The 66846-nt window shown below is 37.0% G+C and overlaps 1 protein-coding gene across 1 annotated transcript; it reads left to right on the top strand.

The window, feature by feature from the left end:
* The first annotated feature begins 17480 nt into the window (after positions 1 to 17480).
* GLO1 (glyoxalase I) lies at positions 17481 to 37286 on the top strand. The gene is made up of 6 exons (XM_044672112.1): positions 17481 to 17600; positions 22447 to 22529; positions 28353 to 28493; positions 30918 to 30985; positions 33543 to 33632; positions 35890 to 37286. Exons 1-6 carry the CDS (start codon positions 17517 to 17519, stop codon positions 35976 to 35978), a joined length of 555 nt encoding a protein of 184 aa, XP_044528047.1. The 5' UTR covers positions 17481 to 17516; the 3' UTR covers positions 35979 to 37286.
* Positions 37287 to 66846: the final 29560 nt, after the last annotated feature.

Here is a 66846-nt window from a genome sequence, read left to right as displayed (position 1 = left end):
GAAAGAAAGAAAGGAAGGAAGGAAGGAAGAAAGAAAGAAAGGAAGGAAGGAAGGAAGGAAGGAAGGAAGGAAGGAAGGAAGGAAGGAAGGAAGGAAGTCATAAATTGAGAAATGGTTAGATAGGTTATGTTATATCAATATAATGAAATTCTACCGTATTATAATAAATGAGGACTTTAGAGAAACCTGAGAAGAGTTGTATGAACTAATGCAGAGTGAAAAAATCAGAATGAGGAGAGCAGCATATACGATAACAACATGATAAAGACGACCTCAAAATATGATCCAAAGGACCAGTAATGAAGCATACCTCTTCCCTTCTGACAGAGGATGGATTCAGAGTGCAGAATGAGACATGTATTTTTTAAAACATGGCTAATGTGGGGATTTATTTTGCTTGACTGTGTATTTGTCACAAAAAGAGAGTATATACTTTTTGTTCATTAAAAAATATAGCCTTAAAATGATAAAGATAATAACAAATCACCTATATGATGTATTTTATAAAACTGTTGCCAAAACTGGAAATTTTTAAAAAATGAGGTAAAGATTAAATTATGTTTGATACTGTAATCAATAGGGAACCACTAGAGTTTATTGAATAGAAAAATGTTCTTTAGGAAGATCACTGAATAGCTGTGTGCACAATAGATTAGAAGGAGGATATTTGAAGTAGGAAAACCAATTAGAATGTTAATGCTAACCAGGCAAGATCCTGAGGCCCTGGATTAGGATGGTGGTAACTTGAGTAAAGAAAGGGGAGAGTTACAAGAAATGTTAAAATGATAAAATGGAGTTGGAGATGGCACTAAGGTAGAGAACCTGGTGGTTTGAAAGACAGTGGCATCTTCAATGGGGAAAATTTGGAAGAGTCGGGTTTTGAGGGAAAGAGAACATATATGGTCTCAGATACTTCCCAGCTGTGTGACCTTGGGGAAGTCATTTAACCCCCATTGCCTAGCCCTTACCACTCTTCTGCCTTGGAACCAATACATAGTATTGATCCTAAGGCAGAAGGTAAGGGTTTAAAAAAAAAAAAAGAAAGAAAGATAGTGTATAGAATCAATGATACCATCTTATTCTCTTCAATTTACTATCCCATTAAAAAAAAAAAAAAGAACATGGGGAAAGGTATACTTATTGGTCACTTCCCTAGACCTCAGGGCCACCCTTCACAGGATACCTGCAACAGCCACATTATTATCTGCAGGCTAGTATGCTGTCAGGGATGAGGGAATTTTCCAGTGGCAACCACATAGCTGTCCTTGGCATTCAGAAGGAGAAAGTTGGGAGGTATACTTGACTTCTTTTAACCTATATTATGGGTCATATACTCCATGATCATAATGAATAAAGGCTATTTGTAGAAGTCTTTCTATTGAGCAGTTTCAAGCTCAAGGATCAAAAGGAGTTGCCACAATACCATCAAATGGTCTGCATTCTCTGGTAGCAATTTACAGCAGGAAACCTTCATTAGGTAAATTAGGTGAAACCCTGATAGATCCCTCAAAGACTAACTATAAGATGGTCCGAAGGCAAACCCAGTGGCAATGTTTTCTCTGATAAATGTTTTCTGCACATTTCTATGCATCTGCCTATGGTGTCTTAGGATCTTTGTTTTTTAAAAGCATGCTGACTCTCTATCTCTCTATTCAAATAGTCTTCCCTTACTGCCATATTACAATGACCTTCGACAACTACCTTTATGTTTAATGTCATTGTTGTTCAGTTGTGTCCAACGCCTAGGGTTTTATTGACAAAGATACTAGAGTGATTTGCCACTTCCTTCTCTAGCTAACTTTACAGATGAGGAAACTAAGGGGGAAAGGGTTAAATGATTTAACCAGGGTCCCATAGCTAGTGTCTGAAGCTGGGTTTGAACTCAGGTCTCCCTGACTCTAGGTGCATCGTGCCACCTAGCTTCCCCTAATCAAATTACAATTCTAGCCAAATTACACTTCCTCCACATAGCCTTCCCTGATAGTTCCTCAAACCTTCCTGTGGCATTTTGCTCTTCCTCTCTCTGATGCATTTGCTATGTTTTCTTAAAATATGATAGTAATCTATATTTGTGTCTTATCCCCCTATTAGATTATAAGCTCCACAACTGCACAGACCAGGAAAAGGAGAGGAGGAGCAGTACTAGAACAGTACCAAGGTCAGAACAGGGGGTAAATCAGAGTCCGGTATGTCTCCAGAAAGTAGGCAGGAGACTTATACAAAAATATTTATAGCCGTGCTTTTTGTGGTGGCAAAAAACTGGAAAACGAAGGGATGCCCTTCAATTGGGGAATGGCTGAACAAATTGTGGTATATGCAGGTGATGGAATACTATTATGCTCAAAGGAATAATAAACTGGAGGAATTCCATGTGAACTGGAAAGACCTCCAGGAATTGATGCAGAGTGAAAGGAGCACAACCAGGAGAACATTGTACACAGAGGCTGATACGCTGTGGTAAAATCGAATGTAATGGACTTCTGTACTAGCAGCAATGCAATGACCCAGGACAATTCTGAGGGATTTATGGAAAGGAACGCTACCCACATTCAGAGGAAGAACTGCAGGAGTGGAAACACAGAAGAAAAACACCCGCTTGAACACATGGGTGAATGCGGACATGGTTGGGGATGTGACACTAAATGACCACACAAATGCAACTATCAATAATATGTAAATAAGTCTTGATTGATCACACATATTAAAACCAGTGGAAATACGCGTTGGATATGGGGGGGCAAAGGGAGGTGAAGAGGAAAGTAAAAACAAGAATCATGTAACCATGGAAAATCTTTCTAAAAAAATAAAATATTAAAAAAAAAAAGGAGGCAGGAGGGGAAATTCAGAAGAACAGAGAGAATAGGGGAATAGAGGAGGAGGAGTGATTCAGAGGAAAGACAAAGCTTAAAATTCAGAAATTCTGTTATTGGTTATAACTTAATTAGAAAATTCAGTCCAATGTTTGTATTATGTTCCCCTTCCTCTGCCCCGTCATTTCTTCTTTTTTGTTTTGCTCCAAAGCTGTATATTATAAAAGGATACCTAACTAAACAACTTCAGTTTATTTTCACTATTTTATGCCTCTGCATAAATGTATATTCGGTAATCAATACTTATATTATGAGTAAAATAAAAAAGAAAAATCCTCTGAAATGTCTCGGCAAGAGGTCCTTGCAAAGGAAAGTTGTCTGCATGCCTCCATCATTATGAAATGTGTCTCAGTTGACTTTGAAGCTATAAAAAAAGCTTGGCTTTTACCAGATATGGAATGGATTTTTATATTTATTTTATAGAAAAGAGACAAGAACAAGACCTGAATTTCTTGAAGAAGGAGACCTTCCATAAAAGATGGAAACTCTGGTTGAGACTTCTGAGAAGAAAAATTCAGAAGACTACTTCCCTTTTTAAGGGGACAGGTTTGTATAATCTGACTCTATATACCAGTTGACACAAGAGCTCTGGGTCTTTGGCAGAACTGGGACAGGCCTGGACCCTGACGTTTTGTAATTTACAACTTACCACAATAAAATATCAGTACAGTTCAGGTAATTTCTTCTAAGTATTTATTTTTCATTTTTACAATATTATTTGGCATTTTTGTTTTTTAAAATTTAATCATTTCATTTTTTTAGTAACAGTAAATATTAAATTACTTATATTTAGTGTTTTGCATAATACATGTATAAACCAGTAGAATTACTTGTCAACTCTGGAAGGGGGAAGGGAAGAGGGGAGGGAGACAACATGAATCATACAAATGTGGAAAACTTATGTGTAAATTTGTTATTGGAATAAAATAAAGACAAAATATTTTTAAATAAAAATAAATTTACTTATATTTAAATATATCTCTACACCGGCACATACACACATACACACAGAGACATACAACCCTCCAGACTCTAGACATGCTATGCATCAAAGTGCACTTAAAACCATAGTTTGTAAGCTTCCACTTATGTATTTAACTTGTACTAGTCAACCAGAGGTCATGTTAATTTAAGACAAAAGAGGTTGATATAAGCATACTGGATATATCAAGTGGCAAAATGTGCCTCCCACCTCCCCATACACACATAATGTGTGTTTTTCCATAGGTTATCACACTGTTTATAAGAAAGAGATGTAGGGAACAAGTATGATCAGGAAATAAATATAGAGACACATGGAAGAAGCACAGGTTGCCATTTGACTTACCTGAAAGACACATGCCAAGACTATATAAGCATACCTGGAACCCCTGTAAATAGAATTTGTATGTACAGAGCATGCATATAGGAATATGTATGGCCAGGGCAGACATGTGGTGAGGGACAAATCAAATATCCAACATCATAAAACTTAAAACCTCCTCCAATGCCTTCTGGTATCAAACTAATAAATTCATTTGTCTCTGTTGGGGTTAGGTATGTCTACTGGTCTTGTGGTAGCCTGCGCAGTCTCTACTACCATTAGCTGGAGTTGAAAAGCCTTTTCCTGGCAAGAACAGGTTGACATTCCTTTAGCACATAGCTAAAGGTATGAACCACCAGAGATGGGGCAGAATGTTCCAGGCTAAAATTTATTCTATTCTTTTTATTGACATCCTTATAGAGACTCACAGTCCTTTAAAACTACTTCTGTATTACTTGTACTTTCCAGTATTTGAAAGAGAGAGTTTTTCCATTTCAACTTTTTTCTAAAACTCATTTTAGTAACTCTGCACAGAAAAATAACATAAAATAAAATCTGTGTGGAATTAGCAGTGTCAAGGCTTAACTCAATTCTAAAATCCTCTGATTAGTATGCAAATGAAACAAGAGACAAGAACAAAAGCTGGAGGAAGAAAGAGTATAATTCTCTGCTCCCTTGTCCTTATTCTTGATTTTATTAAGATTATCTCCCCTCAACAAAACTCCAACTATTTTTTTTTTGTCCATGACATACCCATTTCTTCATTTATTTTTAATTCTTCAGTCATGTTTTTCCCAATTACATATAAAAAACAATTTTTATCATTCATTTTCCATTAAGTTAAAAATTATCTCCTTGACTCCCTGAAACAGTAAACAATTTGGTATAGGTTTGTATAAGTGGAGATTTTGAACCTTGGCCTTCATCCCCCAGAAGTCCTTTAGTATTTCCAAGAATCCCCTTTAATCTCTTGCTTGTGTGGTCACATTATTGTTTTATAAATTCCGTAGTTCCTCCCTCTTTCTCTCTTCTTCATGAGTGTGGCTGAAGTTAGTTTAGCACCTTTTCACTCTAGTTTTTTATGTTAGTTCATTATTAATAAAAATTTCTAAAATATGATACTTAGTTAATGGATGTTAATTTTAAAATCCACAGGTTATACATGAGCTATCATACATAATATATTTGCCATGTTGTAGATGAAGACACACACACACATACATCATGAAGAAAATAAAGTGAAAAATGAAAACCTCCCACTTTTGCAATGTATTCTGGCCAACATAAAACCTGGCTTGTCGTCCTACATAGCAAAACATTTATTTTTGAATTTGTTCCTATCCTATATCCCTTGCATATAGCCTAAACTATAGTGTTCAGATGTCTTTGCTAATCTACAGGACACTATGACTCACAGAGATTAAACAATAGGGCACACTGTAACAGGCAGAAAGTACTGAAGCTTCTCTTTAAGCTTCTGATTCAGGTCTCTAATTCCAGGTGCAAAGCATTCTTTTCAATTAAGCAATCATTTGTCTTTACATACACTGTGTATAACTTGCTCACTCTTCCAGCAGTTGGGTAGGGTATTGGAAAAATTTCCTCCTCATTTGAGAATTTCTCTTTTTAGAGGATAGTACAGAGGGGATCCTAGGGAGTTGTGTTGCTTATACTATCCAGAATTTGAAAGTTTTTTCACGTCAATTTCTTTTTCTATCCTTTCGTCCTCCTTTTTTCTCTGCTTCACTTTCTATCTTTCCTAGTCCAATCATATTTCTTTTTAAGGAAAGCCCATTTATGAGCAGCTAGTAGCTTGCTGCTGCTAATCGGTCTAAAAGGTCTAAGTGAAGAATTGATTTCTTTACTTTGCTTCCAAGTGTAAGAAAATAGATGAAAGGGAACTCTTTCCCTAATAAACCCGTAAACCAGTGTTCCTCTTTCCTCATTTAGGAGACCTTAAAACAGACAGCTATATTATACATTATTACCATGTAATATATTATGCATTATGCAAGATAGAAATCACTTTGTTAGGTTATGTTTGTTTTGGGGGGTTGTGTGTGTGTGTGTGTGTGTGTATGTGTGTGTGTGTGTGTGTGTGTGTGTGTGTGTGTGTGTGTTTGCTAGAGAATGGCAGGTGAATTTGTAAAAAACACAACTAATCGGTGTCCATTTACTAACCTTCTTTTGGTCAAGAACAAGTTGACAAGAAAGCATAGGAAAAAGACAGTGAGAATGGTGCTTTTGGGAAATCTGTATTTCTATTATTCTTGTTACCTTAAAGGAAGCCAACTGAAATGCTTCAGGAAGATAATCGTGTGCTATAGTGGGAAGAATATTATACTTGGAGAAAAGAGGACTAGATTTTGAATCCAGTCTCTGCTACTTAATGCCTGTATGACTTTGGGCAAATGAATTGAGCTCTCCAAACCTAAGTTTTTTCATCTGTAAAATAAGAGGGTTAACCTATAATGGCTTAGGTCCCTTCTGGCTCTAAATTTATAATCCTATATGCTTATTAGTAGTGATAATGAACAAGTGAAAGGGACCAAGTCCCTAAAGGAAACAACACAAACTCTATTAGGATTTGTTCCCATTAAGAAATTGTCAATTTTATTTTGGACTATTTTTTGTTGGTATTTTTTTCCTTTATATTTATTCACTTGGCTGTCTTCATCATGTACATTAATTATTCTTTTGACTTTACTTTCTTCATTCTGCACTGCTGCATGACCATATCACTCCCACATTCAAAAAGGGGTTTTCTATTATCCCCAGGATAAAATAAAGACCCCTATCTTTGGCCTTTAAAGCTCTTCACAATCTGGACCCAACCTGTCTTTCAAGCCTTATTATATATGCCACTAGCCTTTCCACCATCTACAGTTTAGCCAACATGGCCTCCTCATTCATAAAATTCTCTGTTCCATCCTAATGCCTTTTCATTGATTTATCTCCTGTGCCTGGAATCCAGGACTTAATACCACATTACAGAATCTTTACTTTCTTCAATACTCTATTCAAGCACCATATAGAATCAAATAATTTCCTAATGTTTGATGAATTCAAATGTCATAGCTACTGCAGTAAGGAACTCACTATTCAACAAAAACTGATGGAAAAACTGGGAAGGAATCCAACAGAAATTCAGTTCTGACAAACATCTCACACTATATGGCAAAATAATCTCTGAATAGATACAGGACCTAAATATAAAAGATCGTATAATAAACAAAGAGGATCAGAGAAGGCTACCTTTCACATTTATGAATAAGGGAAGAGTTCTTGATTAAATTAGGGTAGAGAGGAACATAAAAGATAAAATGGAAAATTTTGATTGTATAAAATTTAAAAGGTTATGCACAAACAAAAGAAATGTAATTTAAAATACAATAGTCAACTGAAAAAAATTGCAACAATTATCTCCAATGACATCCAAGATACATAGGGAATGTATACAAATGCATGTATAGTGTAAAAGATAATTGAATTAGGCAACTTCAGTTTATATCCACTATTTTATGCCTCTGTATGACTGTATATTCTCTCCATGTGATCCTATTAGATAATCAGTATTTTAATTACAAATTATAAGGAATAATTTCAATTATTATTATTTCAACTATTATTCAATTGATTGAATAATTATATATGAGAATCAGTAATGAATAATCATATTGTGAGTAAAATCCTCTGATATCTTGCCAAGATATCTTTGCCAATGGGAGATGTGCACATGCCTCCATAATCCTGGAATGTGTTCAGACATTGTAATATCTCAGTTGACTTTAAAACTACAAGAGTGACCTTGGCTTCTACCATATGTGGAATAGATGACTACTTCATAGAACTGAGACAAGAAAAAGACCTGACCTTCTTAAAGAAGAAGACCTTCTCTGATTTCCCCTTGAAGACCACTCCCCTTTTAAATGGGGGGTTGTAGGGAACCTGTGTAATCTGAGGGTCTATATACCAGTTGACACATGAGCTCTGAATCTTTGGCAGAGCTGGAACAGGCCTGGACCCTGACATTTAGTAATTTACAACTTTCTACAATAAATGTTAATTTGGCTCAGATAATTGCTTCTCATCATTTATTTTTCATTTTTGCACAGTGAATAATTTCTAGTTTACCATCTCAGAATCAGGTGGGTTGTATCTCCCCTTCAAGTTTCTAGGGGTATCCTGAGTGCTTGGAGGAGGGCCTCTCCTCTAGTACTCTCTAGTACTATTACTGGGATCCCCTTTGGTATTAGCCACCAGTGATTGACTAATGTCTCAATTCCATTTAACTACTTCAAATCAATTAAATTTTTATAAAAGGATATTTTCTTCAAGGATATAACAAGAACAAAAATACAAACTTTTCCCTCCCCCCATCACCACCTCAAGGGGCATACTCTCTTTTATACCACCTGGGTTTCCAGGAAGAATGGGCTTAGTCTTGGGATAATTTTTATATTACATTGAACCCATCAAGTTCACATCTCAATGTAACATGACTCCCATATGAATCCTATACTCAGCTACCATTACATGGATCCCAAGAGTCATTTCTCATTCCTTGGGGCATCATATTGAGCCCCAGAATTTTTCATGGACCCAGACTCCCAGTATCCTGGAGGCTTGTTTTCTTGACCTTTTGAAACTCACAAGGTTGCAGCTTCCAGATGAAGCTCTTTCACATAAAACAAAAGAGTAAACATTACAGTCAAGAACCAAGGGGCTAGTTGCTGGCCTTGATGGGGAGGATCCAGGATCTCTTCCCTTATAGCATGCCACCAGCAAGGGAGCCAAAGAGTTTCACAAGAAATGAGAAGCTGAAAAGAAAAATATCCAAGGTCTGGGTCTCTAGTTTTCCTTAAAAACCTCAAAAGACAACTAAAAGACTTTCAAGTGGTAAGCCTATAACAACCAGTTCCAGAATGTTTATGCATCCTCCATTGACTGTTTGAGGTATCACATTATGACTCTTCCAGAATTGGGCTCCCCAGACCTCATCACATGGAGAAATATCATCAGAAGCTTTCTATATGGACCAGTCCCTATTACATATAAACAGGACTAGCCAAGGATGCAGTCCTGAGCACATGCAGAATAGCTCTGATAAGGAATTGGGAACATGAGTAGGCATTCTATATTTTGTTCCACTCCACTTTTCATCTGAAGTTGAACAACTTTTAGATTTTCTGCATGGCCAGAACTGGAATATTCAAAAGGCACTATTCAACCAGAGCCTGCCTGTTTGTTTGTTTGTTTGTTTTTCCTTTGATCTGCCTTTTTCTGGATTGGCAATAGAAGGGAGTTGATGCTTTAAGAGGAAAGGACTCAGGCCTTCCCCATTCAAGATCATTCGGTCGCCAACAAATACAGGATTGATTCTTTGCCTCAACATTTGTCCTTTCAATTTAGGTGAAGGAGGCTAGAGGCTTCCTTTAATCTGGTAAATTCTGAAAGTTCTAGAGAGCAAGCTAACAGGAGGTCTGAGAGTAGAGTCCATGCTGGAATTTATAGTCAGCCATTACAACTTTGAGGTCCCACGGACTGAGGAGTGACTTTCTTTCAGGACACAGGCCTGACACATTTGGGGGTCTTGAAAGGGTAAGGAGAATGAAAATTGTGGGGTCAGGAGGACAGGGGTAGCTGATGACTGCCAAGGTAAGTTTTATTGAAAATAGTTTCTACTTAAAGGGGTAGCAAAACAAGCTGGAGATTTTGGATAAGCTTTCCACATACACAGTAAAGGTAAATGACTGGTAAAGTGATGCAATGCAATTTGTAACCTCATTGAGTCTACACAATTGTTTCTATAGGATCATAAATCATCATGTAACAGCCTAACTTAGATTCCCAAGGAAAAGCATACATCAGTGATTTTGTAGTACATAGATAGTACAGAGAGGAGTAGGAGCTTGAGGCCACATGCCTCAGGGTGAAAAGATGAGATACATGATAAACTTCAGCTGCATTATGGCCTTCAGTTTTGCTTAAGGTGCCTTCCATGTCTCCAGAGCTTTACTTGATAGGATCTCGGGCTTTCTTTCCCACAGTTTTCCTTTGGGACAGACAGCTGACAACTAACGGCAATGCCACATTTGAGCATGAAATTCTTCCCAGAAACTAAAGTGATATACAGGAGAATGTGCTTCCAAAGTGTTGGAAGAGTAGGAGAAATGTAATTCTGTTCTTGTTATTTATTCAAAGTAAATATCCTTTTGAAAAACTTAATTGATCTTAATTGGCCAGGTAGAACTGGAATGAAAATTACCAGTAACTAACAGGGGTGGCAAACTTCAAAATGGAAGTTTGACCTAATAGCATTAGAAAAGCATATTCTATTTATAGCAAAACTCTCTGATGAAGGTTTAATTTCCCAAATATATAAGGAACTAAGTCAAATTTACAAAAAATCAAGTTGACAAATGGTCAAGGGATATGAATAGGCAGTTCTCAGATGAAGAAATCAAAACTATCAATAAACACATGAAAAAATGCTCTTCTGATTAGAGAATGCAAATAAAAACAACTCTGAGATATCATCTCACACCTAGCAGATTGGTGGCCAATAGGGCAGCAAATGAAAATGATAAATGTTGAAGGGGTTGTGGCAAAATTAGAACACTAATACACTGCTAGTAGAGTTGTGAATTAATCCATCCAACCATTCTGGAGGGCAATTTGTAACTATGCACAAAGGGCTATAAAAGAATGCCTGCCCTTTGACCCAGCCATACCACTGCTGGGTTTGTACCCCAAAGAGATGATAAGAAAAAAGACTTGTAGAAAAATATTTATAGCCACACTCTTTGTGGTAGCAGAAAATTGGAAAATGAAGGAGTGGCCCTCAATTGGGGAATGGTTGAATAAATTGTGGTATCTGATGGTGATGGAATATTATTGTGCTGAAAGGAATGAATGATGAACCGGAGGAATTCCATGTGAATTGGAAAGATCTCCAGGAATTGATGCAGAGCGAAAGGAGCAGAACCAGGAGAACATTGTACACAGAGACTGATACACTGTGGCACAATCAAATATAACAGACTTTTCTACTAGTAGCAAACCAATGGCTCAGGACAACACCATGGAACTTATGAGAAAGAATGCTATCCACATCCAGAGAAAGAACTGTGAGAGTAAAAACACAGAAAAAAACATATGATGGATCACAAGGTTCAATGGGGATGTGATTGGGGATGTTAACTTTAAATGATCACTCTATTGCAAATATGAATAACATGGAAATAGGTTTTGAACAATGATACATGTATAACCCTGTGGAATTGCTTGCCAGTTCTGGGAGTGGGGAGGGAAGAGGAGTGGGAAAAATCATGAATCATGTAACCATGGAAAAATATTCTAAATAAATTAATTATTTTTTTAAAAAAGAAAAGCATACTTTAGTCCCTTGTTTTAATATATCTTTATTTATTTTATTAAATATTCCTCATTTACATGTAAAAATTTTTTAGCATTCATTTTTTTTTGGTTTATTTAGCTTTATTAATTTCTTGGATGAAAACAAAACAAAGTAATCACTGTCCTCCAGGCAACTGAACCCAAATCCACATTCCCTCTAATTTATCCATTCAACAAAGTTGTACTGTACTAAGAGAAGCGCCCAAAGGGATTGATCCTTGCCTATATGGATTTCAAGGAAACATTCTGTGGCAAATAAAATGCTCAGTGACTGGTTTCTGGGTCTGAAAAATAATTCTATTAATTAGGCTAACAATTAACCAGTAAATTAATGGTCAGTGATCAGAGACCCTGATATAGAGGTCTTTTTTCCATTTCAATACAGTTCTGACAGCTCATTATTTAGCCCTCCCCTGAATTAGACATGTCTAATTTGTGGATATCTAATGAGGTGGGCTTATATTTTACAGCTCTAATTTCATGATGGTGAGGAGTCATGAGGAGTAATTCATAGGTCATATGATTCTAATAGCTCTCTGTGATCTAGATGGGAAGATCTGGTTAAGTTTTGACTTTTACAATTTATTTTAATGGAGACCAAGGATAAGTGCCCATGGCCTCTTGACATAGCTGGCTCGGGTCAGCTGTTTTTAAGAAGACAACTTAAATTCTGAGTTCCAGTTTTAGAAGATGCTGTAGAGCAAGAAATACAAAGACATTCCTAAGACTAGGGGAAAATCTCTGAACTTGGCAAAAGATTTAGATACACAAAAAACATTATGGAATAAGATTAGCAATCAAGTGATACAGTAAAAATAATTTCTCTACACTCATTAGCATCTATGGATGCCCCACAAGCATCTCAAATTCAAAATAGCCAAGTATTATCTTTTCTAAAAACCAATACACAGATTGATTCTAAGATAGAAGGGCCCCCCCAAAAATAAGCCATACCTTATTCCACACCCATTCCTTTCTTCAATTCAAGAGCCCCTATTATCTGACTGCCTCTTACAGCTACCAAATGGATATTTTTCAAACACAATCCTTAGCATACCACTTCCTTGAATTCAAGGCTCAATAATTCCTCAATGTCTCTAAAATAAAACAAAGATCCCTGGTGTGGCTTTTCACAATCCACTCTCCAACTCATTTTCCCAGGATCATTCCCCTTCTCTTTTTTCACCTTATGGCTACATAGACAGACCAGAATCATTCTAACAAGCTTTTCCTGGCCATTTCAGTTGTTTGTGCCCTATCATCTCTATTTTTGTTATTCACTAGTGGACCTCTTGTAACATTCATTGTTCACAGGTTTTCTTGGCATTGGTTTTTCATTTCTTTCTGTTAAGGCAAAATATTATGGGACTTGCCCTGGGTCATAGCTTCCTGACTCCATTTTCAGCCCTCTAGCTGCCTTATCATTTCTATTTACTTTCTTCTGAATATTGCTTCATCACTTGCAATCCTTCCTAGAAGGCAGGAACTATTTCCTTCTAGACTGCGTCCCTTCTACCTAGCACAAAACTAGATACTTCATAACTACAGGTTGATTTGAAATTAGATTCTGGCCCAGACTCTGCTAAACTCATCCCAGTGTGTAAAGTAGGGGGACCGGACTGGATCACAGCTGTCATGGAGAGTCCACCTGGGTGATAAAATGACTCCAGGTCTCTTGGTAGGGAGCGCCAACTTCTTTAGGAAGGTTGTTCTACTTTGCTGCAGGTACAGCCTTTCCATGCTTGTGACATGATGCGGCTGGAACGCTGTCAGTCACTCCGAGGTCCCGAGAAACTCCCACGTGGGGACACGTCGCCGCCACCTCTCTCCCCAAAAGAGGAACAGATTAATATATAACAAATACGTGCCTGAAGACAAAAAGGAGCATTCATTTTTAAAAACTGAGTTTTAAATTCTCCCCCACCCCTTGAGAAGGCAAGCCATATGATTGATTCTACATGTGAAGCCATACAGAATATATTTCCATGCATTCTAATTTCTTAAGGGTGACTCTAAAAGCCCAAGGGAAGATGTAGCAGGCTTCCTTTTGGGAAAGTGAAATCATAAAGTAGTTAATATACTTGTGGGGCTAATCTTGGATATATTTGTGTAGGTTCTCCACCTGTGACTATAATAGGGAAGTTGGGATTTTAGGCAGAGTTTAGATGGCAGAGTTTAGAAGGAAGGATAATGCATTCCATTTTGGATATACTAAAGATGTTTGCAGAACATCTAGTTTGGGATATCAAATAGGCAATTGGAGATATGAGAATTGAGGTCAGTAGAGAGGCTAGAGTTAGATGAATAGATTTAAGAATCATTAACATGGAGATGAGAATTGATTCCATGGAAGCTGATAAGATCATCAAATGAAACAGTATAGAGGGAGAAAAAAAAGGATATAGAACAGAGTCTTGTAGAACACCTATGGTTAGAGAGCACAATTTGAACAAAAATCTAACAAAGGAGACTGAGAAGGAATAGTCAGAGAGGTAGGAAGAGAACCAAGAGAGAATGGGGTCGTGAAAACATAGAAAGAAGAGAGCATTAAGGAGAAAATGGTTATCAACAGTGTCAAAGGTGGTAGAAATGTGAAAAAAGATGAAGACTGAGAAAAGGCCATTGGATCTGGCGATTAAGAAATCTTTATTAACTTTCAAAAGAGCAGTTTTGGTTAAGTGGTGAATTCAGAAGCCCAACTGTAGGGAGTTAAGAGAGTGAGAAGAAAGGGAGTGAAGATGACCTTATTATAGATAATTATAGATTATAGATATTATAGATAACCACAAAAGGCAAGAGAGATATGAACAAACACTGGTAGAGATGGATGCATCAAGGGAGAGTTTTTGAAGTTGGAGACATATTTGGAAGCAATAGAAAAGCTAGTAGACAAGAAGAGATTGCAGATGAATAAGAGTGGAGATGATAAAGAGAGCAATCTGATTATTATTATATCAGGCAACCCCTGATTATATATAGGGGTTTACCTTGGAAATGAAAAGAGCCATTTCTTCATATGAGATAAAGGTGAGGGAGGATATAGGGGTAGAAGGTATCAGAATGATATGAGATGAGGAAGAGAAGAGAAGAGGGAGCTCTCAGTAAATAGCTTTATTTTTTTTTTCATTAGAATATGAGGCAAGGTTCTCAGCTGAATGGATGGGGAGAGAGGAGCCATGAGAGATTTAAGGTATGAAAATATTTTGAAGACCCATTGTGGTATATGGAATAGAGAATTTATTAGGGAGGTATAGAAGGAGGACCTAGAAGCAGTGAGGGCTTAAGTGAGGTTATGCAATATAAATCTGCTCTGGCACAGGAAGGAAAAGAGCAACTGAGGAAGGGAATGGTTGCTCCCATTTGTATATCCATTTAATCATCAGCTTTGTATAGTATTGTACATAGTACCATGTATAATAAGAAATCTCTTGTCATCTCAAAGTAGAAGTCCTTTACTCTTTGGACACATATGGTTTAAAGCAGACTCCAAATCTTCCATCAGTATCAGGAATGGAAATTCTGATTATGTTCCATGGGATAACCCATACAACCCAATTATGCATATGAAATCACATAAAACATATTCCTATATTAGCCATGTTGCAAAAAAAAAGCAAAGTGAAAAATGACATGCTTTAATCAGCACTTAAAGTTTATCAGTTCTCTGTCTGGATGTAGATCATTTTTTTTCATCATAAATCCTTTGGACATGTCTTGGATCATTGTATTTATCAGAGTAATTAAGTTTTTCACAGTTGATATTGCTGTTATTGCACAATGATTTCATGTTCTGCTCACTTCATTTTGTAATCAGTTCATATGTCTTCCTAAGTTTTCCTGAAATTATCCTATTTATCATTTCTTATGGCATGATAGTATTCCATTACAATTGTATACGATTTTCTTACTCATTCCTCAAATGATAGGTATCCCCTCAATTTCCAGTTCTTTGCCTACAGAAAAATTGCTGCTAGCCAGGCCTAGAGACAGGAGGTCACAGGTTCAAATCTGACCTCAGACACTTCCCAGCTGTGTGACCCTGAGCAAGTCACTTGACCCCCACTGCCTACCTTTACCACTCTTCTGCTTTGGAGCCAATACACAGTATTGACTCCAAGAGGGAAGGTAAAGGTTTTAAAAAAAAGGAAAAAGAAAAGAAAAAGGAAAATAGCTGCTATAAATATAATGATGTTTCTAACCACCAAATCTTATCTGTTGGTGGCTTACTTTTTCCAAGAACCCTTTTGAGTCCCTAAGAATAACTCCCACTCTGCTACCCTATGATATTCCTATGTTGATCAGTTTTCTAACAAATTTCAATCTTGGGATATGCAGCTTCATGCTATAATTGTGTCACCTTGAGCAAGTCACCACCTCTCTGGACCTCAATTTTTTAAGAAGTGTGTGGAGTAAAAATTAGTCATTAGTAGTGCATTATTCACAATTATGGCTATCATTAGGATTAATAGTAGCAGTGATAATATCTGATTAATTATCCCTGTAACTCTTCTATATAGAATTAGCTCAGCTAAGCCCTTCAGGAAAGAGGGAAAAGAAGCCTATCTCTACATAACCAACAGTAGAGAGGTCCTCTCCCTGAAGTGAATAGACCCTTCCTCTATCCAAATCCATTCTGATTTTTAGTACTCCTTTAAAGCAACCAAAGACCTTTCCTTTCCTTCATTATTAATTCTCAATTGACTTGCAATCAGCATTTCAAGTGTTAAGAAAATGAAGTGGGGGGGGGGCACCTGGGTAGCTCAGTGGATTGGGAGCCAGGCCTAGAGACAGGAGGTCCTAGATTCGAATCCGGCCTCAGCCACTTCCCAGCTGTGTGACCCTGGGCAAGTCACTTGACCCCCATTGTCCGCCCTTACCACTCTTCCACCTAGGAGCCAATACACAGAAGTTAAGGGTTTAAAATTAAAACAAAACAAAAAAAAACAACAAAGAAAATGAAGTCTCGTGGAAAAGTATAGTACAAAGAGTCTTGTGAGGAGGCATGGAGCCTTAGAATATAAAGACTTTGGCTCTGACCTTGTACATTCCTAAACTATGACCAAAACTGAGAAAGTGTTAATTTGAGAAATACTCCCATGATTAAAAGAGAGCTGGGAAACTTTCAAAGGATAAGACAAGATAAAAAGAATATAACATTCAGACATTATGTCACACCCAGGTGGTGGGTAATATAAGGCACCACTGTATTAACTTCCTATAAATTCTGAATTCATTTGTATACCTATGGACACTTGCTGAGAGACTACTCGGGCAGTGCTCCTCTCCCCCATTTTCCTAAATAAAAGCCGCATTTTTTCTGCTAGCATCTATCTAAGTCTCCTGTTTGCTCATTACAGTGATTTCTGGGGGTGCAAGCTCCACCCCTAAAATTCCACTCCAAACAGAAGCAAATTAAAGGGTTGGACTAAATGATCCCCTAAATGGTGCCTTAAATTTCTTTACTGTTTTAAAATCTATGATCCTGTGGTTTCTCTTTCATCTGTAAATTCTATGTATTATTGTCTCCCCAATAGGTAATAGGCGGTAGAGAGTCACTAAAGATCCCAAGGATAGTAAAATGTGATCCCAACAAACGTGATTATCGACATCCGGCCTCCGTAGTGAAGAGACGAGACCGGAGCAGTGTTTGCCGCAATGCACACTGGGAGTTGTAGTCTCGTTGGGGTCTCACGGCTCTAGGCCTCTGAGGCTGTGACTCATCGGGACCCAATCCTGAGAGAGTGAGCTCACTCTCTGTACTCTGATTGGATGATTAGCTCAGGAGCCCCTCCCCCCTCAAGGAGTGTTAAGCCGGACTGCGAGGCTGCTAGCTAAGTTAGGACTAGGCGGAGGCTGCAAACTCCCTTTTTTTTTTTTTGGCATTTTCCCTTAGTCCAGGCCCCAGGGGAATCGCGTGCATCACCATGGCCGAATCCTCGCAGGCACTGGAAGGCCTTACCGATGAGGCTGCCCAGAGTTTCTGCTCCGACCCAGACCCCAGCACCAAGGTGGGTAAATGAGATGGGGCGCCCCATGCTACCGTCACTCTTCTCCCCTAGTCTCGGGTGCCTCAGCTTTTAGGGGGCCTGCTGTCCGGGCAGGGGTCTGAGCGCCCAAATTATCCCAGGAGGCACCCCATAGCACTCGCTTGCTACCCTTTCCCCAGGAGCTTCATAAAGAGTGTCTTCCTTCCCCCGACACACACACTTAGTAAAAATACTAATGTGATTATTTTTTAATAAGTATGCCGATATTCCCACACTATTGTAATTTTACCCCGGAAGTCGCACAAGTCTCCATTGCCTTTTCTGGAAGGAAGCAGGTAGAAAGAGCAGTGACTGAAATTCTAGTGTTGGGTTTAGGACATGGCCTCGATCCAAAAGAATTTGTCGCTCAAGCTCTGTTCATCTCAGACAAACCTTTTATTGGGATTAACTGGAAGAGATGGCCTGGGCTGGTGGAAGTGGAGCCTCTGCTTCTTTGGGGGAGTGGATCCGCCTTCACCAAGTAATGAGAATAGCAATTTTATGGAGAAAAAGTCAAGGTCTCTCTGCCCCCTTCCCCTAGGTTGGGCTTGGGGAGATGCACAGGCGCCCCTGGATAGCGCTACACAGGAGAAAACTAGTGGAATTTTCTCTAATGGCTGTTCACTAAATGGCCTGATAAGCCCCCCTCCCCTTGGACAGGGGCTCAATCTGATGTTATTTGGTGCTCTAGGGTCCTAACCCCCATAAGCGCCCCTGGCCTAGGATATATGCAGGCACCTGAGCTGAAGCTCAGTCTGGCGTCATTTAGTGCCTGACTTGGTAGTCCCAGCCCCCATCACTAGGACATGAGTTCAAATGTGACCTTGGACAAGGATCTGACCTCCCTGCCCTTTAGTTTTCTTGTTGATGAAGTGAGAAAAGGGTTGAACTCGTTTATTTCTGGAGCCTGTGATTCCTTCCATCAATACATCTGTGAACTTAAGATTCCTGGTTACCCATCCTGCTGTTACTAAATCCCAACAGGTGGGGTTCAAAGGCCCTTGGGCCACCCCAGGATGACTCATCCCCAGTAACTCCCTTACCTCTAACCCAGTCGTGCCAACTTTCAGTCTCTTGTGGTTAACTCTTCCTAGGGTTTATCTCTGCCTTGGTTTATTACAGCCATTCCAAGTTTATTTTATCTTTCTTGATATCTATCCATCTATCCATCCTTGGCATATATATATATATATATATATACACACACACACACACTTTCAGACCTCTGAGAGCTTTTGCTTAACTGATGTGGAAACTGAGACCCAGAAGGTGAGGTAATTTACCTTCTAGCTTTAAAAAAATCCAAAAAGATTTCCAGATCTCCACCTTAACATGTCAACTCAGTACCTGATACAGAAATCCTATAACTAAAATATTTAAATAGCAACCCAGAGTTCAAGCACTTGGGAAAGCATAATATTCTAAGGGAGTTTAGCTTAAGACACTTAAATTATTGCTGTAGTTAATCATTTATACCTCTTGCCTTTTCATTGTTTAAAAAGTTCTCTGGATTGTCTTCTAAAGTCTTCCAGAATTGACAGGCATTTTGAGGGTTCCTTGACAGCAGTAATTTAAATTGGGTTAAGTGGAGAATACTAGAGCCACTGTTTGACTTCAGGGTGTGGTATTAGGCTATTCTGTTTCAACTAAGTTGCTGATAATGCATCACTTAAATAATGTTCCTTATATTCTCCAGCCTACTGATATACACCTGATTAATGTTAATAAGGAATACCTTTATTTCTCTTGGATTGCCATGTTATCTAGCATTGTTGAATGAGAGTTCATCAGTGGTTAGTGGAAAGAATATTGAATTTATTATCAGTGGTCTTTGTTTTGAGATCTGGTCCTGCCATTTTGAATAAATGAATGAATGGAAAAAAACATTTTTAAAAGCACTTATAGGGTGCCAAGCATTGTGCTAAATGCTGAGGACACATGGAAAATTAAAACAATCCCTGCTTTCCAGGAGTTCCTGTCTCCCTTGGGGTGCTTTGCTGCTTTGGCTAGGCTGGCTTACCTGACCTTTGGGGTGGCAATGTGTGGGGATGACTGACTTCTTCTCCACAGGTATTGGCTTCCCTGGACAATAGCAGCTAGGCTGGAAATAGAACTGGAATGGGGTGGTCTGGAGGGTGTTGTCACTTCCATGGCTCTTGTCCTGATCTACCTGTTGGTGGCAATTTTCAGTAATTTTTACTAGTAGTGAAAAGGAAGGTGGATCCCATCTCCACACTTGGACAGTTCGTGTATTGTCACCCTTCTTCACCTTTATACATGTCTTGGATGTATTATCCATGATACAGCATGGTCATCATTGGTATAGCTCGCTCTCATAGGGCAACTAGGTATCACAATGGATAGAGCACCAGGCCTGGAGTCAGAAAGACCTCATTTCAAATTGAGCCTCAGACAATTACGAGCTATGTGACCCTAGGCAAGTCACTTCACCCTGTTTGCCTCAGTTTCCTCATCTCTAAAATGACTTAGAGAATGAAATGGCAAACCACTCTACTACCTCCGCCAAGAAAACCCTAAATGGGGTCACGAAGAGTCAGATACAACTGAAACAAACCAACAACAAAATAGGGCCTTGATTAAAAAAAAAAAATCTGTTTTTTGGTCTGTGAATCTCTGATTTCAACTGTATAGGGAACATCCAGAGAGGAAGCTCCTTCTGCCCCTGCAGATCAGGAATTGTTCTTCAGTTTCCAGTTTTAGAGAACTGGAAATTCCCGAGAAGTTAAGTATTTTGTCCAGGATCACAACTGATATGTGCCTAGATCTACACTTGAACCTAGGTTGCCCTGGCTTAGATCAGCTCCATCCACTGTGTTGCCTCATAATTCCAGATTGTTTTTCCAGAAAATCATACCTGTTCTTAATTTCTACAAAGTAGATGAATCAAAGTTATACTTATTCTTTCAAGATTTGCAAAGTCCCTTTCTCATGAAAACCCTGTGGAAAAGGTAACATGCATAACACTGCTTGTAAGTGAAATGTATTCAAAGCTAGGTTCTCTTACTCCACATCTGGAACATTCTTTCCAGCATTTTCTGATTCTATGGCCATCCATGCTCATTGACTGGCCCACTGTCTTAAAACACTCCCTCACCCCCCCCCCCCCCCCAGGGTTTTTGAGATTTAAGTGGCTGGTAACCTCTCCAAATTACTGAGCCCTTTTATTCTTCCCCTTTTAATTACTGGCTCTCTTCTCTCACTCTCTCTATTCCTGCTCTTAGTATAATCACTTTTGTTACTGCCCCTTTGGACACTACTACCACAACTTCCTAACTCTGTCATTGTTTCCACTATCTGCTCTTTGTTCTCCCTACTTTTCCTATTTTTCTTCTTTCTTATCTCTTAAGTCATCTCTTTGTTCTGTGATTCTAAACTGGCCTTCTTGTTGTCCAGCTAACTCATCATAGCTCCTCCCTTTTGTAGCCTTTAAACCTCCAGCTCCTCTCTGATCTTTCTTTTTTTTTTTTTTTCCTCTCTGATCTTTCTTGTTGCCAGATGATTAAGAACATGCTTCTTTGTTGACAGAAATGATTCCATTTTAGATCTATGGTAAGTTTTCCGAGAATAGAGATTTTCTGTCACTCTTAACATCAAGTTGACTATCTGGCAAAATCTTCCCTCCCCTAAAATATGTAAATTTGAGACCATACTTTTCTGAATGGAGCAAGAGTAATAATAATGTAATTTGGTTTTTTGGTATACAGATAAAAAATAGGAGATAGTTTTTAAAGGGGAGAGGAGAGAATTCAGAAAGCCTGAGAAATTAAAGATACAATTTCAGCATAATTTTATATAGGTTGATGGAGTTCTCAGAAATATTCATTATACTCAGTTTGATAAGGAAGGGAAGTCTGTAATAGATTTTACAAAGATTTCCATCAAAAGTGATTAAAATAAAAGAATTTTACTTCCTAAGGGATAAGCTACAGTTGTCTGAAAAAATCCCTGGGCAGCAATCTATTATGTGAGAAATTCAATTTCAGGGGAAATTATCTATTTCCACAAAGTCATATGGTAATATAACTTAAGATGTTAAGATTAGAATAAAACTCATAAGCCTGTTGACTAATCCAGTGTTTCACAATTTCCTAGCCCATGAGATACCTGTGGATCTATCTGAACATTACCATCCCCAGCCTTATTGCAGACATCTACCTAACCATCTCTCTCAGACCCCATCATATTACATATACTAGGAATATAAAATTTTCCTTCCTTTATTCAGCATCATTAGGGATATGGAGAAAAGATAGAAAAGCCTTTTCTCTTTCAGCCATTCAAGACTCAATTTTCCAAGTTGTGTTTATTGTCCCTGTTCCTTATATATTTTGTTTTTAATCTTTTGATTAACTAATTTTTAACATCTATAGAAAACTGTAGTCCTAGAAATTCATTAGATTGTGTTAATTATATTCACTAGGCATTATATAGCACTACATAATTTTTTTAAAGTAGTATCAGAATGGTGGAGTATTTCCACAAATGCATGTCACCATTGTGCACTATCTAGATTACTTTTGTTACTGTTTTTAAACTAGAACAATGATTTTACCTGTATTTGGAGCAGCTAATGAAAGATTCCACATACCAATGTATACCAGCACCTGGTAAATGTAAAGTTTAAAAGTGTTTCCTGGGGCACTTAGATGTTAAATGACTTGCCCAAAGGTCATACCATTAATATGTGATAGAAGCCAGAATTGAACTTAGTTCTTCCTGGCTCTGAAGCTAACACTGTCTCTTATGCCATGCTGTTGTATAGGTCATAGTTTAAACTATTTAATCATTTATTATTATTTTCCCTTAGGATTTCCTGTTACAACAAACAATGTTAAGAGTAAAGGATCCCAAAAAGTCGCTTGATTTCTACACAAGGGTTCTTGGAATGACGTAAGTAAAATGTATAATACCTATAATATATAAATATATTTTCAAAAGTGGCCTTGCAACTGTAGAGAGGTGGCTGGAGGTATATTCAAGAGAACCTATATTAAAAATCTAGTAGAAATCTACTTTAGGATTTAATGATTTAAAGCTTGAGTTCAAAAGCTAGACTTAGAATGATCAAGGTTTCTTTCCCACCCAAAACATAAGAATACCTGGACTTGGGAATTTGACTCCCTCAAATATGAATACAACTTTCTCTCCCTCTTCTTTCCACTCTTCACCCAGCAGAATTGGAAAAGAAATAATCTATTCAAAACCTACTGTAATTATCACAGAACCATTTCTAGAGGTTTCTGTCTAATTAGACTCCCTTTATGATCCCTAATATTGATAAAAATTCTCAGGGGACACCTGTCATATCCCTACCTTAGAATGTGAGCACTTTATCCATGTGTAGTTCCTTGTATAATCCATGATTTTTCGTGTTTACATTTTTTTTTCTTTTGATTTCTGTGTTTACACTTCAGAGCTTCTCTGCAGCTCTAGTCTTTTATCAGAAATGCTTGAAAATCTTCTATTTCCTTAAAGTTGGTCAGTAAATATTTATTAAGTACCTACTGTGTGCCAGCCAGGAATATAAAGGAAAGGCAAAAGATAGCCCCTACTCTCAGAGAGTGCTCAGTCTAATGAGGGAAATAACATGCAAACAACTATGTACAAACAAGCTATATGTAAGATAAATAGGAATTAATCTAGACAGGGAAGGCTCTAGAATTAAGAGGGATTGGGAAAGGCTTCCTATAGAAGATAAGATATTACCTAGGACTTGAAGGAAGTAAAGGAAGCCAGGAGGCAAAAATGAAGAGGGGGAGCATGAAGGATAGCTGCTGAAAATACCAAGAGTTAGGAGATAGAGTATCTTGTTCAAGGAAAAGTAAGTGTCTCTGGATTAAACTGTGTATGTGTAAGAGAGTGGGATGATGAAAGGAGTAAAGATATTTTATGTAAGGCTTTGAACAGCAAACAGAATTTTATATTTGATCCTAGAGATGATAGGGACTCACTAAAATTCATTGAGAGGAGGTTTGATAAGATCTCACTTGCACATTAGAAAAATCAGTTTCCCAGCAAAGTAGAGTATACACTGGAGTGGGAAGAGACTTGAGACAGGCAGGCAGGTATGAAGTGATGGGAGCCTGCACCAGAGTACAGGCAGTATCAAAGGAGAGAAAGAAATATTGAAGAGATGTTAAAAGGGCAAAATTGACAGACCTTGGTAACAGATTGGATATGGGAGATGAGAATGAGGAGTCAGAATAAAATCTAGGTTTTGAGCCTGGAGGACTGGAAGATGGTACTCTGAATAATTGGGGAGTTATATGAGATGTGTGGCCATTTTTCCCCTGCAGGATTATACTCAGTTTTGCTGAGTTTGTTATTTTTGGTTGTAAGCTTATATCCTTTACCCTCTAGAATATCATCTTCCAAGCTCTCTGTTTCTTTATAGTAGTGGCTGCTAAATCATATGTGATTTTGACTAGCTTCCTGGTACTTGAATTCTTTCTGAATGCTTGCAATATTTTTTCTGTTTTTATTTAGAAGCTTTTGGTTTTTCTTTTTATTTAGAAACTCTTGGTTTAGGCCATAATATTCTTAAAAGTTTTCATCTTCAGTTTTCTTTCAGTAGGTGACCAGTGGATTCTTTCTATTTCCACTTTCTATTTCTTTCTATTTCTATTTCTTGGAGGGGGCAGCTAGGTGGCTTAGTGAATTGAGAACCAGGCCTAGAGGTCACCTTAATTCTTCCAGGCTATTTTCTGACTTCAGACTTGTTACACTTTCCAAGAGAAGGTCTGGTCTGACCCTGCTGCTGCTTTCTTATGGTATTGAGTGTTGTAGCATTCCAGGATCTCAGAGACTCTCAGACTGAGTACCTGCAAGCTTTTAGTGATTTCACAGTGGTCTCATCCAGATCAAGTCTAATGCTGTCTGCCTGTTCTGAATTCTGCAAGTTACTGACCTGGATTTGGGTCAGAGCTGCAGGATTATGCACTCACCTCATTTGAGTTCCAGTAGACTAATGCTAGACTCAATCAGTCAGTTAGCTGAAAAGCCCTCTTGTTTCATAGTGGCAGAATTGTATGCTCCCCTTTGGTCTGGGATTCTTGCCCTAGCTATTCCACTGCAGACAGCACCCTGGGCTAAAAGCTAGAATTGAGATCCTGTTCTCCTGGGCTCTGAGCCACACTGCTGTTGGTTGCTTCTGAACCTGCTTCTCCGTGTACCATCCAGGACTGCCAGCTGCTCCTTACCCTGGAACAACACCGCAATACACAGGTCTCCTCCATGACTTAGAACCGAGTAATCATCCATTGACCAAAAGTTGGCACCTTTCCCTCCACCACATACACTCAAGTGTAAGCCCTTCATGCTGGACCTGGGACCTCCTTTTGCCTGTACCCAGCCTCCCCCTGCATAGGAATGCTCTGCTCAGTGTACTTCTGGCCAGATTCTGTGCCCGGACCTCTATCTATCTCCCTATGCTGACCCGTACTTTTTGCTTCTCCATCATTTTGACTCTACTCTTCTATTTAGTTTTTTAAAGTGTGTTGAGTATTTTTGCAAAGGTATTTGTGTTCTTGAGATATTTAATGGAGTCACTTAATGATATTTTATTGATGATAAATATCTAGGTGGATTGAAGCAAATCTAGCATTTGTGATAATTTTGCATAAGCTTTTTAGACGGAAGAATACATTGTTTTTGCTTAAGAAATACAATAGAATTAAGTGAGCCAGAATGGTCTCATAGTTTTTATTTCAGCCAGTTTCCCATTTTTTAAATTTCATTAGAGATGGGGAACTGAGTACTATTTGTTTGGCCCCCACACCTCTCAACTGGACTGCTACAATAGTCTTCCAGATGATCTCCCCAATCCATCTTCCATACACCTGCCAATTAGTACACTAGCAGCTTAGGTTTAACTTCACTGCTCAAGAAGCATCATTGGTTTCCTGTACTTCTAGGATAACATACAGAGTCTTCTGTTTGACTCTTAAAAATCTCACTCCAACACCATTTTTTAAAACTTTTCATTTTACTTCCCACACATTCTACTTTCCAGTCAAACTATCTGACATGGTCATTATCTCATATATTTCCAACCCTTGCCCCCTTGCATGGTGCCTGGAACGCCCTTCCCCTCTGCCTCTTGGAATCCCTAGCTTTCTTCAGGGCTCAACTCAGAGTATCTCCTATAAGCAGCCTTTCATGTTAGCATTTCCCTGCCTCCCAGTTACTTTGTATTTACTTTAGATATATTTGATATTTATTCCTCAGTGTGTACATTTTTTTTCCTCCCAGTAGATTATAGTTGCATGCTAAATTAAATTGGATTTGTACAGGACTCTAAACATAATAGAATAGGGTTGTTAAAACCTTATTAGCATGATAGTGTTGTGTAGTTGGTAAAGAACTAGCCTGGGCACCAGGAGGATCTGTGTCCAAGTCCTGCCTCTGATACACATTGCTGGTGTGACCCTGGCCAACTCTCTAAAAGTCTCAATGCTCTAAGCCAGTGGTATCAAATTCAAATAGAAAGGGAGGGCCACTAAAATGAGCATATTGATTAGAAAACCACATACTAGCATTATCTGTATTCTATTTTATTTTTATTTATTTTAGTAAATGTTTCTCAATTACATTTTAATCTGCTTCCTTCAGTGTCTATGTAGGCTACTCTGTAATTTGCAGAGAAAGTACAAATCTGCATTGATAGAGGGAGTTCCCTCACTTGACAGTTTCCAATACTGGTCTAATTCCTATGTATGCTTTATACTTTTACTAGTTGAATAACATTAATTTCTTTACCATTTCCTTTTGGGACCTATCTAGAGGCAAGTCAACAAGCATTTATTAAGTATCTGTTAGATGCCAGGCACTGTCTTCCAAACCTTTATTTTCTTGGCTGTCCTTTGAACCATTACCAGATTCTCAGTGCCTCCATAATTGTGTAGCTTTTGACCCAGGCTAGTACTCCAAAGATCAAACAAACAGGACAGTGTGTGTGTGTGTGTGTGTGTGTGTGTGTGTGTGTGTGTGTGTTTTCTTTTGTTTTGTTTTGGTGTCAAAGAACTGGAAAGTGAAGGGATATCCGTCAGTTGGGGTATAGCTGAACAATTTCTAGTATCTCAATATAATGGAATATTATTGTGCCATAATAAATAAAAGTGATAGTTTCAGAAAAACATGAGAAGACTTGAACTATATATGAACTTATATAAAGTGAGCAGAACCAGGAGAACAATTTATTAAGTAATAACAACATAAAAACAAACATTGTTTGAAACATTCAAAAAATTTTGGATTCTGTTCAGTGCAGTGATTCCAGAAAACTGATGATATCCTATCAGATATGAAGATATAGGGTGAAGAATGAGGCAGGCATTTTCAAACAGTCTGAAATGTATATTTTCTTGAATGTGCATTTATTACAAGGGATTTGTTTTTCTTTTTCTTTTTCTTTTTTTCAATGTTCAGGGTGGATAGGAGGGAGAGAAGATTATAGTCTCCTTCCCGCTAAAAGGAAAGGAAGAAAGTGCAGTCATTGAAGTATTTTTACTGTACAAAAGAGAAGTTAAGGAAGAACAAAAATAAACACAAATGATGACTTAGAAAGTTAAATATTTAATTTATTTTGTAAAGGCAAACGGTATAGTAGAGATCTTCAGTTCTGTGTATTATCTTTTCCAGTTCTGCTTTGTACATAGAAATGCTGCTGTTTTTTTTTTTTAAGTCAGAATAAAAATAAAATTTAAGGGGAAACCTATATTGACCTTAAGCCTCTTATCTTAGGAAAATTTTTATTTCGTAGCTATTAATCTTTTGTGAGTCCTAAACCAGTTTCTGTTGTTTCAATTGGGAAGGGGAGGGGAAGGGGGAGAGAAAGAGAGAGTATCACAGTGTACACACCTCTCTTTAAAGTGAGGAAGTTACAGTGATAAACAAATTTATTTAGCATTTCCATGTGAATTCAGTGTATTATTAAAGAGAGCTTTGGTTAACAAAAAGAATGAGATAGTTCTGGATTTCCAAGGAATTTTATTTTTGTAACTTTTCCCCAAAAAGAATTGCTAGTACTAAAATGGCAATGTGTGAAATAACCTGGATGTTTTAACTTTTTCTAAAACTGACCATTTAGTGTGTTCTCCTCCCTTCTGAAATTCCTATTTTCATACCCCATAAGAGGTATGCATAGGTCTTCTGGATCTGATTTATGATGTATATACATGCATATATGTGGTTATATTGATAATCTGTATCTAATAAATAATTTGTTAAACTTCAAAGTCTACAGACGCATTGTACAAATATATCGTTCTTCAGTAAGCTTAAGAGGGTACACATTGTTAATTCTTAATATGGCTTGGTGGTATTTCTTCATCATTGAGAAAGAGCAGATACCTTAGTACCAACTTAGTCCGAAGGAAATTGTATGAACAGCAAAATCCCTAGATGAAGACTTCAACTATGAACTTAACTAAATACATCTTACTTCTAATAAAAAGAAGCTAGTGTTTTGTTTTAAAGAATTAAAATAATTACATAATGATGTTTCTTTAGTATTCTGGTTATTTTTAGATTTGTTCTTTGAAATGGGATAGTTTTAGGTTAGGTTTCTTTAAGGAATTTTTAACATGTATTTCCTGATTACCTTGTCACATGTATATCAACAGAATTTTATGGTGTTTTCATAAATGACCATTCAGGCTGTTTTTTTGAAAATTTAATCTAATTGCCTTCCTTCCCTCCCCTGTCTAATTTCAGACTACTCCAAAAGTATGATTTTCCCACTATGAAGTTTTCACTCTACTTCTTGGCTTTTGAGGACAAAAATGACATCCCAAAAGATAAAGATGAAAGAACAGCTTGGACTTTTTCCAGGAAAGCTACACTTGAGTTAACGCAGTGAGTACAAGTTCTTACATCTTATTATAAGAAGTTGTCTCATACTGTTCTTGTTTACTGAGATCCTCTTCATAATATCTTGGGGGAAAGTAATTCTATCCACATGGGCATTTAACAGCATCTGGAACACTCTGCCAAAAACAGAGAAGCTAATAATTTTTTTTATTTGCTCAGTTGCTAATTTTATCCTTCCAAAAGTAGAAGAACCCAAAAGGGGGAAACTCAGTTCTCTATCCCCTTCTCATAGACAGGGAAGAATTTATTGCTAGAGTTCAGAATAATGGGAACCTTAGAGAGAAATGACCTCCTCCCAGAGTTAATATGGTAGAGGAGAAGAGGAAAGTCTAGCCTTCTCTGACAGGCTTCCTTGATTTTGAAAGGAGATTTGAAAAGGCTTAGAAATTCTATAGTCTAGAATTCTGTAGGGGAAGTCACTACAGAAGGGATGAGAATTTCTCAAGAACTAAATCCTGAAAACACAAAGAGAAACAGTTCTGAATGGCAATGAGGCATCAAAATGGAGGTTATCTAAAGAAACCAACATGGATACAAAGAGTGTTTACCAATTCACTTAGATCTTTCACCATTGGGAGAATGCATTCTAGGGGGGAAGCACTCAGTCACAGATTAGAGGACTTGGGTTTTAATCCTGATTCTGAGACTCCCTACTGGTAAGACTTTAGGTAAATCCTCCTGGGGACTAAGCTTCCTCACCTGTAAAATAAGGAGGTTCGGATAGATGTTCTTTAAGATCCTGTCCAACTCTAAATTTATGATCCTATATGCATAAAGAATGGAAAGGAGGGCAGGCTAACAGGATCAATTCAAAAAAACAAACAAACAGTTTGTAAATAGTATGAGGGCCTAAAGTCAGAATAAGCTAAAGCTAGTGAATAAAAGCAAAGGACATTGAGGGAAAGTGAAATAAAGGAAGGAGGAGACTGCTACATGGGTGGATGGAAAGGTAGTAACCAGTATCTGAAAGAAATCAGAACCTTTCCACTCTTATTTTTCTTCTCTTTTTCTCTTGCTAAGGAGAGCAGTCTCTTTGCTATAAAGATTATAATTAGAAAGGCTTCTAAGGAATGCATACTCAGGATTAAAGGAAAAGGTAATTGCCAAAAGCTCCTGAGCTATCCTTGATGAATTCAGATCTCCTGACCTAGATGAACTAAGTCCTCAAGACCTGACAGCTCTGGTGTGATGGAATGGGACAATAAGCCAGTGTTGGAGAGCTTTGAGAAACCGAGAAGCAGCAGAGGCCCCAGACTCCTGGGAAAAGGGCAAATGTCTCAATCTCCCACCAAAAGGGGGAAGAGACAGGGAACTTGACTTTGATTCCTGGCTGAATTCCATAATATAGTTTTAAAGAGATAAGTGAATATCTCTAAAAGGAAACAATGATTACAAAAAACAAGGCTGGTTTTATGGAAAGCCTTGGATAAGAAATGGGCCGAGCCCTGCCTGGACTTTCAAATCCCCTAGAGTAGTGGCCTCCCAACCTCATGCCCTTTTTTTTGTTTTGAGTACACACCCACACCCAATATGTGAATATGTACTTATCTATGAATTGTAGACACATACTGAGATATAAGACAATCTAAATTTTAAAAGGATGAAATAATATTTGATCCTAAAGGAGTTGTTTGTTTTTGTTTTTGTTTTTTTAATGATATAGCTGACCTGCATTTGAGGAAAATAACTTTGGTAGAAAATAAATCTTGGAAAGGAGATATTTTGAGTCAGGGAGACCAACTGATCCCTGCCATGTTCTGGGGCAGTGATCTCCATTATTTTCTGAACCAGTATATTGCATTATTCTAGAAGAGAAGCAAGGAGTATTTGACGTACTAGGGTGTGAATAAAGGGAATTAGATGTAGAGGGAGAAATGAAAAAGCTTAGCATCTAACTGAATACCCTATACCCAGAAAGAATTATGTAAACTAATATAAAGTGAAATAAGCAGAACAAGGTATAAATAGATATGGAGTCACAACAATGTGATTAAAAGAATAAAGTCAAACTAAACATTGTATATAATTATAATGACCTAGTTTGGCCCTAGAGAAGAGATAAAAAAGAATCTCCCTCCCTTCATTGGAGAGATATATATTGGGGACTATGGCTATGGAGTGTTAGATAAGATTATTTAACTCTGCTGAATTGTTTGTTTGTTTTTACAAGGCAAGGGTAGCTGGTTGGGGAGGTAGGAATTGGACTAATGTATTTAGAAACAAAATGTAATATAAAAACAAAGCGCATATATACTTTAGTCTCACTATCTGTGACCGAAAGCATTCTTTATTTTTTAATAACAATGATGAGATTGAGTAAATGAGGCTATTACTTGATAGAAGATTTCAAAAGCTTTCTTTTAAAAAAATTTTCACCCTGAAATATGTATATTTTCCTTCCTTTTGCAGTAACTGGGGCACTGAAAATGATGAGAACCAAGCTTACCATAATGGCAATTCAGACCCTCGGGGATTTGGTATGTTTATATGTAATATTTATGTTTATGTGCTTATTTTTTAGTACAATGTATTTTAGATTGGTATTATTTTCTTCAGTTCTGTATACAAAACTTATTAGTGTAATTAGGGCATTGGTGATGCAGTTATTTTGGTTCTCCACAAGCATTCTTATTGAGGAGTTATTAAATGTTATTGCCTCGGCCTAGTCTTTAGATTTGCTTCATTGTGACAGATTCACTTTATAATCCTTATTGTAATTTTAGCAGATTTTTAAAAGTTTTAACTGCCAATATCATGTCCTACTCAGACTAATTAAAATCATAGGATTCGGTTATCCTTCTTAAAACCAATGTACTCTTTTTTGTTGTTGTTGTTTTTGTTTTTTTAAGATTTAAATACTTTTTTTTTAGAAAAATATTCCATGGTTACATGATTCATGTTTTTACTTTCCCCTTCACCCCGCCTTTACCCACCCCCACCCCCCATATCCAATACACATTTCCACTGGTTAAAACCAATGTACTCTTAAATCTGCTAAATGTAATTATTCCTTTGGTATATCCATAGATTGAGTAAAAAGAAAACACCATGCAAGCAAGCAATAAGCATTTACATGCCTTCTGTGTACCAGGCACTGTGCTGTGTAGATGTGGTTGTTGAGCCATTTCTGTTGTGTCAGACTCTCGGGGACCCCATTTTGGGGGGTTGGCTTGGCAAAGATACTAAAGTGGTTTGCTATGTCCTTCTCCAGCTCATTTACAGATGTAGAGTCGGAGGCAAACAGGGTTAAAAGATTTGTCCAGGGTCATACAGCTAGTGTGTGAGGCCACATTTGATCTCACAAAGAGTAATCTTCCCAACTCCACAGCCAGCATTCCATCCACTGTGCCATCGAAGCTGAGGATATGGATGCGATGAAAGAGCGAGTGCTATTCTCAGGAAGCTTAAATTGTAACAGAACTTAACATTATATAGATGTGTATACAACACATTCACATTCACACACATGCTCAGATATATACAGAATACCTACAAGGGAGTTAATATTTTCTAACTTTCTCTGGTTTCCTTCAAGTCCTCATCTTCCACAGAAGCCTTTCCCAGCCAATCTTCATTCTAATGCCTTTCCTCTTTTAATTATTTCCTGTTTTCTTGCATATCCCTGTCTCCCCCTTTAGATTTTAAGTTCCTTTAGGGCATGGACTGTCTTTTGCTTCCTCTCATCTTCCTGGCTCAGCACAGTACTTGGCACAAGGCAGACTCTCCCTAAGTGTGTCTGCACTGATTAAGGATAACTAGGAAAGGCTGCACCTAGTCACTGGCAGCTGAAGCTACACTTTGAAGGAGGACGAGAATTCTTCGAGACAGCATAGGAAGAACTCCTCCAGGGTGGTGATGGAGAGAGGAGATACACTGTTTGTGAGAAACACAGAAAGCCAATATGGTGGTTTGCAGAGTTTGGAAGGCAAAGGAAAGGTAGTGAGCCTGGAAAGATAGCTTGGGACCCTGTGGCAATGGGCTTTTAAAAATTGTCATTTCATGGAGCAATAATACACTCAGAATAATGCATAAGTCAAAGTAACTACTAATGTCAGCCAGCTAAATACTATTTGTTCTTTTCATCCAAACTCGGTTGATTTCTGTCAGTTATTAAATACTTTGTTTTAAATGAACTGGATTTATGGTGAGATGCAGGGGCCTGGATTCCAGTCACAGTCCTGACACCTAGGGCAAGTCTTTTCACCTTTCTAGGACTGTTTTTCCTTCTTTGTCAAAGCTCTTGACAGGAAGATGAAGAATAATGTGTGTGTGTGTGTGTGTGTGTGTGTGTGTGTGTGTGTGTGTGTGTGTGTGTGTGTGTGTGTGTTTTTAAGCAGCCAGTGTGGGAATTGGGCTTATTTGATTATGCATGTTTGTTGCAAGGGCTTTATCTGTATCTTTTTGAAAAAAGAAAAAAAAAAACAACAGGGGCTTGGGGATAGAGATAGTATAGCAAAAAAGAAAAGGGAAAAAAGATGATCATTAAGGCATCTTTTTTAAAAAATGTACAGAAGAGAGTGAAAGAAAAAAATGAGATATAACAACTTTGAAAGTTACAGGTTGAATTTATTATATTATTAAATTTAAAAGAAAACCTCATAATGGAAAACCACAATTTTACAATTAATGGTAACATTGTAAAGCATTTTAAGATTTACAAAGCACTTTATATATTTCATCTCATTTTCTCATTACAATAATCCTGTGAAGCAGGTGCTATTATTATCCCCAATTTACAGAGAAGGAAACAAGCTTATAGAGGTTAAGAGACTTTCCCAGGGTCATACAACTAGTATCTTAAGTATCTCAATCGAAAGCTTCTTGACTCCAAACCCAACACTATCCACTGCACCACCTAGTTGCTGATTTCATGTGTGATTTTTTTTTTCTGCGCTTATTAAGTTCATAATAAAAATATGTTAAATTTTTGGAAATAAAATTAGGGGATTAAGCCAAGTGACTTGTTAGAACTCTTCCAGTTCTAAAACCGTGGTCTCAATTTGCTATATTGTTTATTTGTTTCTGGTCCCACAGGACACATAGGAATTGCTGTTCCTGATGTACAAGGTGCTTGTAAAAGATTTGAAGAATTAGGAGTAAAATTTGTGAAGAAACCTGATGAAGGTAAGTCTTGATATCGGTCTTCCTTAGGCTTTCCTTTATTATAAATAATTTTTATTTAAATACCCAGTCTGCCTAACACTGTTATGCTCCATAGCAGTCAGGCAATAAATTTCAGGCGTATCTTTGCCTCATGTCCACTTCCAGAGCTTGGTTGGTATTTCCATGACCTTGGAAAGGTATGCACTTTAAAATGTGTACTTTGCTATGGTTTTTGTTTTAAATGCTTTGCTTAGCACCACATAGAGGATGCTCCCTTATATAGACACTTCTTAATTCACATTAAGCAAATTCAACTTTATGTAAAGAATTCTGGAAGAAATGCACATTCCAAAAAAACATTTATGTTAACGTTATTGTACGGTACTCTGCTTTTTCTCTCTACTCCTACTTGCTTTGTGACCTCCTAACCCATTATCAAAAAAACCCACTAACTTAAAAAGCCCCTCCCAAGTAAAAGCAGAAGAATAGAAGAACCTCTCTGAGAGCAATAGAGCAATCCTGTTCTCCCCCTGCCTCTGAATTTCCATCAGGCTGTATTGGGGTACTATACATCTCTCCTGGCTCCTGCCTACATCCATGTCCAACCCTTAGATGCTGGGCCCCAACCTTTATGCTCTTGCTTCTCTGTACCTGGCCCCTGTTTCCTTGAACACTGTGCTGGCCCATTCCCTCCACTAGCACTTAGCTCCATTCTTATCTCCTTCTCTCTTTCCCATGTCCTGGGGCAAATTTGCATCACATAAAAATTGCCTTCTATAGAGATCTGCAGAAAGCCTTAAATAAAGCCAGAACTGTCTGTTTGTAGCTATTTTTTTGTTTGGTTGGTTTTTTTAAACCCTTACCTTCTGTTTTAGAATCAATGTTCCAAGGCAGAAGGGCTGTAAGGACTTGACTATGAGAATTAAGTGACTTGCCCAGGTTCACACAGCTAGGAAGTGTCTGAGGTCAAATTTGAACCCAGGACCTCCCTTTTCTATAGCTGACTAATTAATCCACTGAGCTACCAAGCTGCCCCTGTAACTAGTTCTTAATAAATACTTGAGAATTAAATTGGATTGGAATGGAGTATCTTAGTAAATTAGAGACATTCTATAAATATAAAAAATAATAAAGGCTGATATAATAATAATTATTAGTATTTTAATTAAAGCCATGCTGATAAAGTTATTAGACCACGTGCTTGTAAGAATTCAAAATTGCCGCCTCCATTTTCTTACCTCTCCTCTCTCCCCGAACCTGCTAGCCAAAAGGCACAACCCCCCAACCCAGGAGATTATAAACCCTTCCCTGCGTGGAGACATAGGTGTCCCCACGCCCAAAGAACCGGAACCGGAAACCCGTTGGACCACAGGAAATGTAGTTTGATAATGTCCATAGAAAATACATATATATACTTAAAGATGACATCTCCCAAATTTCACTTTTACAATTCTCTACTGGTACATGTGAAAACTAAAAAATAACTAGTTAGCAAATGAGTTACTTTTACTCTTTGAAAGGTCAGAGAAGTCATAATGGAATGCAGATATATTTAGTGTCAATAGACAGTGTAAGATTACAAAGAATTAGTGCATAGTTAAGTTTCTAGAAAAAATCCCGCTCAAAGCCTTAGCTGTGCTTGGGAAGAGCCCTGATTTAGGATTGAGGAGTGCTTGGTTTTCATCCCAGTTGTGACCAAACTGATGTGACAGGAGTCCTGGATTCAAAGGCAGAAAATCTGGGATTGGATCCCAGCTCTGCTCCATGATTCCATTGAGAGCTGGAGCCCATCCCTTCTCTAGACTTGTTTCCCCTTCTGTGCAATGAAGGGATTAGGCTAGGTGATGCCCGAAGTTCTTCCTAGCTTGGGAATTCTAGGTTTCCATGGCCTTTCTCCTTTGATTCCCCTCTATTCTTCTGTCCCTTTCAGTACAATGCTCTCTAACTGATCCACTAATAGAGAATGCATTTTTTTTAATACCGATAACTCTGCAGTGTGACTATAGTGGAAGGAGTCTTGAGGGCCTGGGTTCGTGTCTCACCTAAACCATAAATCCTTCTCTCCCTGGAGTGCATATCCAAGTTCAGAAGTGCTGTCGTTTCCTTAACAATTGATTTTCCATGGGGTCACTTTCCAGCTATGTGCTTCTAAGGGTCTACTTTTGGATAACAGTATATAATCCTATCCAAGGAGAGACTAGGAATTATATGTTTGATAGCTAATATGTTACCATTTCTTAATGATTAGCAATAAATATTTTACTTTCTCCCTATCCAGGCAAAATGAAAGGACTGGCATTTATTCAAGATCCTGATGGCTACTGGATTGAAATTCTGAATCCTAATTATATGAAAACCCTCACTTAGAAAAATGCAGTTTGGAGATTTTTTTAGAAGACATTTTGAAAATAAGGAACAATGTGATTCAAGGTTGCTAGACTAAAGGAAGAATGCAGTATTTTAGTTCTCTCTCCACTTGAAATTTATTCTTTAGTTCTATTCATGACCCACTTTTGGCTATATTTTACATTTACTGTTCATGTTTCAAAGCATTGTGTGTCTTCCCGCTAGTTGAAGTACTATAGTTCCAGCTCTGTCCTTGAATGTAGTCTTGCATCTTTGCCTTTTATGTAATAATTAGTGCAATTCCTCCTCAGAGGTTGATTTTGAATTAGCCTTTTAAGCTTCCTGAGCATCACTTCTCTTTGCCTTTTAACTTTTGTTTAACCATCATTTTCAAAAAAACGACTTAATGAGATTGTTTGGTGATGTCTTCTGAGATTTAAATGCCCTAGAAATAACTTCACAATAGAAAGTAAGGGAAGGTACACACTTTGAAATTTAATGTGAACTTCAAATGGAAAAATTGGAGAACTTAGTATCAAGTATTTATTGTATTTAAGTAGATGCCCTGAGATGCTAATTTTAAAATTTCATCAGGTTGATAAGGATGCTAGAGTATGACAAAATATTTTTAAAGTAGTTATAGAAGCTTTTTGAGATAAGTGGACACTTCATTCCACTTAAGATATTTTCATGTAATCAAGACCTCATTGATCAATTTTTTTAAAACTCTACTTTTGAGATCATGCATCTGAAATTAGAACCTTAAAATACTTCCTGATAAGTCTTCTACATAGAAAGGTACCATTAGGCAAAGTGAAATTTTTTTCATCAGCTCATGGTCAGATTCCTCCTGAAAAACTTCAAACTTCCTTCACCATGGCTTGTCTTCAGGCAACAGACATAATCTGCCAAGTAGACTCATATTTAATGTCTTTTCCTCTTGGCATAGGAACTACCTAAGCTTATGTTCTGCTGGTATAGACTTCAGGAAGCCAGAGTTGCCTCCACACCAAAATAAAGAATTAGAATAAAAGATTACTTATGTCATACTAGTTGTAAATCACATTCAATGATCACTCAACACAGAATTAACACAGGAACTGCTATTCAGCAAATGCCTCTGCTAAATGTACTTCCCTATCAAACTGATACCCATTTGATCTATTTTTATAATATAGCTAGTCTTGATACTCATTATGGTCCTATATTACAAAATCTAATTTCATTTGGCAATATTTGTACAATATAATTGATGGTGGCAGCTGGGTAGTTCAATGAGTGGATTGAGAGCCAGACCTAGAGATGGAGGTCCTAGGTTCAAATTTGGCTTCAGATCCTTCCTAGCTGTGCGGCCCTGGGAAAGTCACTTAACCCCCATTGCCTAGCCCTTAAGACGGAAGGTAAGGGTTCAAAAAAAAAAAAAAAAAGTAAACCTATAGGCAATTCCAGTAATGACTGCACTCACCCCACATGTCCAATATGTTGTCAAATTTTTATGCTCCCTCCTTTACAGCATCTTGTAGAAATCCTTTATTCTCCATTCACACAGCCAAGATCCCACTTCAGCCTCATCACCTTTCCCCAGGACTATTGCAGCAATTTCCTGGCTGGTCTTCCTATTCCAACCTGTCCTCCTTTGAGCTGCCAAAGTGATTTTTTTTTCCCTAAAATGTTAGACTGGCCATGTCATCCCCACCTACTCGGTGATTTCCAGTATCTCCTTATTACCTTTAGGATAAAATTGGCTTTTTAAAACTCTTCAGAACTTTCTCTCACTTCCTGACACAGCACCACTGGCAGTTCCTCGAACACAATACCTTCACCTATCTCTGCGCCTTTGCATTAGCTAGGCAGCCTCTGCGTCATTTCCTTGAGCTAATTTAAGATTTAGCTGAACTTTCCCTTAATCCAGCAGACTTTTCCCACTCACCTTCTGGAATGAGATTATTTTCCATCTCCTTTTGGCTCTTCCTAGTTGTTTACTTGTCTCTCCCAGTAGAATGTAAGCACCTTCAGGGCAGGGACTTTGATTTTTGCCTTTCTCTGTACCCTCAGTATTTAGAACAGTGGATGGCATGTAAGCATTTAATAAATGCTTCTTGACTTGTAGAAGCACTTTACAGTGGCTGTTTGGGCTGAATAAAACTTATTTGAGTAAATTTCAAATTAGTACTATAAATTCAATTAAAGTTTAATTTCAAATAAAATTTCACGGACTTGGTACTTTTTTTTCTCCAGAGATATGTATGAACCTTCTTTTTAAGCACAGTTGCCTTTAGGGGATACAGCATTTATCATACTTTATTTAGCAATGGTTTGGCAATAGCAGGTGTTCTTGAACTCACATTTTTATTCTCAGTAGCACATTGTTCAGGAAGGTAGATTCAGTACTAAACCTGTTTTTCAATTTTAAAGTCTTAATAGAAAGAAAAAGCTGGGAAGTTCAGAATACTTCATACCTGGAAAATGGTTGAATATTACTGTGGTTGAGATGGCATAAGGGAAAAGAGGAAAAGAAGTGGGAAGTATGGATTATGATAGAGATGGGAAAGTAAATGGTTTAGGTTAGAGATTAAAAAAAAGGCTAAATATGCAAATAAATGTGGAGGGACAGAAATAATGTCACATTGCTTATATTGTTTGTTCAGTCATATCCAAGTCTATGTGATCTCATTTGAGATTTTCTTGATAAAGATACTAGAGTAGTTTGCCATTTCCTTCTCCAGCTCATTGTACATATGAGGAAACTGAGGTAAACAGGGTTAAGTGACTTGCACAGGGTTACACAGCTAGTAAGTATCTGAGTTCAGATTTGAACTTGAGTCTTCCCGACACCTGATTTTGCGCTCTTATCAATCGTGCCATCTAGTTGCTCACATATATTAGTAACTGTTAAAATTGGAGTAAGTAAATAATAAATAAAAATAATATTAGAGTAAGTAAAGAAAGAATGTTTCTACCTGGATTTTTTTTTAAGGAAAAAAAAAATCTCTTGATTGAACACCCATCATTCCAGTAGCAGTCTCAGTTCAATGAAACTTTTTGAGCACCTCAGAAGTAGAGAAAAATGAAGAATAAGGTTCCTGACAAAGAAACTGAAGTAGAAGGAAGCAGTATGGTCCAGCTCTAGCAACTCTGGAAAGGTTCAAGGAAGAACATCAGGATAGTGTCTGGGAAATCTAATGAGAAATCCGATTTGGTCATGTTTCTAGTCTAGGTCAGAATAAAGGAAACAGGTCCCCAGGCAGTAGAGAGGAAGTTCAGCCAGGAAGACTCCTATAGAACCTGCTAGCACAGAAAATGTCCCTGGACCATGTACTAGGACAAGGAATGAGGCTGCAGATTCCAGATTCAGCATGGATGAAACCCAAGGCTGTGTTCTGTATAGGGAGCAGAAGTAGAAGCCAACCAGAAACTGTGCAGCTCTGATCCAGGATCAGAGTTGCAGAAACAGGCTACAGACCCCAACTGGGGATTTTAGAGGAGATCCGACTATGGTGTGAGCCTGCAATTCTATTGCCCTAAACCAGTAGTGCTTTCTAGGTAGCTAATGAACAGGAGTTAGCAACAATCTAGAGTTCAATCCATTGGATAAGCCTTCAGCTGTGGCACCCAAACCCAAAGCAGACCCAGAAGCTTGCAGAGTTCAGGGCAGTTTAAGTATCAGTGACTAGAGCACTAGACTTGGACTTAGGAAGACCCGAGTTTAAATCTGGCATCAGGTACTTCCTAGTTGTGGGACTAGGCAAGCCACTTTACCTCTTTGCCCAAGTTTTCTCATCTGTAAAATGGGGATAATAACAAGAGGTCCTCCCAAGATAGTTCTGACAATTAAATGAGATAAATGTGAAGTGCTTAGCTCACTGCCTGGCACACAGTAACTACTATATACATATGTTAGCTTTTAGACCAGGAAGGCAGTGATTGATCAGCTCCCTAGATCAGACTACTTGAGGCACACAGAAAGTTTGTAGGTCCCCTGCCTTAGGTGCTTCTGAAATCTGGGAAGAGCACAGCACCCATAATAGACTTTGCTACTAATAGCAATGCAATGATCCAGGACAACTCAGGGACTTATGAAGAATACTATCCACCTCTTTATCACTTGTTTATATGGATATATGATTTGGGGTTTGTGTTTTAAAAGATTATTACAAAAATGAATAATATGGAAATGGAATTCAAGTGATAATATATAAACCAGTGGAATTGCTTGTCAACTCTGGGAGGGGGGAAGGAAGGGGAGAAGGAGACAACATGAATCATGTAACCATGGGAAAAAAATATTTAAAAAAATACAACACACAGAAAAAATAACAGCAAAACCCAGAGAATGCAAAATCAGCATCAAACAAGATCCAGACATGGATGCACAGAGGTTAGCCCTAATACAAAGTTATAATGCTGGGAAAAAATGAGTAAATAAGCAATACCCATTATAAAGAGCTGTCGTGGAACCAGGGATGTCCAAGATGCAAAACCAGAAGAGAATGATCCCATAGTATCTACAAGTGAAGCTTCAAAAGAAAATGGGTTGACCAAAGTTAACTAGAATTCCTGAAAGAAATGAAGTGTAAAAATCAAATTATAAATGAAATGAGATCTCTGTAGGAAAGAATTGAGGGGGAGGGGGAGAAATCAGTACTAGAGGAAGGAACTAGAGAGAGATTTAATAGCTTAGTATAAAAGTTATAAAAACCTTATTAAAGTAACAAACTTCCTGAAAATCAGAATAAACCTAACAAGTTAATGATTCCGTAAAATAGCAAAAAAAGTTTGTCAAGACTAATAATAAAGTGGAAGAAAACATAAGGGGCCTAATATAAAAAGCAACTGACCTAGAAAAAAAAAAAAGGAAATCTACTGTACTACTTGAAAGCCATGTCCAAAAAACAGCCTGGTTACCCTATTTCAAGAAATGAAAGATAACTGCCCAGACCTATTAGAACCAGGTAGAAAAAAAAATTGGAAATCATCTATCTGATTTCATGCTGAAAACACTGCAAATTACAATTCCTCAAAATGCCACAACCAATATTCAGATCTTTCACATATATATATAAAATGCAAATATCCAAAGGAAAGAATTCAACTGCCAAGGAATAACAAATCACACAAGTTTCATCCTTTTTAAAAACAATTTTATTTTTCCCAACTATATGTAAAAATAATTTTTAACTTTTGTTTTCTAAAATGTTAACTTCCAAATTCTCTCCTTCCTTCCCCTTCAGCCTCCCTAGGACAGCACTTTGGTCTAGGTTATATTTGTGCAGATATTGCAAAAGTTTTGCCAGTTGCCATTAGTAAAAAGCAGAGAATTTGTAGTGTTAACTTAGAAAAAACGCAGAACTATTAAATAGTCATAAAACCACTCTTTAATCAAGGGAAAAGGGGATGAAGGCTACTTGGCCTCTTAGGCAGAGCTGCGCCTTGTGCAGAGTCCAAGAATTGAACACTGCTTCGCTCTGCTCCCTGAACCCCCTGGGAGTGACACCACACTAGATGACGACTCCAAGGAACAAAGGAAATTGGGGAACTTATATACCATTTGGGAAGATCCAGGCCTGGGAAAGATGATTGACATTATACTGACAGGATACAATCAAGCTTGAGAAAGGAATCATAGCTAGAGACTAGGGTGTAAGGGAAGGGGCTGCTTACACAATGGATACTAAAGGATGGTCCCTGCCCAGGTGTGTCTTCCTGGGAAAGGGTCTCTGATGGATGGGCAAGACTACCTAAGACAAAAGGGTATTTAGCATTTACCCTAGGGTCCATAACTCAGTCTGCAACTGCTAGCCTGAGATTCCCTTCAGGGTGGATTCTCTCGGGAATGAGCACAAGCTTTGGGGATCTCCAACCTACAAGCCACTTCCAAAACTTGGGGTTCATCAGATCTCACTAAGCCACAAGTTTGGGGTCTCTAGATTCCACGTTGACAGTAGTATATTTCAAAAGGCAAAAGAATATAGGCCTACAATCAACAGAAGGTACTGTTCTTCCTCATCCTCCAAATTCTAATATCAGCAGTGAAAGGAGGCACATTAGTAAAAGGGCTTGGGAATCGTTTTTTATGTTTTGACATAGGTGGTAAAGTTGATAGAGTGCTAGCCTTGAGGTTGTTGACATGGAATCTAGAGACCCCAAACTTGTGGCTTAGTAAGATCTGATGAACCCCAAGTTTTAGAAATAGCTTGTAGGTTGGAGACCCCCAAAGCTTGTGCTTGTTCCCTGTTCCCGTGAGAATCCACCCTGAAGGGAATCTCAGGCTTGCAGTTGCAGACTGAGTAATGGACCCTAGGGTAAATGCTAAATACCCTTTTGTCTTAGGTAGTCTTGCCCATCCATCAGAGACCCTTTCCCAGGAAGACACACCTGGGCAGGGACCATCCTTTAGTATCCATTGTGTAAGCAGCCCCTTCCCTTACACCCTAGCCTCTAGCTAGGATTCCTTTCTCAAGCTTGATTGTATCCTGTCAGTATAATGTCAATCATCTCTCCCAGCCCCTAGATCTTCCCAAATGGTATATAAATTCCCCAATTTCCTTTGTTCCTGGGAGTGGCCATCTAGCTCGGTGGTACTTCCAGGAGGATCAGGGAGCAGAGTGAAGCAGTGTTCATTTAGACTCTGCACAAGGCGCAGCTCTGCCAAAGAGACCAAGTAGCCCTCATCCCCCTTTCCCTTAATTAAAGAGTGGTTTTATGACTATAATAGTTCTGCGTTTTTTCTAAGTTAACAAGGTCAAGAAGAACAAACTTCAAATCCTGCCATAGACATCTTCGCTTTGTTACCATGGACAAGAGAAGGAACTTCCCTTCCTCAGTTTCTTCATCTGTAAAATGGGGTTAATTAAAGCATCTCTCTCATCAGGTTGCTATAAGAAGCAAATGAAATTACATATGTAAGTACTTTGCAAAATTTTAAGCACAATATAAGAAAGAAAAGGTAGAGAAAAAGGTACACTAGTAGAGAAAAGGAGAGTTTGCTGTCTCATATAATCTGGGTTTGTAAGTAGACAACCACAAATAAGGAGTCAAAGGTAAGGGGAAAGGAGATCAATTCCACCTTGGTTTGATCTGAACTAGTCAAAGATAGAGTTTGATGTAGAAAGACATTCAACCAGACAAGGAAACCAGAAGGAAAGGAGAGAAAGAATGTGAAATGAAAGCAACCAATTTCTAGGGGGAGTTAGTCAAATGCAAAACAAATTTGAATCTCAAAAGATAAATTGTGAAAGGATACAAAAAAAGATAAGACTGTGGTGGGGAGAATGGAAGAGAACCAAAATAGAATAGAAATAGAGTGCTTGGGGCAAACTGGACTAGAAAAAATTTTGAAAAGCAAAATGGATAATGTTGATTAAATTAAAAAGATTTCATACAAACGAAACCAACGAAACCAAAATCAGAAGAGAAACAAATTGGAGAAAATTTCTTACAGCAAATGTTTGAAAAAGACCTCATTTCTCAAATATATAGAAAACTGAGTCAAGTTCATAAGATTACAAAGCATTCCCCAATTGGAAAAAAAAGTAAAAGGATATGAATAAACAATTCTCAGAGGAAGAAATTAAAACTGTCTATAGTCATATGAAAAAAATGCTCCAAATCACTATTGATTAGAGAAATGCAAATTAAAAAACAACTCTGAGATACCACCTCATAACTAACAGATAGACCAACATGACCAGAAAGGAAAATCATAAATATTGGAAGGGATGTAGGAAAATTGAGACACATACTATTGGTGGAACTGTGAACTGATACAACTATTCTGGAGAGCGATGTGGAACCATACTGAAAAGGCTATAATACTATATACCCTTTGACCCAGCAATATCACTACTGAGTCTATCTCCCAGAGAGCAGAGATAAGGGAAAAGAACCTACCTGTACTAAAATATTTTTAGCAGCTCTTTATGTAGTGGCAAGGAATTGGAAACTATGGAATTGTCCATCACTTGGCAAATGAATGAACAAGTTTTGGTATATGGTAGTATATGGAATACCATTGTGCCATAAGAAATAATGAACAGGATGATTCAGGAAAATGTGAAAAGACTTATATCAACTGATGCAAAGTGAAGTGAGCAGAACTAAAAGAACAATGTATGCAGTAACAAATAATAAGATGATCAACTGTAAAGGATTAAACCATTATCAGCAAAGTAAGTTTCAAAGATAATCACAAGGGACTCATGATGAAAATCATGAGCAGTTTCAGATTATAATAAAAAATGAGAATACCATCTAACTTAAATTACTTATTTACTACCATACCAAACTATCAAAGGTTTGCTTTCTAAAGTGAGGAAGAAAAATAAAACTTATCTGGAACAAAGATTCCTAACTTTTGTGTAAGTGGAGTTTTGTGCCCCAGGACTACATTCTTTTACTTTTCCCAGAATTCCTTGAATTACATTCCCCACATGTGTCCTCACATTTTGTAAATAAGTTTCTATAACCCCACCTGCTGGGGCTCTTCTTCCCATGCTGTCCTCTCTCTCTCTCTCTCTCTCTCTCTCTCTCTCTCTCTCTCTCTCTCTCTCTTCTCATGGGGTGTTTTGTTTTGTTTTAGTTTCCTTTACTTCAAGTTTATTATTAATAAATTCTTATAATATATATTACTTGTAGTATTGGATATAATTTTTAATCTTACAATTTTGGCAACACAAAGTCTGGACTTCAAAATCTTTAAGTGAGTAGAGAAACCATGTTTTTCTCCTGTTTTGTTTTGTTTTTCCCATTTTTCGCTGGCCACCCCACTCACCCACCTGCTTTTGTTTGAGTGACTTGGGGGGGGGGGGGAATGTTGGCTGAGAAGGGTTAAGCCACTTCTTGAGCCCATCTGTTTGAGCCAGTATTCCTTGCTGCTGCCTCTAGCCACTGCTGCTCCTGATGCCACCCTATAGCCTCCACTTGCCTGTGGCCAGATCATGTCTTTTTAGCACACAAGCTGGGAGTTCTTAAGAAGCTGATGAAGTATAAATCCCCCTTTCCCTTGCTTGCTGCAGCTTCCCAAGCCAACTTTTAAGCTGACCAGGTTATCACAGGGCCATTGTTTTTACCCCTGTGTGGAGGAAGGGTCAGAAATTTTCTCCCAAACATCCCTTGTGAGGTTTTTACTCCTCGGCAGTACATACTGGGGTAGCACCACCTACTGACCAGAAGTAAAGATTGCAAGAATGGCCCATTTTCCTGCCTCTCTCAAACAGCTTCTGTTTCCAGAGACCCTTATTGAGCTCACACAGCTTACAGCTTTAGGGTGTGTTTTTTATATTTGTAACTCTTCAGCTTATTCTACTCATCCACCAGAAGGATCTAGATTCTTGGTGACATTTTAAACCCAAAAAGTTTTCATCAGCAGTACAGAGATTTGTTTTGTTTGTTTGTTTGTTTGTTTTTTCTGGACTCCTCTGCCAAGTTTTGGAATAATGGCAGTAATAGACTTTGTTAAAAATATTTCAGCCAAGGTTGAAAGATTTGCTAGATCTGTAGACCTTGTCATGAGTTCATAGGTTTTTAAAAAAAAAAAGTCACACAAGTGGCTATATTCACTCATGTGAATCCTATATGATAGTGTATTTATTTGCTATTGTCATTAACTAGGCTATTATGATTTGGGGGATTTGAGTACTTCTTTGAATGTGCATTACCTGCTGTACTACTACTGTTTTATAAAGCTATTACTTTGTGGAAATCATTTGCACTCACACTGTGGATCATGGACAAGTTAAAAAGGAAACTCATGGTTTGGTTTTGTTTTGTTTTTTGTTTCCTTTACTTCAAGTTTATTATTAATAAATTCTCATAATATATATTACTTGGAGTATTGGATATAATTTTTAATCTTACATTTTTTCATGTCATGGACTCCTTTGGCAGTCTGTGAAGCCCATAGGCCAGTGATGGGCAACCTTTTGAGCTTGGTGTGTCAAAATTCACCAAAAAAACAAGCATAACTCAGGTGATGTGTCACTTTGAGAAAAAAAACCATAATTTCACAATATTTATAGTTTAAATAACAAAAATGTATAATTGTAAATATATAACTGTATTTAATAAACCAAAATAGGTAAATTAATATAGGTAGAATTGTCATCTATAGTACATAGAGTGTCTACACTACACTACAACAAATGTTTCATCCTTGGCATGCAGCCCCATACTTCTCTGTATGAGGCCGCATGTGGCTATGTGTCATCTAAATGACTACACATGTCAGTGCTGACACACATGTCATAGGTTTGCTATCACCACCATAGACTTTTTCTCTGAAAAATGTTTTAAATGCATGAAGTGAGACTTATACTAAATTATAAGAAAACCAATTATATTAAAAGACAATTTAAATATTTTAAAAAATAAAACACCTTTACTAAACCCAGGTTAAGAACCAGGTATCTGGTAGATCATATCTGGTAGATCAAAAGGTCAAGAATCTCAAGAGAAATCATGAAAAAAAAAAAGGAAAACAATGGGGCCTGGCTCTACAAGATCTCAATATTACTGCAAAGCATAAATCATTAAAAATATTTGGTGCTGCACAGTTACAACTGTATTGTATAATGATCAGATGTGAATGACAAGTATTTTTAATAATGCAGGGATCAAAGACAACTCCAAGAGACTCATGATGAAAAATAATATCCATTGTCATCAAAGGAACTAATGGAGTCTGAATACATACCGAAGCATACCATTTTTTAATTTATTTCCTTCATAACTTTTTCTTGTATATACTATTTGTGTCTTATTTCTCTTGACAAATATAGAAATATGTATTGCATGATAGCACATGTATAATCTATATAAGATTGCTTGCCATCTCAGTGAAGGGAGAAGAGAAGAAGAGATGGAGGGAGAGAATTAGATTGCAAAATGTCAGAAAACAAACATTAAAAATTGTCTCTGTGTGTAATTGGTGGGGGAGGAATACAATAAAATATAAGATCTTAAAAAATAAAAAAAAATTTTAAATGATTGTTCAAAAATTTTCCACGTAAGTGGGAAATCTTTAATAAAAGAAAGAAATATAATCTTTTTAAAGTCAAAAAAGGGAGCCAGCTTCTTAGCCATATGACCTTAAGCAAGTCACTTAAACCCCTTGCCTAAACTTTACTTCACATAGTATTGATTCTAAGACAGAAGGTAAGGGTTATTAAGAGGAAAAAAAATGTAAAACAAACCTATTTGGTACTGGTTTAAAATAAATAGGTTGATTTGTAGAATGGGTAAGGATTATAACATACTGAAGCAAAGAAGTCAAACAGCCTAGTGTTTAATAAATCCAGAGGGAAAGGACTCTATTGGATAAACACTTGTTGGGAAACTTTTGTTGGGAAAACTGGAAAGCAGTTAGGCCAAAATTAGATTTAGACTAACACCTGTCATTAGGATAAATACAAAATAAATACATGACTGAAATATAATAGGTTACATGATAAATTAAAGAACAAAGAAGAAATTGCTTTTCAGATCTATAAATGGGGAAATGTTTATGACTAAATAAGAGAAAAGAGGATTATAGAAGATAATATGGGCAATTTTAGGTCTACAAAATTAAGTTTTTACACAAACAAAAGCAATGTTAAAATTAGAAAGGAGACAGATAAAGAGGAGAAAAAACTTTGTGGTAAATTTCTCAGAAAAAGGTCTCATTTCTTAGATATGCATAAAGTGGATTCAAAATTATATTCCTCAAATTATTAACAATCAAAGCATATGAGCAAATAGTTTCCAAAGGAGGAAAACCGAACTATCAATAGCCATATTTAAAAGTCCTTCAAATTACTAATAATTAAAGAAAGACAAATTAAAGAAACTCAAAGATTCTATCATACTCAGTAGAAATAACCATCAGATTGGCAAAGATGTCTAAAAAGGAAAATGACAGATGTTGGAGAATCTGGAAGCAAACAGGAATACTAGTACATTGTTAGTGGAACTGGTCTAAGATTTCTGGAAAGCAATTTGAAACTATTCCCAAAAAGTTACTAAACTCTACATAGCCTTTGATCTAGCAATTCCATAACTTGGCCAATTTCTTCAAAGAAAACGAAGAGGAAATGGACCCTCAGGTACAAAATTATTTGTAGCAGTTCTTTTTGTGGTGGCAAAGGAGCAGAAACTAAGGGAATGATAGCACATTATGACATATTAATGCAATGGAATATTATTGTTCTGTAAGAGACAGTTTAACAGAACACTGTGAAGTCCTGTATGAACTGATTGTAGATTAAAATGAGAAGAATAAAGAGAATAATTTGTACTATAACAATATTGTAAAGAGACAACTTAGACTTAAGAATTCTGATCAATGCAGTGGTCAGTCCCAATTTTAGCATATTAATGATAAAGCATGTTTCCCATTCTTGCAGAGAGGCAATGAATTCAAGATACAACCTTAAGGAAACCTATGTGAACTAATTCAGAATGAAATAAGAAGAACCAGGAGAAAAATGTCTATAATGACAATGTTATTGTAAAGACAAATAATTATGAATGACTTTAGCATTCTGATCATCACAATAATCAATCAAAATGCCAGATTATTCATGATAAAACATGTTACCAAAGATGTGTTAACATTAGGTTCTCCAAAAAGCACAACACAATTAAAAGTTTAATCTGGAGTGGCTCAGTGAATTGGGAGCCAGACCTAGACACAGGAGGTTCTGGTTTCAAAACTGATCTCAGACACTTCCTAGCTGTGTGATACACGTGATACAATACGCAATATTGATTCTAAGACCTAAGGTAAGGTTTTTAAAACAACAAAAAACTTTAATCTATATTATTAAATCTAGACAACCAACAGAACAATGAATAAATCCCTGATTTGTTTGTTATTGTTGTTTGGTCATTTTAAATCCTGTCTGACTCTTCTTAACCCCATTTGGAGTTTTGTTGGCTAAGATATTGGGCAGTTTTGCAATTATCCTTCTTCAGCTCATTTTCCTAATGACTTGCACAAGTTTTGTTTTTCTCTCTCAACAGGGCAGGGTAGAAAGGGAACTAGAAGACAGATTTTTACTGATAATTTTTTAAAGTAAAAAGTATAATGAACTTAAAATTTCAAAAAAAGGGGGAAAAATTCTTGTAAATTGAAAAAAAAAAAGTTGTCCTCCCCAACCCCTAAAAAACACTATGATTCCTTTCCTTATGGAGCTATACTCTAGAGATGCAATAAAATTATTTGTTCTTCCACCTGGATGGATGGATTTAAGATGTCTTTATCTGTAACTGACTTATTTCTTTAATTAAGTTTGTTCCCATAGAATTGAAGAATAGAAAATCTATATCATTTGGTCATTCACTTGTTATATATTAGAAGGTTGTTATGAAAGACAGATTCTCAAGTGAGGAGAATTGAAATAAAATAGACCAAGGAGAACATAGAGGCTTTCTTATTCTGATTTTGTCTTCAAATTCAAAAGAATAACAATGAATTTTAGATGTTCTTTAAAATATGAAATAAGACAGTGATCTGTCCTGAATCTCTCTCAACTAAATATTTTAACTTGTTTATAATGTTTTGAACCTTTCCCCCATCTTGATGAGCTGATTATGGACAGGTGCAAGGATTTGCTTCTGATTTCCCTGTATAGCTTTCTCTCAGACTGCCTCCAATTTTTCTAATAAATGCCAGTAGGGGGAAACATGTTGACATCCAATATCCATTTGCTCTATTTCAAACCCACATGGTCTTGATATTCCTTGGCATCTTTTTTTCAATACTTCCAAAGTTTATGATATTCTTAATGGAAATATCCCCAAGTAATATAAAAATCCTCCTCATGTGTGTAGGATTTTTTTAGGGGAGAGGAGGAAAAGAGGAGGGCAAACCAATAAATACAGAATGGTGACTATGTTCCAAGCATTGTATCAAGTATTATAAGATACAAGATAATAATAATAATAATAACAACAACAACAATTCCTCACCTCAGTAGCTTTACAATGTAGTTAAAGAGAGAGAAGGCATCCTTTGATGGTGGGTAATTGAAAGACAAAAGCAAAAGAAATTTAGGGAGAAATCACTATAGATGGGTGAAATTTTGTGAAGGAGCTGGTCTTAGAGAAAGGGCTTATATCTTCAGTTCTCCCCACTAGCCTTGAACAACATTACATAATCCCTGACGTTTAGCTACTTACATAAACATGGATGAACTTACAATTCATAATCCTTTATCCATTCCTATCAATATAGTTAACCTCGCATGATGTTCTTTGAAGAACAAATCTTCTAATTGTCAGGACACTGCCCACTACAAAAAAAAAAAAAAAAAAAACAACTGAGAAGTGCCATGATAAATTCTTACTTCAAAGCAATTTTCCTTAATTCCTCCACAATAGATATAAATCCTGGAACCCTAACTTCTCTTGAATACTTCATAGGGTCACAGATTTAGAGCTGGAAGGAACCTTTGAGTACAAGCCCAAACCCCTCATTTTACAGATGAAAGAACAGTCTCAGAAAGTGGTGAGTCTGGCTCAGGCTCACAAAATGTCTCAGGCAAGACTTGGAATTCAAGTCCTCTGACTCCCAAAGCAATAACAATCTTATCCATCTCTTCCTACCTTAAGGGAAGCTTGTCTCTGTCTGATCTAAACTACAAGAAAGCATTTTCTTCTATACCCCCTTTTCACTCCCAGAATCATGATTTTCAGTTTTATGCAGACATTTTAGTGGTAGAGATAAAACATAGGAGCACTTTCTTTTCCCTGAGATATTTGGAAGAGATCAGTACTGTAGAACTATACCTCAATTACAGTACTCCAGCTCAAAGAAAAATCCACACACCAAATATAAAATACAGAAGGATTTACTGAAGTGTTCCTTTGGACATCAAGCTTGTTTAATGCATGTAACATATTGTATAATTAGAATTTGCTCCCCAGGACTCTAAATCCCAGATTCCCGTGTTCCTTCTCACATTGCGTGTAGGAATGTAGGAAAGATATAAGTTGTGTATAGCTCCATCCTCTCGCTCTCCTTTCTCCATATGGAGTCTGAAAGGTTGGGTGAGTGCCAGGCAGGAGAATTTTTCTCATGTGGTCATACTGTAAAGTTTTGTACTTTGTTCTTTTATTTCTTCTACTTCAAGTGATTATTAATACATCTTATGAAATTTAATACTTGAGGTTATTGGATATTAATTTTAATCTTACAGTATGGTTAGATTTGCTACCATGTACATGTACCATTTGCAGTTTCTGAGGAACTTGTTACATGAAGTGAGGCATATATACTTCCATTCTTTTAACCATTGCTTTTAACCAGCACATTTTAAATGTGCTAAGCTAAATTCCATTTCATTGGAATTCCTCCAATGGCTACTCATTTTAAAATGCAGGTAATTTTGGAAGGTAGAGGAGTTAGGGACCCAGGTAGAGATGCCCTCCACTGATGCATTCTGGCAACTCATTTGTAATTTATGTATGGTCTTACAGATAGAGCAGCTAGGATAGAGCGCCAGCTCTGGAGTCAGCAAGACCTGAGTTCAAATCTGTCATCAGATGCTTATTAGCTGTGTGACCCTGGGAAAGTCACTATTTGCCTCAGTTTCCTCATCTGTAAAACGAGCTGGAGAAAGAAAAAGCAAGCCACTCCAGTATCTTTACCAAGAAAACACCAAATGGGGTCATGAAAGAGTTGACATGACTGAAACAAATGAACAATAGGAAGTTGCTGGGACACTGAGAAGCTGTGATCTTCCCTTAGTCAGATATGGAATTCCTTCTTTTTGACTTCAGGACTGGTAGGGGAAAGTAAGTGTTTTATCCTCTTCTTGTCTTAGATAATGTATTTGATCTTAAATTATTTAAAGTAATCATATGCAAAGAAGACCTTTGACAATCCCTGGGCATCAGTTACCTGGTCTACAAAATGAGGAATTTGGACTAGATGACTTCTAAATTCAGTGCAATGCAAATTCCAGAATCCCTTTTACTTATTTTTTTTTAATATTTAACTTAAAAAAAAATCTGTTAAAGTTTATAAGCAAATTCCTGCAAATGGTGGCATTCAGATTTCTCTCTCAGTCATATTTCCTACCATTAGCTGATTGATTCTAAATGGACTAAATCCGTTTCTGCTGATAATCTTGTACCTATTAGTCTTTGAAAATTTTCCTTGGAAAGACAATATGGGACAGAAACTAACCAGGCAAGAGCTCCACCCGGTGTTCAATTTTGGAATTGCTAATCACTATTTGAAAAAGGATTAAACTGTAGCCAACATGCCAGGCAATCCTGAGTCACTAACATCACCAATAGCATCAATCACAAATATCAAAAATCATTAAAATCTTTTCCAGCTCTAAATCTATAATCCTATGATTCATCTAGTTGTGGTGAAAGTTCCAGGTAAAGTTCCAGGTAGGCAGTAGCCATATCCTAATTATCTTTTTGTCTTCCTTGGCAACTAGGTAACAAATAAACTGTTTTATGAACAAATGAGTAGTTCAGCTACATGGTAAACTAAATGTGATATTTGGGGATAGTTGAGGAATCTAATGATAATTTTCAACATTGTTCCAATGAGAAAAGGCATTTCAAAGTTCCCAATAATCAGTCTAGGAAAGAACTTTTGCTTTTATAAGACTGGAAATTACTTAAATTTCTTTCCATTTTTTTGGTGGAAATTGAGGATAAGTCAGAGTAATAAGTGAAGCATACTACTGTACTGTTTGTGGAGTTGTAATTTAGTCCAATTGTTCTAGAAAATAATTTTGAATTATTTAGGAAATGTTACTGAACTTTTCATACCATTTGCCCTTGGGATATACCCTAAGACGGCCAAACAGAAAGGTTCTATCTGTGGCAAGAAATTCACAGCAACATGCTTTGTGGTAGTAAAAAACTGCTAACAGAGTTGGAGGATGGCTGAATGAATAAACTGTGGTATATAAATTTAATTGGTTGTTATTATACTATAAGAAATTGCAAATATGAGGATGTAAGAGAAATATGAATTGATAGTATAGAGCAAGGCAAGCAATATACAACAGTGGCCACAATTATATAAATGAAACCAGTACTAAAAGACATTAGAGTTCACATGAAATATAATGAATATTTTTAGATCCAGAAAACTGAAATTGAAATACTCTCCTCTCCTCTTTTGCTGAGCTGTGCTAGACCACAAAATATTGTGACTCCATACATAGGTAGGTAAGACACTCTATTTAGCTGTTTTTCTTGGAAAGTGTTATAAGAATTCTACTGCTGCTTACCCATGCTTTTGCCCTCTGCATACACTTTACTTATTACTTATTACTTATAACAAAAGCAACAAAACAAAAGGCATGAATAAGACTTTAATAGCATTTATTGAGTACCTACTATATTGAATGTAGTGCTGGATGGTGAAGTCAGGGAGGAAAATACAAAATAATTATATTTTGTTTGTATTTTTCCTTTGTCTTTTTGTAAATATTCATAGCAATAATTATTTTGTATTTCCCCCCTAACTTTCAGCACTCTGTATAGGATTTTATTCAGTCCCTGAATCTGAGGAACTTATAGTCTAATGGAGAAAATAATGTGTACACACATAAAACAACTAGCAAATAACTGCAATGCAGTATATCAGGAAGTGTGAAATAATTCAGTATTAGCAAAAATAGCTCAGCAGGCTAGGACAGTGGGCTGAATCCGTTAACATTAAATCTAAAGTGAAAAATGCAAAATCCTACATTTGGCTTACATATCCTCTTATATATATATGCATGTTCTGTTCTGCATAACAGAATATATTTCTATATCCATTTTATCACTATAAATATATGTTTATATATATATATCTTATATATAGATCCCATATTCATTTAGCTTCCATAATCCATTGTCTTTATACATATAGTATATATGCATATCTTGATTTTTGTGCAACCTAATGATTTATTTTTGTGCATATAACTTCCAGAACAAAAAGGAAAAATAGCCACTTCTCTGTCTCAGTGGAACCCTCAACTCAATTTCTATTTGCCTAAGCTTCTCTTCATTGGTGGAGATTGATTACTCAATGATCCATGCCTACAGAAGTGGCAGAATTGGCAAGGACTTGAAAAAGAAAAGAGATCCTGGACTTTGTACTTCCAGCTTTGAGAGAGATGTATTTCTTCCACACACTCTCTAGGTCTTTGAAGGGAACAAAGGCTAGGAACAAGCCAACATGAAGAGGAGCCAGCAGCTCTGTCATAACCCTGTCTCCAACTTGCTATACTAGACTTCAGAAAATTTCCCCTTAGATAAGATGTGGGACTCTTTTGACTGAGCTGAAATATCTCATTCCTAAAGGAGAGATCATTCACTCTGTATATTATTGTCTGGTATATATTCTTATCTATATATATTTTTTCTGATTTCTGTTAGGTTTTGACGTGGATAAATGGGTTTATTTGCTATTTACTATGTGCATTTATTATGGAACTGGCATTTAGTGGGAATGGAGTCAAGCCTTGAAATAGCTTGAGATACTCCTTCCTCATAAAGGAATGGGAATCAATAGCCCGGCTTGAACTTAAAAATTATTTCCTCTAAACTGACAATATTTAGAGGAGTACGTATGTATAATTCTTCCCTGGTATCCCTCTCACTGGGGAGAGTAGTCATCCTTACTCCTCTCTTTCCCAAGAATCAAAGTTTTCTTTGAAGAAGGAATGGGAGGTGGAAGAGACTCCAGAGATATTCATGCCTCCCTGTGAGCCACATCTTACCTATGAAAACATCATATCCCTTATATAAGGTTTTATTATCTTTGATTCTACTTTGGAAATAATAAATATTAAAGCCATGTCAATTAGAACCAATTCATGCTATTTAACCTCATCTGAGATTCTCAGTGCTTGGAAAACTTTATATTCATCTCTGATTGACTATCACATGTATTACAGTGGTTATTTCACTTTCCTCTTCCCAGTTCTCCAACAGCATCTTTTTCTTCCTACTTTACTGAGAAAACTGAGGCCAACTGCCCAGAATGACCTCATTTCTCTCCTTAACATCTCAAAATGTCTCATCTTTGCCCATCCTCTCCTCCTTTATTCTGTGTAAATAAAATTAGCTCTAGCCCATTCATAGTTAAACTCTTACTTACCCTAGGCATAGAAATGATGTAATCCTCACCTCCCATGGGGAAGGGGGACGAGTTACCCATACGTGACAATAAATAACAAATCAAAAACAAGGGACTGCCCTTTGGGCAGTCCAGATCAGTGCAGAGGCTGCCATTTGTCCACTTGAATTAGAGGTGGACCCACAGGAAGTGACAAGAGACACCATCTCTTTAAGTATGTTGGTTACTTCCTGTGGAGGCGGTTCCCGCCTTGAAATTGGTCCTGAAGGACCTCCTGAGACCACAGACCTCTTACACTCTGTATTGTCACGTGGGTAAGTTAGGCTGACTTCCTTGGCCTACCTAGGCTGCTTCCAAACTCTGCCTTAAGCAGGCATTAGCCTATCTGGTTGCTAGGCCTTGAGGCTTGCAGCCTAATTTATTTAGCCTTTTATCCTTCTCTCTCTGCAGGCCTGGACTAGCCTCTCCCTTCCTCTTTATTCCCATACCTTTATCTTCCTAATTGTAAATAAACTGCCTAACCTGATGCTGACTTGGGTCTGATTTAATTATAGAATCAACCTGAATTGTTGATTCCTGGTGGCCACACTTTAAATACATATCCAAAATACCTAAATTTCCCTCTTACATTTTAGAGTATGAAGTAACCTTTCTGCATGGTAAGTACCATTGTACCTTTCATCCTATCCCTCCCTGTCCCTCTCTAAAAGAAGGGTAGAATCAAACCACCCACTTACTTCTCAATCCTTTGTAATCTGGCTTCCAAAATTACCACTTATTGAAACTGTTCTGAGATCATTATGGCTCACTTGAGTGCTAAATCCAATGGTGCTTTCTCAACCTTTATCCTATTTGATCTCCTTAAAACTTTCAATACTATCAGTCACCCATTCCTTCATATTCTTTTCTCATTTGATTTCTATGGTACTGTTTTCTCCTTTTCTCTTCTTACCTGTCTGACTGTTCCTTCCTTTGGTGGTTCTTCATCCCTCATTCATTTCTAATCCTCTAAGTCTAAGTATCTCCAAGGATCTGCTCTAGACCTTCTTTCTCTCTGTCTCTATCTAGGTTCATTTGTGTCTCTGTCTCTCTCCATAACTTCTCCTTATCTCCACCTTTTAGAATCCTTAACCTCCTTCATTGCTCAACTCAAGCGTTACTTCTTCCAGGAGCCCTTTCCTTTCCTGACCTTACCAGGTTAGTTCCATTCCAAATTTCCTTGCATTTATTTTATATATATATTTTGCATGTCCTTAGATGTTTATGCATTTTTTTCTGATAAAAACATAAGCTCCTTAAAGATCAGGACTAGATTTTATTTTTATTCGCCTCTCCAGTACCTAGCATTTTCCCAGGCACATAATAGGCACTCAACAAATTTTTGTTAATTGATTGCTAATCAGAGAGACTTGGAAGACAAGGCCAATACAAGTTTAGACACAAACTTATAAAAACTTTTTTCAAGGATAATTCCAGAAAATGACAAAGTATCACTCATAAAGAGAGCAAAAAAAAAATCAATAGAGATAGAAACAAGACTGCAGAAAGATTGACTTGAGATTCAACTTAGCTATGTTATCCCAAGAGCATTTATAAATGAACTAGAAAAGGACAGCAAGTAGAAAGGAAATGGAGCAGATATGTCAGTGTTTCTACAACAATCTATTTTCATCATCACTGTCAGCAGAAATAACACATTTGTGCTCAGTCCCTCATGAACCATAGAAGGAAGTTGAAAAGGTACTTACAAAGACAAAGTCAGAAAAGGTGGCTGGACTAGACCAAGTACTCACATAGGAAATTGCTGGTACCAATACAATCTTGAAAACATGGCAGAATTGTTTTATAGGATATCCCATAAAGGTGAAAACAAAGAAAGGGGAGTCAAATCACAGAAAATACTATAACCCAAGAAAGTCAATCAAGAACAGATTGATAGCTACCAAACTATATATCCTTCATTCTCATCTTTCAAGACTCTTTATTAAAATGTTCTACATATGTTCTGAGGTTGTCCTTGATGGAAAAATGAGAAGAAATTAGGCAAGTTTTTAGATATGATTTTTCCATAAAAGATTGCATCTAAGAAATAAAAAGGTACAAAGAAAACAAAGATCCAACCATATTTATTGTTTGTTTATTAGCAAAACAAAAAACACAAAAAATCTTTTAAGTCCACAGAGAAAAACACAGATTTGTCTTCTTCAACATCAAGTCTCTTGGGCAAATATTTGTTAAGATACACTATTCACTGATATATGCAAAAATGGAGATAAATATAATAACTCTCTGATCGACAATGGCAAGTAAGTTATAAAACAGGGAGCCATATGAACACTAAAGATATTTGTTATTGTCATGAAGCATAGCCTGTGCAGAGTCCAAGCCGGGGGAGAAATTCTATATATGTAGTAAGGTTCTCTAGGTTGCTACTTATATCAAGTCCTATAATATTCTAAGGTCTCATTAAGATCTGTGACTACTAAAAAGGAAGATTAATCATCTATAAGAAACTTTTTGAATTACAAATTTGTCCTCTCCCCCCACAAAAAGTAATTTGAAATAGGTTATACATGTCTGAAACATATTTCCATATTAGTCATATTGTAGAAGAAGACATATATTAAAAAACAAAACAAAACTCCATGACCAGAATAAAGTGGGAAATGGTTTGCTTTGATCTGCATTCATATTCCATCAGTTTTTTCTCAGGGGTTTTGGAGTTGTCTTGGATCATTGTATTATTGAGAATAGCTAAATTATTCACAGTTGATCATCATACAATATTACTGTTCCCATGTACATTGTTCTCCTGGTTTTCCTGACTTCGCTTTGCATTAGTTTATCTAAGCTTTTCCAGGTTTTTCTGAAATCATCTTCCTCATCGTTTCTTACAAATTTGCTACACACTTTTAAAAACTCTGAATATAAGAAAAGTTTACAGTTTTATGTGCAATCCTTACTCCTGTGCTTTTGAATATTGAAATGTTCATGCTTGTTGATATTTAGTTCAAAATGAAGAAGAAAAAAAAAACATAAGCAAAATACTTATTTCCAGACCATGACATGCAGTTGGTTGGCCAGTTCTCTGAGTTAATCTTTCACTAAATACATCTAGGATAGGGACTGCGTATGGACTTTCAGAGCTGAACCTGGAACTGAATAAGAGGAAAAGAGGTGGTGGGTAAGATTACATTTTGGAAACTGCAGAGTATATTTGACTCTTGAGGAATTTTCTCAACTAAGAGGAACAGGGTCTCTTAGTAGAGGCAAACCATCTGGGGTCCAACAACTATGGGTCAAAGATAGGAAGCCAAATTGAAAGCAAATAAATTTATTTGCATACAAAGGAAAACTATTGCTTTGTTAGTAGCAGTTTTAGCATCCTAGGGTAGAGATTTGGTTTTTGTAGCCTTCCAGGCCTGCTTAGAGTGCATAATCGATCAGTTCAATTCTGCAGCAATTTAGGATGGATATGAAAAGCATTTCACAGGAGAGGGGCAGAGGAAGAAGGGAATCAGCCAAGGGAGAAAGGAGTATCTGAAATGTAATTGGAAGGATTTATTATAAAACAGTATTCCTTGTTCAAAGACAAGAGACAAAGGGAAGTGACCAGATACTTTTACAATTGTGAAAGAAGACCCTTTAGACAAAACAAGGATTCTTACCCAAAGACAACAAATAAATGATTCATCAGTGAATGAGACTGCCTGCTTAACTGTGCCCTTGTTTGTGATATTTTATTTTACCTTCAGTAAGGATTAGGAATTTCTAATATTAGACCATCAGATAGTTGGGGGATTAGTCTATCCATACAACGCAAAATAATTGTGCTTCCTGTTTTAACAATACATAACAATCCCAAGTTGCTCTGACACAAGAGCTTGTCTTTCTGAAAGACCCTGATACCAATGTCCTTTTAGTTATGAATTCTAAACCACCACAATCTCAAGGAATCAAAATCTAAACTGTATATGACCCAAAGAATTCCCATTTTAAATTGTTTTTTATTTATTTAGAATATTTTTCCATGGTTACACGTTCATGATTTTTCTCAACCCTCCCAGAGCTGACAAGCACAAAGAATTTCCATACTGTGAGTGTAAGTAAACTATATCATATTACTGGTGCTGATATGCAAAAAGTACATAAGGGACATCACCCAAGAAGTGCAAAAGAAAAAAGAAGAAAGACTGGAAATGTAGAAGGACTGAGGGATGACAGATGGTCAATCTGAAAGTTGCCCCAAAAACCATAAAGTATTTTTTTAATCCTAGACAAAGGCCTTGACAGAAAATCTTTGGGAAAGTATAGGGGAAACCCCACTACCAAAAGGTGGGCAGTATGGTATTTGAGAAGAGTCAGCAGAAACCTGGATTCAAATCCTATTTCTTAAACTTACTAGCCATGTGTCCATGGGCAAATTATTTAACCTCACTGAATCTCGTCTGTAAGATGGTAATTATCGGAAGAATAATACTTACTTCTCAGAAATATTATGAGGATTACAATGTCAGGATGGAAAATGCTTTGCAAAATTTTTTTTAACTCTTACCTTCCATCTTACAACCTATACTGTTCATTGGTTCTAAGGCAGAAGAGTGGTAAGGGCTAGGCAATTGAGGTTAAGTGACTTGCCCCGGGGTCACGCTGCTAGGAAGTGTCTGAGGCCATATTTGAACCTAGGATCTCCCCTTCTCTAGGCCTGGCTCTCAATCCACTGAGCCACCCAGCTGGCCCCTGCTTTGCAAATTTTTAAGCATAGAAATAAATCAGCTATTATTGTCATCTTCAACAATCAATCGACCAAGTTTTTATTAAGTGTCAGGCATAGTGCTAGGAACTGGTACTACAAAATACAAAGGATGAAATAATTTCAACTTTCTGGGATCTTACATTCTAAGATAGCGATTACATATCCAGATAATAGTATAAGCATTAATAAATTTTAAGTGCACTAAGATTTTTGGGACAGCCCAATTAAATATACACAAGATAAATATGAAGGGAATAAAGTTATATCTCTTTATGAATTTTACATAAGAATTAATTTACTCAACCTAAATTAGGAGTTTACATTGTAAATAATGAAGAAAACACAAAAGCTGCTTAAAAGTTTGAAGAGAGAAGCTGTGTGCAAATGAAGGTATATCATAGAGAAAGTAAAGAGAAATGAGAGTACACCCAGGAGAGGAATGAAGATAGAGCTGTCCTGCCCCTCCTCCTTAAAATGAAGACTGGTAGGAGTCAGGGGATCGGAAGGAGAGACTGCAGGGGTCTAAAGTACCTCAATTTTGTGAATTCTAATGGAAACAAGTTTCTGGGGCATCATAGAGAAAGTTCTGGGAGAGTCACTAGTGCAACGTAGAGAGCACAGGAGCTACAGTCACATCTATTGAAGACACCCCATGACACTGAAGTTCACCAAAGTCCTTGCCATATTCAGTTGGTTCAACATGAAAGAATGATGATTTCATCTATAGAAATTACATTAAAATATGTATTTCTATTTCCTTTGTCTCTGTACCCCATCTCTCTCCTTCGTTAGAATGTGAGCTCTTAGAGAGCTGGAGCAGATTCACTTTTCTATTTGTATCCTCTGTGTTTAGTATAGTGCTTTGCACATAGGAAGCACTTAATAAAAACTAGCTTCATTCATTTAAAAGATAAACAACATAATGAACTTCTCTACTAGCAGCAATGCAATGATTTAGGACAATTCTGAGGAACTTATGAGAAAGAACGCTATCCACATCCAGAGAAAGAACTGTGGGAGTAGAAACACAGAAGAAAAACAACTGCTTGATCACATGGGTCGATGGGGACATGATTGGGGATGTAGACTCTAAATGATCACCCTAGTACAAATATCAGTAATATGGAAATAGGTTTTGAACAATGGAATTGCTCATTGACTCTGGGAGGAGAGGAGGGAAAGAACATGAATCATGTAACCATGGAAAAATATTCTCAATTAATTAATTAATTAGTTGATGTTGGAAATAAGTAAAGAAAAGAAAAGATAAACAAAGGGGTTTAAATTGATGGAAAGAGGATCCTACATTGATAAAGTCACAGATTTGGAAGTACCAATGCATTCCTATTTGTTATCCATTTTGTTTTGTGTGGCCAGAGTGCTTACATACATGCCAAAAGTGGTAGTTTCATATATTAGACAATTAATATCTTTTATTTAAAAAAAAATAGCCCTGGGGGCAGTTAGGTGGCTTAGTGGATTGAGAGACAGGAGGTCCTAGGTTCAAATTTGCTCTCAGACACTTCCTAGCTGTGTGACCCTGAACAAATCAATTCACCCCCATTGCCTAGCCCTTGCCACTCTTCTGCCTTAGAACCAATACACAGGATTGACTCCAAGATTGAAGGTAAAGGTTAAAAACTATAGCCCCTCTGACAAGTTGCTCATACTGCTCATTTTCTTTTAGTCAATAGTCTTCCTAATTTCCACAAAATTTTTCATTTTAATTTATAGTCTGTTTTGCACTGTATAAATTTTTAATTCTAACCCAATCCCTGGCGGCTATTATAAATATTCATATACATACTCATAGACACTGCCATACATATATATATACATACATATATTAGGTATATGTATATGTGTATTATGTAATTGCTATTCAAGTTTTCAAAGTAAGTACTTAATATACATATATACACATATAAAATATATATTTACATATCACATAAAATATAATATATACTTGCATGTGTGTATGCATATATGTATTGTGTGTTTATATGTATACAAATGTATGCATACACACATGGCGTAACTCCAAAAAAGGCAATATGGTACAATGAGAAAAGTGCTTTCCTAGAAGGCTTGAGTTTCTTCATTGTGAGAATAATAATACTTGTACTGTTAAACTCATGGCATGATTTTGAAGAAAGCATTTTATAAGGCTTAAACCCCTCTATAAATGTGATTGTTTTGGCCAATTCATAATTTTTTTTCCTAAATAGGTCACAGGATCACAATGCTGAAGCTAGCTAGAGGGGACCTTAGAGACTATCTAGTGCTCTCTCTCTCGCTCGCTCGCTCGCTCTCTCTGTTTGTCTCTGTCTGAATGTCCATCTGTCTGTCAGTCTCTCTTTTCATATGATGAGTTTTAAGGCCAGGGAAGTCAAATGATTTAAGTCAGTGGCAATCCTGGGATTTGAATCTGAGTCTCCTGATACCCAGCCTGATGTTTCTGCTATATACTATGACCAGACCAGATAGTTTTGTTTTCCATCAGTTGGACATCTTCACAGTCCATCATTAATGTCATGAAATGAATTGAGAAATGGACTGAAAAACAGAAAAACAGAAAGGATGTGGTCTCAAGAAGATCTCATGAAGTTCAACTTGCTATAGAAGATTTCATTTATATATACATATTTAAACACAAACATATTATATAGGCATGTTATATACATGTGTGTCCATGTATACATGTATATTTTTGTCATATCTGGAGTTAGACATTATTAGTTTGAATCCTGTCTCTTCTACTTAACTACCTACATGTCCTTAAACAATTCTCTTTAACCCTATTGGCCTTACTTTCATGATCTATAAAATAAGGGAACTGGACCCAATCAGTGATCTCTAAGTTTCTTCCTAATTCCCATGATCCAATGAATGCTTGGCAATGTAGCATTTACTCAAAAGCTTAGTCACCTAACATTTGTGTATACATTTTTTTGTTTTTTTTTGTTGCACCAATTAATTTTGTTTTTATACCACCTTCATTTCCTAATATTCTCCTCCTCTCTCTTCTACTCATAAGCCTTTGCTTCTAAAATTAAAAAAAAAAAAATCAGCCAACTCAATTGAAACATCAACCTCCACCAGCATATGTGATATTCCATACCCATAGTTTACTTTTCCAAGGAACTGAGGGAGGTGCATTTTTCCAGCTCCTCTCTAGGCCTAAATTTTGTAATTATAATTACACAGCATTTATTTGTTTTTATTATTATCATATGCATTATTGTAGTCATTTATGTCTACATATTGTTTTCCAGACTCTTATGCCTAGATTTCTTAATAAGTTTCTGAAAATTCTAGGAGGGCTCCCTGGCACTTTTTACTTTTTTTTCCTTTCTGTGCACCATTTTAGCAATTAAAATCAAGCTCTCTAGACACCAAAGACATAGAGCTTACTGAAGGACTCTCATTTTCAAAATGCCTTCTTCCCTTTCTCATGAGATTGCTAGCTGTCAGATTTGAAGGTACCACAAAAGGATTTTGCAAGTGGCATGTTACAGTGGTTGTCTTGGAATTTAAATTAGTCCTCTTTTAGACCTATATAATTAAGAAATGTTTACTTATAAATGTTGCCCCGCCCCCCTCCCCCAAAACGGTTCTATCATATTAGGTTTTTCTAAAAGGTTTTTTAAAACTACAGACTAAATTTGGGTTTTTTCTTGGCAGTGTTCCTTTAAGCTTGAAAAAGAAGAAATAACTCAAGAGCAAAATGTGTGGAATGACAGAGGCATTCAGTACTATGCATTTTCTATATTCTGACTGATAAATGATTGCACATCTTCATCGTGCTCTGACATGCAATACAATTTGTCCATGGAGCAGTGATGATAGGTTGTTCTGAGATAATAAATGAGAACCCTTTATTTAGAAAGCTTCAGCCTTTTGGAAAAAAGCTTGGTTTTTCTTTTGACAGTATATATTAAATTTTTTGATGGATATTTTTTGTTTTTCCATCACATGTCTCCTAATATGTCCCTCCCCGTGTCCTTTATATTTTTAAATGAAAATTAGGGGTTGATAATTCTGTTTTGATGGTTCAAAGTAATCTAGAGTAACAAGTGCTCCTGAAATATCTGAAGAGGAAAAAAGGCAGGGTTGTGGTCTTTTTTTTTTTTTTAATTAAATTGATAGGTGTTTGGATAAGAAAGGAAAAGAGAAAAAGATCTAACCAGAGTCTGTGACTGACAATGAAGCAGAAGTCCCATGTATAGGAATGAGAAAACATGGGATGTAGCTCCTGTTTTGTGACTTTCTCATCATATGGACTTAGGGAAGATAGTTAATTAATCCCTCTGAGTATTACTTTCCTTGGCAAAGAGAGAGTGATAATGTCTGATCTAGCTGCTTCATTGTTGTCAATCATGTCTAACTCTTTGTGATACCATTTGGGGTTTTCTTGGTAAAGATACTGGAGTGGTTTGTCATTTTCTTCTCCACCTCATTTTCCATATGAGGAAACTGAGGCAAACAGGATTAGGTGACTTGACCAAATTCACACAGATAGCAAGTGTTGGAGACCAGATTTGAACCCAGGAAGATAAGTCTCCCTGACTCTGTGCCTAGCGCTCTATCCAGCTGTCCTAAAGGTATGTGCTCCTCATCTGGAAATCAAACTTCTGTCTTCTGCATGACAAGTGGAGATACCACTATACTAACAAAGATGTTATTAGGATATGGACACAAAGAACACTGGTTTAGAAGTGCAAAGTTTAGAAGCTGAAAGATCTGGGGGCAGCTGGGTAGCTCAGTGGATTGAGAGCCAGGCCTAGAGACAGGAGATCCCAGATTCGAATCTGGCCTCAGACACTTCCCAACTTTGTAACCCTGGGCAAGTCACTTGATCCCCCATTACCTAGCCCTTATCACTCTTCTGCCTTGGAGCACAGTATTGACTCCAAGATGGAAGGTAAGGGTTTAGAAGAAAAAAAAAAGAAGTTGAAAGATCTGAGTTTGAATGATAGTTGATCATTTAAATGTATGAACTGGACCAAAGGTGATGTCTGTGTCTAATTTTATTATTGTATTACCCATTTCACAGACTACTGAAAGGAAAGTACTTTGTAAGCCTTAAAATACAGTGGAAATGTGAGATTATAATGATACAAGGAAAATCATATGGAAACAGGAAACTACAGAAATACAAGACAGTTATTTCTTAAATGGATCTTGATGATGCAAAAGTTTGCTCTAATGATGTAATTCAAATCTATATCTTTCCATCTTGTGTTCTTGTCCATGTCTTCCTATAAGTCTTTCCATAGAAATAGAACTTTCTCACTTTCTCCTGACACTTTGAGGGTACTAATAAAGAACTCTTGCTGTCCACCCATCTTTCATCTCTCACCTTTACAAAACAAAGGTATTATTAAGAGACTAAATATAAGATATCCCCACATAACTCATTAGAGCCATGACTCAAATTTTTATTCTTTTCTTGGATGAATGTAAGTATAGCTATTTTTCATTTTAAGTAAACTTGACATACAGAATTTTTGTTCTTGTTCAGTTGTTTCAATTATATCCAACTCTTCATGACCCCATTTGGGGTTTTCTTAGCAAAGATGCTAGCATGGTTTTTTAAATGTTTTCTTCTCAGCTCATTTTACAAATAAGAAAACTGAGGCAATTAAAGTTAGGTGACTTGCCCAGGGACACACAACTAATAGGTGTCTGAGGCCAGATTTGAATTCAGGAAGATGAGAAGATGAGTTTTTGTGACTTCATGTCTGGCATTCTATCTACTGTGCCATCTAATGAACCCCAGTATGTAGCATTAGTTTCATATAAATTAAGGTGTCAGGGGGAAGCTAAGTGGCTCAGTGAATTGAGAGACAGGCCTAGAGTTGGGAGGTCCTGGGTTCAAATGTGGTCTCAGACACTTCCACCATTGTCTAACCCTTACCACTCTTCTGAATTAAAACCAATACACTGTATTGATTCTAAGACAGAAGGTAAGGGTTTTTAAATAAATAAACTAAGGAATCCAGTTTAAGAAATTTTCAGGCTGAAGTATGTCATATATCTGGTTGTACCTATTAGTGAAAAGTTTTTATATATTCCAAATCAATTAACCACTCACTATAAGGTCTCAGGAAAAAAAGAAAAGTATCATATGATATTGTGGGAAGAAAGCAATGGCAGGATGTTGGGAGGCTTCAGTACCAGTCCTAAGTAAGCTCTCTCCAAGTCTTAGGTTTCTGCATGTTAAAATAAGGAAATTGGCTTAGGTAATCTCTAAGGTCCCTGTATAATAGTTTAGGTAAAGAGAAGGGAATTTAAAGTTCCTGGAGATTTAAGTATGGACTCAATAGATCTGTAGGTATGGAATAAGGGTGTGTTTGTGTGTGTGTGTGTGTGTGTGTGTGTGTGTGTTGGAGAAATAGAGAAGAATAAGAAAACTTTCTAGAATTGAAGTCTGTGAGGAAGGGAAGAGAATAAATATGTGCCCCGCACTGTGCTAAGTGCTTTTTACAAATATTATCTTATTTGAATCCTATAACAATCCTGGGCAGTAAGTGATGTTATTATCCCCACTTTATAGATGTGGAAACTGAAGCAGACAGAGGTTAAGTGACTTGTCCAGGTTCAAATAGAAAGTAAGTTTCTAAGACTAGATTCAAGTCTCCCTGACTTCAGGCTCCATACTCTATCCCAGTGGTTCCCAAACTTTTTTGGCCTACTGCCCCCTTTCCAGAAAAAATATTACTTAGCCCCCTGGAAATTAAATTTTTTTTTAATTTAATAGCAATTAATAGGAAAGATAAATGCACCTGTGGCCATCACCACCTTCCTGCATCGCTGCAGCACCCACCAGGGGCGGTAGCACCCACTTTGGGAATCACTGCTCTATCCACTATACTACCTGGCTGCCACTATCAAGTTTCAAAAGTATAAGAAAATACTCTGCCATCACATTGTAGTAAAAGCCAGTATGCCACAGAGCTGCCATCTTAACCCACTGCCATAGAAATAACTGGAGTAGGCCCACTGGGGCTTTATCTCAGGACACTATAATATAGATGGGCACATTT

This window comes from Gracilinanus agilis, chromosome 4, assembly GCF_016433145.1.
Source record: "Gracilinanus agilis isolate LMUSP501 chromosome 4, AgileGrace, whole genome shotgun sequence".
Lineage (NCBI taxonomy): Eukaryota > Metazoa > Chordata > Mammalia > Didelphimorphia > Didelphidae > Gracilinanus > Gracilinanus agilis.
This window is presented reverse-complemented; position numbering and strand designations above follow the sequence as displayed.

Bases quoted from the DNA above. Each gene is read 5' to 3' on its own strand.
- GLO1 (XM_044672112.1), top strand. From the start codon at position 17,517: ATGGCCGAATCCTCGCAGGCACTGGAAGGCCTTACCGATGAGGCTGCC. The intron at 17,601-22,446 runs GTGGGTAAATGA...ATTTTCCCTTAG, and splicing joins ACCCAGACCCCAGCACCAAG to GATTTCCTGTTACAACAAAC. The intron at 30,986-33,542 runs GTATGTTTATAT...CTGGTCCCACAG, and splicing joins TTCAGACCCTCGGGGATTTG to GACACATAGGAATTGCTGTT.